Source organism: Phoca vitulina, unplaced genomic scaffold (assembly GCF_004348235.1).
Source record: "Phoca vitulina isolate PV1807 unplaced genomic scaffold, GSC_HSeal_1.0 scaffold29, whole genome shotgun sequence".
Taxonomy (NCBI): Eukaryota; Metazoa; Chordata; class Mammalia; order Carnivora; family Phocidae; genus Phoca; species Phoca vitulina.
The window spans coordinates 9,789,626-9,861,714 of NW_022589732.1; the positions used below are offsets into that span (position 1 = coordinate 9,789,626).

The 72,089-nt window shown below is 39.8% G+C and overlaps 3 protein-coding genes across 5 annotated transcripts in view; all 3 read right to left on the reverse strand.

Annotated features, from left to right (window-relative positions):
• DNA2 (DNA replication helicase/nuclease 2) overlaps positions 1-911 on the reverse strand; it is a 46,369-nt gene extending 45,458 nt beyond the window's left edge. The window contains exon 1 of the mRNA XM_032423753.1: positions 762-911. Coding sequence (XP_032279644.1) covers positions 762-832 — 71 coding nt within the window. The 5' untranslated portion in view covers positions 833-911. The remainder of the gene's footprint in view (positions 1-761) is intronic.
• A 3,021-nt stretch (positions 912-3,932) lies between these two features.
• On the reverse strand, positions 3,933-4,391 carry LOC116644295 (60S ribosomal protein L35a-like). Its single transcript, XM_032423783.1, has one exon. The coding sequence runs from the start codon at positions 4,332-4,334 to the stop codon at positions 4,002-4,004; it is 333 nt and encodes a 110-aa protein (XP_032279674.1). The 5' UTR covers positions 4,335-4,391; the 3' UTR covers positions 3,933-4,001.
• A 7,025-nt stretch (positions 4,392-11,416) lies between these two features.
• On the reverse strand, positions 11,417-58,229 carry SLC25A16 (solute carrier family 25 member 16). Of its 3 annotated transcripts, XM_032423808.1 has the most exons (8): positions 57,980-58,229; positions 52,807-52,899; positions 45,107-45,240; positions 44,101-44,164; positions 22,592-22,713; positions 22,229-22,295; positions 17,259-17,421; positions 13,279-13,351 (listed from the first exon to the last, which is right to left on the reverse strand). In XM_032423808.1, the coding sequence occupies exons 1-8, from the start codon at positions 58,098-58,100 to the stop codon at positions 13,279-13,281; spliced, it is 837 nt and encodes a 278-aa protein (XP_032279699.1). In that variant the 5' UTR covers positions 58,101-58,229. The 3 variants fall into 3 exon arrangements, with proteins under 3 accessions (XP_032279700.1, XP_032279701.1, XP_032279699.1); XM_032423809.1 differs by lacking the exons at positions 22,229-22,295; positions 22,592-22,713 and adding an exon at positions 11,417-12,720 and having other exon boundaries at positions 13,283-13,351; XM_032423810.1 differs by lacking the exons at positions 45,107-45,240; positions 52,807-52,899; positions 57,980-58,229 and adding exons at positions 11,417-12,720; positions 32,036-32,113 and having other exon boundaries at positions 13,283-13,351; positions 44,101-44,150.
• Positions 58,230-72,089: the final 13,860 nt, after the last annotated feature.

Sequence of the window (72,089 nt, forward strand, 5' to 3'; positions counted from 1 at the left end):
AGTCAACTTCACAATACTTTTATCCATTAATCCTAGCCGCCTGAAAACAATGCAGAATTCTCTAAACGTTCTAGAAAACATTAAGTCCCTCATTAGTCTTTCCAGTTTGACTGCAGTCTTTGTCAGTGACAGTACAACAGAGTCCAACGTCATTACCTCTCTAATTGTAATACCCAACCCTAGGCTCTATTACTTTGTAATCGCCTCATTCACCTACTCCAGGAAGCCTCAGGCCATGAATTTCCCAAGGTCGGCTGGGATGCCTTAAGGATTTTCCCAAATGATAATGCTGATCAAAACCCAAAATGCAAAGATCCGTAAACAATAATTAGCATCGTTATTATTAATTGAAAATAATTCCACACCATGATTGTGGGTCAAGCTGCCCTAACCATTTAGTCCAAGTTGAGGGTAGAGAGCTCTCCTGGGACAAGATTCCCCAACTAAACCTTGAGAAAAGCATCTAGCAGTTGCAATTTCCCTTTACGAGGGCGTTTAAGTGGCTGGCACTCCCTGAATTCAGGCAAGTGATATGAAGAGAAAGAATGAACTGTTGGGTGAGCAGTCTTTGGGCTCTGGCCCGAGTGTGGCCCCAAAGAGAACACTACGAAGCAGACCCCAGCCCCGGAAACTGGTCGGGCGCCCGGAGCCGAGTCATTTAATTCCGAGTCCGGCTCCGCGGAGGCGTGGGTGCGGCCTCTCCCGCTCCTTTCTTTCAAATCTCCCGCCTGGCTCCCAGACCCTCCCTCCGCTCCGCTCACAGCTCCGCCGGCCGCTCGGCCTCTTCCTGGAGACTCTTCTTCAGCAGCTCCAGTTCTTCCAGTTGCGCCATGGCAGGCGCGGAGAATGCAAACTGTCGCCAGGTAATATCAGGGAAACACAGCAGCTCCAACGAGAAAAAGAAGCGCGAGTTTGTGAGGCGCCGCGCGCATGCGCCTCCCCGCGTGGCCCCAAGGGACCTGCGCGAAAGGGCCCCTCCCAGCCCCGCGGGTTCCACGCGGAGCCCTGGGTGGCGGTGTTCTTAACAGACAGTCTTTGCTGCCTTGCTTTAGGGTTTGGGAAACAGGGAGTCTTCATAATCGGGCCCAGACTAAATGCTTCCGCACTTTCTTTAGAAACGCCAACCTTTGCTCAACACAGACTCTTAGAACAGAACCAATGGCCCAAACCCAAGTGTCCCTTGTTAGCTTGCAGAATTTTCCATTTTGGGGAGAAACAAACTCCCCTCCTTTTTTTTTAGATTTTATTTATTTTTTTGAGCGAGAGAGAGAGAGCACTGGCGGGGAGGGGCAGAGGGAGAAGCAGATTCCCCGCTGAGAAGGGAGCCCCAGGCCGGCTGGATCTCAGGACCCTGAGATCATGACCTGAGTGGAAGGCAAGCAGAGGTCTAACCAACTGAGGCACCCAGGTGCCCCTGCCTTTTTTTGGCTTTGTTTTGTTTGTTGCTTTTTGTTTTGTTTTTAAGATTTATTTAGTTTAGAGAGAGAAAGAGCGCGCGCGAGCATGAGCAGGGAGGGGCAGAGGGAGAGATTAGGGAGCCCCAGCTGGGGCTGAATCTCAACACCACCCAGGAGCCCTTACTCGTCTTTGTTTTGTGGAAAACTCATTGAGAAAATAGAAGCTGTCAGATAGGAACTTCCTCATCATGCCACAACTAAATCTATAATAAAGTACTAATATCTGTACTTATAACCTATTTCCACTTTTTCAACAGTGGACAAAACAATCCTACTTGTACTCGTTCTTGAGGGCATTGCTTCTTCAGCTATGACATCATTGGGTTTAGAGATTACTTAAATTAAAAAAAAATTTTAAGGGGTGCCTGGGTGGCTCAGTCGGTTAAGCCTCTACATTTGGCTGGGGTCATGCCTGGAGTCAGGGCTCCTTGCTCAGCGGGGAGCCTGCTTCTTCTCTCCCTCTGCCCCTCTGTCTGTGGTTCTACCTGTTCTATCAAATAGAAAAAAGATTTTTGTAAAAAAAGATTTTATTTACTTATTTGTCAGAGAGAGACAGAACAAAAATAGGGGGAGCGGCAGGCAGAGGGAGAAGCAGGCTCCCCGCTGAGCAAGGAGCCCAATATGGCCCCAGCTGAAGGCAGAAGCTTAACCGACTGAGCCACCCAGGCGTCTCCCCCCCCCCCCCCCCCCCCCGCACCAAAAAATAGTAATCTTTAAAAAAATAATATACTAGGGAATATTTCTGAATGAAAGGTGTTAAAAATAATAAAATGAATGAAATGTGTTAAAAATAATAAAATGATCACCTCATAAAGCTATCATCCAATTTTATTACACTTTTTTAAAGATTTTATTTTTTAAGTAATCTCTAAACCCAACATGAGGCTCAAACTCACAACCCCAAGGTCAAGAGTCACATGCTTGTCTGACTGAGCCAGACAGGCGCCCCCATCATCCAATTTTATTTATTTATTTATAAGATTTTATTTATTTATTTGTCAGAGAGAGAGCACAAGCAGGGGCAGCAGGCAGAGGGAGAATCCGGCTCTCCGCAGAGCAGGGATCCTGGCGCGGGACTCGATCCCAGGACTCTGGGATCATGACCAAAGCCCAAGGCAGATGCTTAACCAACTGAGCCACCCAGGTATCCCCCATCATCCAATTTTAAAATAATCTTTATCAAAAGTCATCTTTTGGAGCGGGCGCCTGCGTGGCTCAGTCTGTTAAGTGTCTATCTTCGGCTTCGGTCATGATCCCAGGGTCCTGGGATCGAGTACTGCCTTGGGCTCCGTGCTCATCCGGGAGCTTGCTTCTCCCTCTGTCTGTCGCTCCCCCTGCTTGTGCTCTGTCTTTCTCTCTCTTTCTCTGACAAATAAAATCTTTTTAAAAAACAAATAAAAAAGTTGTCTTTTACATTCATGTTAATTCATACAAAAATTATGAGAAATTTCTTGAAAAAAAAAAAGAAAAAGACTTGTCGGTAATAGATAACAGATTTTCTACCTGTGACACCACACTCGGCTGGTTTTCCTCCAACCTTACAGGCCCTCCTCAATCTCCTTTACTGTCTCTTCATTTTCTTTTTTTTTTTTAAGATTTTATTTATTTGACAGAGAGAGACACAGCGAAAGAGGGAACACAAGCAGAGGGAGGGGAGAGGGAGAAGCCGCTTCCCGCGGAGCAGGGATCCTGATGCGGGGCTCGATCCCAGGACCCTGGGACCATGACCTGAGCTGAAGGCAGACGCTTAACGACTGAGCCACTCAGGTGCCCCACTGTCTCTTCATTTTCTGCCCAGTCTCTGACTGTTGAAAGTTCTCAGAGGTCAGTTCTGAACAAATTTCTCTATCTACCAGCTCCCTAGGTTATTTCATCTATTCTCATGGCTTTAAATACCATCTCTATCCTGCCAGTTCTCAAATTCATATGTATAGACAAGGCTTTTCCTCTGAATTCAAAAATCCAACTACATACTTGATAGCTACACTTAGAAATATTTGGGGATGAGGGGAATTCTTTCATTATAACATGGCCAAAATGGAATTTTTAATTTTCTCGACAGACCTATTATTCTTCCTAATAATAGCACTATCCACCCAGAAGATAAAGCGAGAAACCCAGAAGTTGTCCTGATTCCTTTCTGTTACTAACCACATCCAGTCCATAGGCAGACCCATAGATACACCCTTTAAAACTATCTTAAATCTCTTCATGCCTTTCCACCTCCAAGGTCACTACCCGATCATTATCTCTAACGTAAAAAACTGCAGCACACTCTTAAATGTGCTTCCACACTTGTCTCCCTGCAATTCAGTCCCTTTTCCCAAGATTTTATCATGAAAACTTTCAAATGTACAGAATTATATAAAAGGATTATATAATGAGCACCCATATAGCTACCACCTAGATTTTGTAATTAACATTTTGCTATCTTTGATTTATCACATGTATATCTATCCATCCCTCTGTACATCCATGAATTCAAGTTTTTTTTTTTTGTTTACAAGAGAACAAATCTACACCTTTATTTACTTTTCATTAAATTTAAATCCTTGAGGGGTACAGCATCACACGGATTCTGTGGCCAATGGCTTTAGCAGGAAGGTTGCTTCGGAATTTGGCACGAACCATGCCACTGTTTCCATGAGCACGAGTTACTTTTCCCCAGATTACTCTGGTTTTGTTTGGTTTGCCACCAGGAGTCACTGTGTTGTTCTTTGCTTTGTACGCAGAAGCACATCTCTTGCCTAGATAGAATTCCGTTTCATCTCGAGCATAAACACCTTCGATTTTAAGAAGAGCTGTGTGCTCCCTCTGGTTCCGGAGACCCCGCTTATAGCCAGCAAAAATGGCCTTGGACCACAGCCTTCCAGACATGATTTGGCGTTATAGGAGTCCTGTTCCCAGCAGGCCTCCACAGACTCCAAGATGGCGGAAAAAGTCAAGTTTTTTTTTTTTTAATGCACTAACAAATAGCAGGCATCGGCGCATTTCATCCCTAAACACTTCAGCATGTATATCATTAGCTACAGTTCAATATTTCTTTATGGTACTTTTAAAATTTAATGTAAGTTTTATATGTAAAATGTTTTAATTTACGTTTAAAAAATGCACAGATCTTACGTGTACCATTTGATGAATTTTGACATATGTGTTTAATTCAAACCCCTACTAAGATAAAGAATGTGTTACCATCACTCCAGAAAGTTTTCTCATGCCCCTCGGTGGCTCAGTCGTTAAGTGTCTGCCTTTGGCTCAGATCCTGATCCCAGAGTCCTGGGATCTAGCCCCGCCTCAGGCTCCCTGCTCAGCAGAGAGCCTGCTTCTCTCTCTCCTCCCTGCTTGTGCTCTCTCTCGCTCTCTGTCTCTCTCTCTCTCTGCCAAATAAATAAAATCTTTTAAAAATAATAATAAAAAAAGAGCCTACAGGAATTATGATTGAGATTGCATTTGATCTATAAATCAACTTGGAAAAATTAATTCCTTTACACTATAGTCTTCTAATACATAAACATGGGTTATCTCTCCATTTATACAGATCTTTAATGTCTCTCAGCAACATTTTTAATTGTCAGAGTAGAGCTCTTGCACATCTTTTACTAAGTTGCAATATTTTATTTATTTATTTTTTTTAAGACTTTATTTATTTGACAGAGAGAGACATAGCAAGAGAGGGAACACAAGCAGGGGGAGCGGGAGAGGGAGAAGCAGGCTTCCCGCTGAGCAGGGAGCCTGATGCGGGGCTCGATCCCAGGACCCTGGGATCAGGACCTGAGCCGAAGGAAGACACTTAACAACTGAGCCACCCAGGCGCCCCAAAATATTTTGTATTTTTGATGCTATTATAAATTAAATTGATTTTTTCTTGTGTTCTTTTTTTTAAAGATTTTATTATTTTCTAAAGGTTTTATTTTTTTAAGTAATCTCTATACCCAAAATGGGGCTCAAACTTACAACTCCAAGATTAAGAGTCACATGCTCTACCAATTGAGTCACCCAGGCACTCCCAAAGATTTTTTTTTTTTTTTAAGATTTTATTTATTTGACAGAGACACAGCGAGAGAGGGAACACAAGCAGGGGGAGCGGGACAGGGAGAAGCAGGCTTCCTGCTGAGCAGGGAGCCTGATGCGGGGCTCCATCCCAGGACCCTGGGAACATGACCCGAGCTGAAGGCAGACACTTAACGACTGAGCCACCCAGGCGCCCCCCAAAGATTTTTTTTAAGATTTATTTATTTATTTGAGAGAGAGAGAGAGCACAAGTGGGAGGGGCAGGGGGTGGGACAGAGAATCCTCAAGCAGACACCAAGCTGAGCACAGAGCCCGATGTGGGGCTAGATCTCACAACCCTGAGATCACAACCTGAGCCAAAACTGAGAGTCAGACACTTAACTGACTGTGCCACCCAGGTGCCCCTAAAGATTTTATTTTTTTAAGTAATCTCTATGCCCAATGTCACACTCAAACTCAAAACCAAAACAAGATTTGCATGCTCCACTGATTGAGCCAGCCAGCCACCCCTGAATTTTTTTTTTAAGGAAGCTCTATGCCCAGCCAGGTACCCCTAAATGAAATTGCTTTTAAATTGTTTTCCAGGGGTGCTTGGTTGTCTCAGTCCATAGGGCATGCGACTCTTGATCTCAGGGTGGTGAGTTCAAGTCCCACCTTGTGTGTAGAGATTACTTAAAAATAAAATCTTTAAAAAAATAATAAATTGTTTTCCATTTGCTTCCTGATAGTGCATAAAAGTTTATATTTTTAGGGGCACCTGGCTGGCTCAGTTGGTGGAGCATGAGACTCTTGATCTTGTGGTTGTGAGTTCAAGCCCCACATTGGATGTAGAGATTACTTAAAATCTTTGACCGGGAGGGTGGGGGGCAGTTACAAATAAAAATGAAAATAAAATCTTTCTTTTTTTTTTTTAAGATTTTATTTATTTGTCAGAGAGAGAGAGGGAGAGAGAGAACAAGCAGGGGGAGTGGCAGGCAGAGGGAGAAGCAGGCTCCCCGCCGAGGAAGGAGCCTGATTCGGAACTCTATCCCAGGACTCTGGGATCATGACCTGAGCTGAAGGCAGATGCTTAACCGACTGAGCCACCCAGGCATCCCGAAAATAAAATTTTTTTAAAAAGTGTATATTTTTATATTTACTTTATATTCTGAGATATAAATTCACTTATAATTTCTCATAGTTATGATATAGGTCCATTAAGACTTTCTATGTAAATAATCATGTCATCTGCAAATAGAGGGAGTTTTACTTCTTCCTTTCTGATCTTTATGCTCTTTATTTCATTTTCTTACCTATGTTCACTGGTTAAATACAAGTTGTGACACTGGGCATCCTTACCTTGTACCTGATCTTAGGGGGAAAGCATTCAATATTTCACCATTAAGTATGATGCTAGCTGTTGGGTTTTCATGGATAACTGTTATGGTTATCTAATACTATATAAAAACAAAAACAAACTTCCCAAACTTAGTGGCTTAAAACAACAATAATTTTTTTTAGCTTGTGAAATTTCAATTTGAGCAGAGCTCTGTGGGGAAAGCTTGTTTCTGTTCCACAAAGCGTCAGCTGGGAGCTGAAGAATCCCCTTTGAAGGTGGTTTACTCGAATGGCTGGTAAGTGGATGCTGGCTGTCAGTTCCTCTACAGAGGCTGCCTTCCTCATAGCATGGTGACTGGATTCCAAGGGCAAGCATTCCTAAAGACCAGATGGAAGCCATCTCAGCACTATGAGGTAACCTCAAAAGTCACATAGCATCACTTCCACTGTAGTCTTAGGTCCACCCAGCCAGATTTAGGAGGTGAACATAGTCTCTACCTCTTGATGGGCTGTTAATGACACCTGAGAAGAGCATGTGAGATGGGACGTATTGTTGGAAAATGTAATCTGACAAAATGCCCCCTTATCAGATTGAGGAAGGTCTCTTCTGTTCTAATGTGATTAGTTTTTATAATAAATCAATGGTGAATTTTCCAAGTACTTTTTCTGCATCTATTGAAGGATTTTCTCCTTTATGCTGTTATTATTGGAAATTACACTATTGACTTTAGATTGTTAAACCATTTGGCAATCCTAGGATAAATTCAACTTGGGATAAATTCAAATATAATAAACTTTTTATGTATCACTGGGTTTAATTTGTTAATATGTTGCCTACTTTATTTATTTTTTATTTTTAAAAATTTTTTAAGTAATCTCTACACCCAACTTATGACCCTGGAATCAAGAGTTGCATGCTCTACCAGCTGAGCCAGCCAGGTGCCTTGATTTGCTAATATCTTGTTAAGAATTTTTCCATCTTTGCTTTTGAAAGATACTGTCTGGGGCGCCTGGGTGACTCAGTTGGTTAAGCGTCGGACTCTTTAATTTCAGCTCAGGTCTTGATCTCAGGGTTGTGAGTTCAAACCTTACGCTGGGCTCCACACTGGGCATGGAGCCTACTTAAAAAAAAAGATACTTGGTTTGTGACTTTCTTTTCTTGTAACAACTTCTTAAGGTTGGGATATCAGTGGGTTTTCTTTAAGATTTTATTTATTTATTTGATAAAGAGAGAGAGCACAAGCAGGGGGAGTGGCAGGCAGAGGGAGAGGGAGAAGCAAGCTCCCCACAGACCAGCAGGAGCCTGATGTAGGACTTGATCCCAGGACCCTGGGACCATGACCTGAGCTGAAGGCAGTCGCTTAACCAACTGAGCCACCCAGGGGCCCTGGATATCAGAGTTATACTGGCATCATGAGTTAGGGAATGCTGTCTTATAATTTCTGAAAGTTTGTAGATTATTTTTTTCTTAGATGTTCATTAGAATTCACATCTGAGCCTGGAGTTTTTCTTTTTTTTTTTTAAGATTTTATTTTTTTAAGTAATCTCTGTACCCAATGTGGGGCTTGAACCCACAACCCCGAAATCAAGAGTCTCACATGCCACCGACTGAGCCAGCCAGGTGCCCTGAGCCAGGAGTTTCTTTATGGAAGAATTTCTGATAAATTCAATTTCTTTAATTGGCTATGCAGATTTTGTTTCATCTATGGTAGTTTTGATTATAATTTTCAAGGCATCTGTCCATTTCACCTGTTGTTAAATTCCTTGGAAAAGAGTTATTAGAAATTCCTTATTATCTTTTCAATATTTGTAGGATCCATAGTGATGTCCTCTTTTTAATTCTTGATATTAGTAATTTATGTTCTTTCTTTTTTAGTTATCAGTCTAGCTAGGAGCTTATCAATTAGTTGATCTTTTCAAAGAAGCAATTTTGGGGTTTGTTATTTTCTCTATGGTCTTAAATTTTGTTGATTTCTGTTTTAACTGCAAGCTTTGTTGACAAAGTAGAGCAAATTTTGTAAAAACATAATCAGACAATTTTATTCCCCTGCTGAAAACCTTCAAGCATTTCCATTGCATTTAGGATAAAAGACAAAGGTATTACAATATCCTGTAGAGCCCTCCATGACCTTGCCTTTTGTCTACTTCTCCCACCCCATTTGTTGCTACTACCTCACTCACAATGTTTCACTTGCAGTGGACTTTTGACAATTCCTATGGCAAGCCAAGCTTTTTCCTCTCTGAGACTATTCTCTTCACCTGGGCCATTCTTCCCCTACAACTTTGCATGGCTATTTCCTTTTTATCCTTCATGTGTCAGTTTAAAGTATAGCATATCAAAGAAACTTTTCCCTGACCATTCTAAAGTAGCTCTCTGATCCCTACATCCCACAATTATTCCATATCATGTGATCTATTTACTTACTTAATAAGCACTTTCTGTAAATTATCATTTTTGATTAGTTTATGTTTATTGACATGTCCAAATTTATTTGATGTTAGAGTTTCATCTGAATAGGATACTACTGTGTTGAAGTACAGCATCACAGCGAGTTAGGCTGTAGATTCAGACTGGCTGAATTTGAATCCTAGGTCCACCACTTATTGTGTGAATTTGGGCAAGTTATTTGATCTGCCTGAACCTCCGTTATTCTACCTGTAAAAAAGGGGTATTAAATAGTAGCTATCTTATAATTGTTGTAGAGATACAGATAAGGCATCAAAAGTGCATAAAACAAACCATGGAATATAGTAAGTCCTCAGGAAATACACATGACTTATTGTCATTGATTTCTAGGGCCTAACACAGTGTCTGTTATTCAAAGAATGGATGTGAGGAATTGTGTAAAGTGTGCAGTTGTTATTCAAGTGTGTCAGCTATCATTGGCCCAAGTCCTCAAGGCAATGCATTACTCATATAATATAGGCTTTATTATTTGCCATTCATCTTGGCTCAAATTAGCAACAAGACATTTCTATGAAACAAGCCGAATGAATTTCTTTTCAAATTGCTCTTCCCATGGACTGTTTGTGCCTTATTTCTCCCTACTGAACATAAAGTCTCCAAAAACAGGGACTGAGCCATCCTTCTTCAGTAAACATCCCTGAGCACCTATCATGGTGCCACACCGTGCTCCTTATAGGGGATGAAGGCATAGCTCTGTCCTTGAGAGAACCAACTTGGGGGCTCATAGGTAAACAGGCAGTTACCATAAAGTGTAGTACATACTCTATTAGAGAAATACCTGATGTTAGATGCTGTAGGACATCCGTATCAGACTGAAAGTACAGCTAACAGACCTCCCAAGGTAAGCTCTCCATAATGCTGATATAATGCCTGACACACAATGGGTGCTGAATAAATGGATGTTGAATACCCAGAGGGGGAATAGGGTAAGATGTAATTATATATACCCGTTAACTTTTCTAACTCCATACCCTTGAGAGCTAGGAGTGGTACCTCACTTATCAGTCGCTGGACCAGATCACTGTCCCATTCTATAGATCAAAGGGCTATTCCCACAAAAGGCAGGAAGAGTAACAATGGAAATCAAAACAGAAATAGTCAATCTTCAGTGGAAGATAACCTGGCAAGATACACTTTGGGTCATTAATCTGAAATAAATCAGATATAAATATAGTTATTATTTTAAATATTCTTCTGTTCTGACTACTTATGTTTAGCATTTGTGCTTCAATAATGTGAATATTTTTTAATAATGTGAAGAGTTAAAAAAGAGAAATAATGGCCAAAATATGAATAAAATTTATTTTTAATATCCTATGTATTCTATAACAGACATAGAATGCAAATTTTTATTTAAAAAAATATTCGCAGTCCTCTTTTATTGGTAACATAACTGAGATACTTATTTCATACATTTAAATTATCTTGAGATTTGATAACAATATTTAGCTACAATGTAGCCCAGAAATGAAGATATACAAAATAGTTTTAAGAACACATGTATTTCTACCTGTGGGTACACTTACAAATCATACAAAGATACATATTTATTTTAAAATAAAGACTTTGAAAATGAAACCAGTTCATCTAATTTTTACCAAGGTATAACAAAAAATCTTTTATGCAAACAAAATTAAAATTGAAGCAGAAATAACACCTTCAGCTTAGTTTTCTAATACATCAATTAGATGGTAACTAGACTTATTATGGTGATTATTTTGCAGTAAATACAAATATTGAATCATTACATTGTGCACCTGAAACTAATATATTGTTATATGTCAATTTTACCTCAATAAAAAAAATTATAAAGTTAGAACAATTAAAATAGTTTGCACTGATCAAGAAGAATCACATCAATTCTACAAATCACTATTTCTGAGGACAGAACTATAATTGTTCCCTTCCCATTTCTGTCATGCTTACAATAAAAGATAAAAAGTATTCTAAACACAATAAATGGACTTCTTATATTTTAAACCATTTTATTTATTTATTTTTTTTTATAAGGTTTTTTTTTTTTTTTTAATTTTATTTATTTATTTGAGACAGAGAGAATGAGAGAGAGAGAGCACATGAGAGGGGTGAGGGTCATAGGGAGAAGCAGGCTCCCTGCCAAGCAGGGAGCCCGATGCGGGACTCGATCCAGGGACTCCAGGATCATGACCTGAGCCGAAGGCAGTCGCTTAACCAACTGAGCCACCCAGGCGCCCTAAACCATTTTAATATAAAGAATATCAATTAAATCGTGTCTTACGTTTCTAAAGGTTATATTGCACTAAAATTATTTTACATGGAAGAACTAGTTGATGTATCATGACAAAATACCTTCAAAACATTCTTTGACATTCACATCTATATTAATGGATATTTCACAGTCCACTTAAATAAATTTTCTAGTGTATACCAAATCACCTAACAAAAACAAATCTATAATGCTAACTGTTTTGAGAGCAAAGATATTCAGTATTTATTATTACTGCCTTTGGGAAATACATTGACTTTTAAAAACAAATTTAAGTCAGTGATAGTACCTAGTACCTAGTAATAACATATGAGCAATACCTGAAAATTCTTCATTTATTGTTGAGTTTCTACAAGGCTAATTTTTAAATACAACATTTACTTTATTTAAAAACAAAAAGAAAAAGTGTCAGTCCTTTTATGCAGTGGAGCAGAATTATGAGAAGAGAGATAATAAGAATAATCTTCAATGCTGGCACCTAAGCTACGTGTTTTTAAGGTTTTTTTAAATTTTTTTATTTTTAGTAATGTCTATATCCAAAGTGGGGCTTGAACTTATGACCCCAAGATTAAGAGCATGCTCTTCTGGGTGGGCTAGCCAGGTGCACCCCCCCAAGCTATGTTTTATATAACTTAAAAATTCAGTTTTCATCATTCTGCTGCAATATAACCAAGCCTATAACCAATGTTAGAGTCTTTGAAAATCATGATTATAATTAAAGCTTGGAATTAAAGCATGATAAAGCTAATGGCAACCTCCTGAATCCCATTTTAAGTTAGTTCTACTTCCAAATAACACTTTAAAACAGTTTCAAATAACCTAACTGATTAGCCAGCATCAGCTTAGGAATTTTTTTCAATGTTCTAAGGTATAACTTTTGGCATCAAAAAGCACAAGTAAGCACTTTTGATTTGTGATGAATTAAAAAAAAAAATCAAGTACTAAAAAACCAGCGGTTCCTGTGACAAGGCAAATATCCCCTTCAAGTAATGTTCCTCCCAAAATTAAAGTAACATTTTATTTCTCCCTCTGAGATATTATTAAGGAAAAGAAATCATGATTTTCTTTAGTTGAGGTGAAAAAACTGCTTCATAAGTTCGTATGTTGTAAAAGCCACTGCTTGAGAGGGAACACAGCGAATGTAATTAAGAGATAAACCACGATACAATCCTCTTCGAATTCCGTGGTGTCCATAGACATACTTCATAGTCTCCCACATGGTACTGAAAGACAACGGTTAAACGCGTTATACCCACTCAAGAAGAGACAATTTCGGGATCCATAACAGAATTTTTTAAAAAGATTTTATTTATTTATTTGAGACAGAGAGACATAGTACAAGTAGGGGGAGGGTCAGAGGGACAAGCAGACTCCCCACTGAGCACAACGCCCAGATGGACACAGGGCTCAATCCCAGGACCCAGAGATCATGACCTGAGTGAAGTCAGATGCTTGACCCACTGAACCACCCAGGCGCCACCATAATAGCATTTTTAAAAGAAGCCAAAATGCCATCTTGAATAGCTTTTGGAAGGCAAGTGTAAAAACAAGCTGAAAATTCACAATAAAGCAGCAATTCACTCCAAACAAGTACAAGCATTATGCACCGAATTGCCGGGTTCATTAGTACAATCTATTTTGTTTGGACTATGCCTGTAACATTTACTGGCAACACTATCTCATAATAATACCTGGACTACTGGTAAGACCGCAGTCCTATCTCCCTACTTAATTTAAACATTACATTTCCTAAAGAAAATGAACAATGACAAATAGAGAACTTACAGGCACTTTTCATATTCTGGGAGAACAGTTCCTAACTGCATTCGCCGACGAGTTACATCAAATGGGTAGCTAAAAGAAGAAAAAGGCAGAAGGACTTAAAAATGATTTTTAGTGTTCTACGCAACAATTATTGAATACAAAGCCCTATATATTATTTCCTTAGAAAAGAATGTGTTCCTATACCTTTACTGTTTTGTCGAATCTGGGAGTCAGTATATAAACACATGAATAAATTAAATAGCAATACAAAGGTCTTGCTTTTGCTTATGTGGTTCCATTGGGTTAGATAATTCTTCTCTCTCATCATTACAATATAGAGTTCTATTCATTCCTCAAGACCAAATTAAATGCCACTTTCTGAAGATTCAAACTGGGTATTTTTCATCATTGGAACCTAAGACAGGGTTTGTCAACTTTGGCACTATTAACATTTTAGGTTGGGTAATTCTTAGTTGTGGGGGTCTATCCTGTGCACTGTGGAATGTTTAAGTGCATCCCTGGCCTCTACCCACTACATGCCAGTAGCATACCCTCAGCTGTGACAATCAAAATTGTCATTAAATAAATGTCCACTGGAGGGAAAATCACGCCCAGTTGAGAACCACTACTCTAAGAGTATTCAGTAAGTCCCCCTTATACAGTAGACTAACAAAAATTTTTCCTTAAGGGCAAAAACCAACAATATACATATTGCATTTAGAAGACAGAGAAAATTCTATGTAAAAAAAATTACCTAAAATGAAATATACAAAAGTAATCTCTTTTAGGAGTGGGACCCCAGGTGATTTTTTTAAATTACTTTTATTTTGCTAATATTGACTACTTGTATTAGGTCTTACGCTAAACAATTTACATAAACCATCGCACTCCATCTTCACAACTGCATGAAGTAGGTACTATTATCCCCACATTAATAAATTGAATCTTAGAGACATTCTCCAGTGTGACAAGCTGCTTTCTACTTTCTTATTCAAAGATCTCCATGGTACATAATATATACCTAAATGATATATGACAAAAATAATGATATACTTTTATATATGTTTATATTTACAATGAAATGTTATAATTGAAAAGAAACCATGTTTTTTTAACCAAACAGCTTAAGAAATAACATTAACCAATCACTGAAGCTCCGTATGCATTTCAATAGCATCTCCAGGAATTTTTTTTTTTTTAATGTTTTATTTATTTATTCATGAGAGTCAGAGAGAGAGAGAGAGAGAGAGAAAGAGAGGCAGAGGCAGAGGGAGAAGCAGGCTCCCCGCCTAGCAGGGAGCCCGATGCGGGACTCGATCCCAGGACCCTGGGATCATGACCTGAGCCGAAGGCAGACGCTTAACCATCTGAGCCACCCAGGCGCCCCTCCAGGAATTATTATTTTTTTTTTTTTTTAAAGATTTTATTTATTTATTTGAGAGAGAGAATGAGATAGAGCATGAGAGGGGGGAGGGTCAGAGGGAGAAGCAGACTCCCCGCTGAGCGGGGAGCCCGATGCGGGACTCGATCCCAGGACTCCAGGATCATGACCTGAGCCGAAGGCAGTTGCTTAACCAACTGAACCACCCAGGCGCCCCTCCAGGAATTATTTTTTAAGGAGCGTGGTAAGAGGAAGAAACTTTATGAGAATTAAGGGACAAAAACCTCAACCTGGAGGATTTGGTTTCCAAGCAGGAAAAGATGTATGTGAGTACAAGGAATTGGTTAGTAGAAAGGAGAGAAGGTAAGAAGACCAGGTACAAGGAGTAGAACAAGGGAAATAATAGTAAGAAAGAAAAAGCACGCTAGGCAGTGTTCTATAGTAAAAAATGATAAGACAGAGTGATAATTGGAAACGTACAATGTGAAAATTGATTTTGAGGTATTACCAGGGCTAAAAGATTAATGGTTATCAGTAACAAATAGGAAAGCTAGGAGCTGAGGATTGTCACCAAGAGGAAGACAAGAAAGTAGTATCTGAACTATGGAGTTTGCACTGATGGCAGAAGTCCAAGTAGAAACATCCAAGAGCTTGCTAGAGAAGTAATGGAGAGTCAGTAATGAAGATTTAAATAGAATTTGTTATCTGTGCAGAAGTGACCATTGAAACCATAAAGATAGATGAGCTATCCTAGATATTTATGGGAAGAACAGAGGACTAAGGTCAGGCTGGGCCTTAACAAATCAGCATGAATAGGTAGGAAGAGGAGGATATGAATCAGCAAAACACCTGAAAAGGGAAGGCCAGAAAGGCTGACTGCCAAGAGAGGGTATTGTTACAAAAACCCAGAACTAGGACAACTGGAAGGAAGCAAAAGAACTGAGAGGGAGCCTTTGGATTTGGTAAGAGTCTACAGGTGTAGAATACAGTTTAAGAAAAGAAGTGGGAAAGATTTTGAGGATCTAAATTGGAAGTGAGTAGTAAAGAAAAAAGGCAGTAAAAGCAAGAAGAGAATCAGGTAGCTACAGGGTGATCATGTTTCTGCAAATGAGCAAGGTTCCAGAGTCAGGTTTCCAAAAGTAAACCACACACCTTTTCTTTTTAACCTTCAACCTCCTATGATCTGCTTCCACACACAAGTACACTGAACCTGCTTTCGCAAAAGTGACTCTTAATTGTAAAATCCAATGAACACCTTATGTTTCGGTACTTATCTTACTTTGACTTTTCTTTTCCATGGGATACTTTTTTGTCTTTGTGACACTACTACTTCCTGTTTTTCAGGATACTCCTCAGTCACAGAAAGCTTTTCTTCTTCTTCCTGAGAAGTTCCTGCTTCTTAGTGTTCCAGCCTCTTTTGATCTCATCTACTCAATCTCTCTTGGGCTGGTGAATTCTTGGAAATCACCTTTCCAATTACAATATAGTAATACCTTTATCTATATTCCCACTACAACTTCTATTAATATATAATTCCATTGTATTGCTACTGTCTTAATAAGAATATAGGCTTCTTGAGGCAATAACTTTGTTTTTCCTTCAGCAAATGTCCCAAAGCCTAGTACACTGTCTGGCACAAAGGAGGCCTTCAAGATTTAGTGCAAGAGAAGTGCCTCCTTATACACACACACACACACACACACACACAAATGGTTCAAATTTCAGAAACTCATAAAGGCAAATTCATGAGAAAATATGGGTGAACACCATACTTTTTTTTTTTTTTTAAGATTTTATCTATTTATTTGACACAGAGAGACACAGCGAGAGAGGGGACACAAGCAGTGGGAGTGGCAGAGGGAGAAGCAGGCCTCCTGTTGAGCAGGGAGCCCGACGCGGGGCTCGATCCCAGGACCTGGGGATCATGACCTGAGCCAAAGGCAGACACCCAACGACTGAGCCACCCAGGCGCCCCATATTTTTTTTTTAAACATTTCCTTTTTTTTTTTAAGATTTTATTTATTTATTTGATCGAGAGAGAGAAAGCACAAGAAGGCAGAGCAGCAGGCAGAGGGAGAGGGAGAAGCAGGCTCCCCGATGGGCAGGGAGCCCGATGTGGGGCTCAATCCCAAGACCCTGGGATCATGACCTGGGCCGAAGGCTTAACTGACTGAGCCACCCAGCTGCCCAGGGTAAAGACCATACACAGTAATTCTTTCTAGCTTGCTGTCTTTTTTTCAATCTTTCATTTAAAAAAACTTTTTAAAGATTTTAAGTAATCTCTATTACTTAGAGATAATGTGGGTCTTGAACTTACAACTCTGAGATCAAGAGTCGCATGCTATACGGACTGAGCCAGCCAAGCACCCCTCTTTCTTTCTTTTAAATGAATCCACAGGAATCTGGATGGGTTCAAACTAATTTGGTCAATTTGGCACCTAATTATTTATAAAATGCTTAAAGTGCTACATCTGGAAAAATGTATTCAATTACTGCTTATATTTTGCAAAGGATCCTGTGTTTTAATAATCTATTAGAAAAACTAAAATGATTAATGCTGAAAATCAAGATTGAGAAACTGCAATTTGATTGAATTAAGTTAATGAAGAAACTTACGATATTGTCTGTGCTATTGCTCCAGCAACACCACCACAAAGTAAGTTTATGTGGGTTTTCAGAACTAAGACATTAGGGTTGTCTGATGAAGGTCTGCCAAGAAGGGTAGGAGCATGGGAAAGCCCAACACTCTTTAAGGTACCAAAGGTAAAAAACGAAACACCTGAAATACAAAATACAGATTCACCACTATGCTTAACATTACATGAACCATGAAAAGACACCATTCTTCATAATAAACAATTAACTCGAGGAACAAACTATACATTTCCTGATTTCTGATGTTTGGCTTATTCTATAAGAAAAAGGTTTAATTAATGTTTATAAATAACCTAAAGATGACAAAATAACCACCTATAAAAATTATAGCTGTGGTTTTCATACACTTATACTTCAGTTTACTGAATAAAGGCAGTAGTTGAGTATAAATGCCACCTTATATATTAATAGAATTAAGTAGTTTTCTAAGGTTTCACATGAGTAAAACTTAAATTCATGATTAATAATTACAAGTAAATATGACAACTGATATTCACAATAACAATGACAGTGGTAAGATAAAAGCAAAAAGTTTAGGAGTGACAAAGAATTGTTATTTTAACTCAGTGTCTAATTTTGTCTTCAAGGAAGAGTTGTGACCATGAGAGAAATGTTCATATTGGATCACAAGACATGTGAAATCTAATAAATATTATCAATAACATGCACTTGGTGCTTGAACATTTACATGATTTTATAATTGACCCATTAAAGTTTCACATTAACAAAATAAAGAATAAAATTCAAGCAATCCTATCAACTAAACATTACTCAAGATAACTTGATATCTGGGGCGCCTGGGTGCCTCAGTCGTTGGGCGTCTGCCTTTGGCTCGGGTCATGGTCCCAGGGTCCTGGGATCGAGCCCCGCATGGGGCTCCCTGCTCAGCGGCGAGTCTGCTTCTCCCTCTCCCACTCCCCCTGCTTGTGTTCCCTCTCTCGCTGTGTCTCTCTCTGTCAAAATATATAAATGAAGTCTTTAAAAAAAAAAAAAAAAGATAACTTGATATCTACTAAATTTTAAAAAATATTTAAAATATACATGATGCTTAACAAGAAATGAGCACTAACAAAAATTCAGTCTAGGAGAATACCTCAATATATGCATTTATTCATTTTTTTTTTTTAAAGATTTTATTTATTTATTTGACAGAGAGAGACACAGCGAGAGAGGGAACGCAAGCAGGGGGAGTGGGAGAGGGAGAAGCAGGCTTCCCGCAGAGCAGGGGCCCAATGCGGGGCTCGATCCCAGGACCCTGGGATCATGACTTGAGCCAAAGGCAGACGCTTAACGACTGAGCCACCCAGGCGCCCTTATTCATTTTTTTTTAAAGATTTATTTATTTATTTGTCAGAGAGAGAGAGAGCGTACAAACAGGGGGAGCAGGAGACAGAGGGAGAAGCAGGCTCCCTGCTGAGCAAGGAGCCGGATGCGGGACTCAATCCCAGGACTCTGGGATCATGACCTGAGCCAAAGGCAGACGCTTAACTGACTGAGCCACCCAGGCGTCCCTGCATCTATTCTTTATACAGAATTCTTATTATAGTATTTTGAATTGATGGTATACAATTTTAGAATATTCATATACTTTTACATTTGGGAAATCTATTTTAAAGACTTAATCTAAAATCTGAAAAAGCTCACAATGAGGAAATTCATAGCAAATTAAATATAAGTTGAAAAAATTAGAAATATATAAATGATGTGGAATAGTATTCAGTGAAATATGACGCAACTAATAAAAAGGACATTTGTGAAGAGTATTCAAATATATGAAAAATGTTTGGGAAATGGGGGAAAATGAAGAAACAAAATTATATATACACTATAATTAGGTTAAAATATATTTTAAAAACAAAATTTAGAGAAGAAAATAGAGCAAAAAATTTTAAAGTTCTGCTTCCAACACAACAGCAATCTAGGTATTCTTTTTTTTTTTAAGATTTTATTTATTTGACAGAGAGAGACACAGTGAGAGAGGGAACACAAGCAGGGGGAGTGGGAGAGGGAGAAGCAGGCTTCCTGCAGAGCAGAGAGCCCGATGCGGGGCTCGATCCCAGGACCCCGGGATCATGACCTGAGCCGAAGGCAGACACTTAACGACTGAGCCACCCAGGCGCCCACAATCTAGGTATTCTGAATGACTTTGTCATTGTTATTGGACTTACAAAAAGGGTGAGAAGGTCTCCAAAAACCCCAGCACCACAGCCTTCCAAAAATATAAGCTGGAGCTTATTCCCAAGTGGGAATTGTGGGCCCATGAGAGAGGTGAAGTGACTCAATACAATGAAGCCATTAGCAGAAAGCTATTGAGATGGATCTTGCCACTGGGTTTGCAGAAGATGGAATCACTGGGTCTGAAACTCGGAGATTAAGATCAAGTAATGGGCTCATAATTAAAGAACATCAACCATAGAAGGAGGCAAATAAATTTATACATTTATAAAATAGTGGGTAAGGTTCAGAAAAATCAGTGAACAAGAAAGAAATTTTTGAAAACATAAAAAGAAAAGCCACAGGTATAAATCAAATAGCAAAGTATAGAAACAAGTACAAATGTTATCGATAATCACAACTATTAGGGGGGCTAATTGGCAATTAAGGATTTTACAGACCAGATTTTTAAAAATATCCAGTTACATAATGATTGCAAAAGAAATACCTAAAACATAAAGACATGAAAAAGTAGAAAATAAAAGGATGAAAAAAGATATACCAGGCAAATATTAACTTGGATCTGTCCAAAAACTAATTATGAGTTAAGGGGAGGGGGCAGGGATTTGAACCATGAATATACTAGATGATATTAAGAATTCTTTTTTAGGGGCACCTGGGTGGCTAAGCGTCTGCCTTTGGCTCAGGTCATGATCTCCAGGTCCTGGGACAGAGCACCATGTCTGGCTCCCACCAGCGGGGAGTCTGCCTCTCCCTCTCCCTCTGCCTCTCACCCTACTTGTGCTCTTTCTGTCTCTCTCTCTCTCTCTAAAATGAATAAACAAAATAAAAAAAAAAAGAATTTTTTTTAAAGTTCATGATGGTGTATGGTTATGCTTTAAAAAAAAAGCATAGAGAGGAGCTGAATACTGAAATACTGTGGATGAAATAAAGTGGATTTGCTTTAAAACAATTTGGGATGAGAGTGGAGGGAATATTTAGGGGCACAGATGAAACAAGACTGATAGTAAGTTGATCGTTGTTGAAGGTAGGTGCTAGGTCCATGGTGGCTCATTATACTATTGCCTACTTTTCAATATGTTTGAAATTTTCCACATTTTAAGCAAAAACAATAAAATAATAAACTCATGGGATGCAGCTGAAGCAGGATTTGGGGGGGGGAAGCCTACATTAGGGGAAAAAAAACCCAAAGGTTGAAAATGAATGAGGTAAGCATCCAAATGAAGAATAAACCTGAGGAAGAAGGAGATAATTAAGAAATGAACAAGAATCAATGAAATGGAAAATAAAGGTAGACTAGAGAAGAAAATAAAAGCCAAAACTGATTCTTTGAAAAATCTAATAACTGATTAAACAAATAAAAATGAAAAAAAGGGGCATGACAATAGAACAGATTAAAAAAATATGAAGAAATAAGGGAATTCTTTTGCCAAGAAAAAAAAGAAAACTAATACAAAAGGGTCAAGTCTAAAATGGAAAAGAAAGGTATGAATTACCAAAAATGGTTCACAAAAGATAGAAAACCTGAATGTTCCTACAACCATTTAAGAAATTAAACCAGGATTTAAAAATCGTCCACAATGAAAACTTTCAAGAAACGGATAATTCTAATTATTTTATAGAGATTATTCCTGAAGATGGAAAATGAGGAAATACTCTTCAACTCATTTATAAGACCTATATAACCTTGATACCCAAACCACACAAGGATATTATAAGAAAAGAAAATTACAAGCTAATCTCATTTAGAAATACAGATGTAAAACTTCTAAAAACAATTAGCAAACTTAATTCAACGGGATATATAAAGGTCATGATGTCATAACCAATTTGGGTTGATCTTAGAACATCTATTAATGTCATTCATCATATTAATAGATTAACAGAGAAAACTTATGATCACCACTGTAAATGCAGGAAAGGATGTCTGATAAAATTCAACATCAATTCACATAAAAATTCTTACCAAAACTTCCTTAACGCCATACATCAACATTATGCTAAGTGAAGAAGTATTACAATAGTCCCTTTAAAATCATTAAGGAGCCAAAATGCCCAGTATCATCACTTCTATTCACTGCTGCATTGTAGGTCCTTAGCTATCACAGTAAACTAAGATAAACATAAATAAATAAGGAAATAAAGATTAGAATGGAAATTTAAAAAATGATATTATTTGTACAGGATATGAATTGCCCACACAGAAACCCCAAAGCATCTACAAGTAACATGGTGGCTGGCTATAATATCAATAAGTAGGATAATGGCTAGCTATAAGATCATATAAAATTAAGTCAAACAATAAACTGAAATGTAATTTTCTAAAAGACACAACACAGCTTATATGGTATCTATAAATATATCTAACAAAAATGTCCAAGACATTCAAAATCCCAACAAGGGTTTTTGTGCAATATCAAAAACTGATTCTAAAATGTGCATGGAATAGCAGAATATCTATAGTTCTTACATTCCTTAAAAAAAAAAAAAAAAGCAAAAAGCATAAGGTAAACGGACTTGTCCTACCAAATATAAAGACTCAGAAAACTGCACTCTATTATTTTTTTAGAAGCACCACTGCAGATCACTGGGGAAAGGAGGGGCTATTTAATAAATGGTCCTGGATCAAATGGTTATCCTTAAGGAAGAAAAAAATAAATCTAAATGGAATAGGGGCTTGAGTACAAAATGCTAAAATTTAAAAATCATTCTTAGAAAAGAATAAAAGATCAAGATTCTGCCAAATTTGAAAATACCTGCATATGGAGCCATTCCTAATATAGTGGGCATCAGGCCTCTGTAAAATCCAAGGCAACCACCTTCCTTTTGAATGAAGAAAAATTAGGAGTGAGATTATATTGTGCTTAGTATGAAAACATCAGAAAAAAACACAACCTACATTCCAATGAAAAAATTATTTTGGAACCCACCCTTAAACATAGATGTGTCATAATTATTATTAATATCAACCATAAAAGAGTTTAAATAACATTCAAAATATCAGTAGAACTTGTGACTCTTGATCTTGGGGTCAAGAGTTCAAGCCCCATGTTGAGCACAGAGCTTACATAAAAAAAAGGGGGGGCACAATATAGGTGAGAAAAGTAAATGTGAAATACCTTTGCATAAATTGTTTTGAATGCATGAATAATTCCTGTATAAGTGTGTTCCCCTTTCACCTGGAATGCTAGGCGTACTCTCACCATGTCAAGAGGGTAAGTACAGATAACTGCTGTCATACCTGAAAAAAAAGTAGAAACTTAAATGTAAAATCATATATATGTATCTTCCTATCATTAGTAGTGTTCTCAAATTACAGCGATGTTGAAAACACAATGCAATAAAAAATGATAGTTTACTGAGAATTATATCATAATATCATCAGCTGAAAAACAACCTTGTAAGCAAAGGGTCACTTTGTAAAATCTTTTCAAATTCTTCCCACTGTGAAGTTATATTATTAACAGGAAAATAGTACAGTATAGGTGGATCATGAGTATTTTTTTTAATTCTATTTCTTGTCTATTCCCAGGTAGGATACCAGAAAGAAAAAACTATCTTCTAGCACTAGGCAAGATATTTGACTTTTTATTTACTATCTCTGATCCTAAAATGAAGACATGCTTTACTTACCAAAGGAATTCTTTTTTTTTTTTTTTAAGATTTTATTTATTTATTTGACAGAGAGAGTGAGGGTGTACACATGAGCAGTGGAAAGGGAAAGGGAGAAGCAGGCTTCCTGATGAGCAGGGAGCCTGACGCAGGGCTCAATCCCAGGACCCTGGGATCATGATCTCAGCTGAAGGCAGATGCTTAACCAACTGAGCCACCCAGGCACCCCTTGGAATTCTTATAAAAATAAAATAAAGGCATTTTTTTTTTAAACTTCAAAGCATGATCATTATTTTCTTTTTAGTACTTTGGTAAATTTGTTGTTGATGAAACATAATAAAAATATAAATGCTCATAGTCATAGAAAAATTTGTTTTAGGAATAAAAATCTGATAAGCAAATTTAGTATTAAGTTCTAGATTTTCATCAATATATAATTTTCAAATTGCATGAACTATCCAGCTGAGCTATTTTAATTAAATCATCTATTTTTTTTTAAAGATTTTATTTATTTATTCATGAGAGACAGAGAGAGAGAGAGGCAGAGGCAGAGGGAGAGGCAGGCTCCCCGCAGAGCAGGGAGCCCAACGCGGGACCCGATCCCAGGACCCTGGGATCATGACCTGAGCAGAAGGCAGACGCTTAACCAACTGAGCCACCCAGGTGTCCCTTAAATCATCTATTTTTAAAATAAATATTACCTTTTTAAAATTTTTATTTCAGTATAGTTAACATATAGGTTAGTTTCAGGTGTATAATATAGTTTCAACAATTCTATACATTACTCAGTGCTCATCAAGATTATGTGTACTCCTAATCCCCTTTACCTAGTTCACCCATCCCCCCATCCACCTCCCCTCTGGAAACCATCTATTTGTTCCCTATAGTTTTTTTTTGTTGTTTTTTTTTTAAGATTTTATTTATTTGAGAGAGAGAGACACAGCAAGAGAGGGAACACAAGCAGGGAGAGTGGGAGAGGGAGAGGGAGAAGCAGGCTTCCCCGCCGAGCAGGGAACCCGACGTGGGGCTCGATCCTAGGACCCTGGGATCATGATCTGAGCCGAAGGCAGACGCCCAACCATCTGAGCCACCCAGGCGCCCCTGTTCCCTATGGTTGACTCTGGTTTTTGTTTTGGAGGGTTTTTGGGGTGTTTTTTCCCTTTGTTCCTTTGTTTCTTAAATTCCACCTATAAGTGAAATCATTTGGTATTTTTTCTGACTTATTTGGCTTACCATTATATTCTCTAGCTCCAGCTATGTTGTTGCAAATGGCAAGATTTCATTCTTTTTTGTCGCTGAATAATATTCCTGTGTGTGTGTGTGTCTCTCTCACATCTTCTTTATCCATTAATCTATTGATGGCCACTAGGGCTGCTTCCATAATTTGGTTATTGTAAATAATGCTGCAAAAAACACAGGGGTGTGTATATCCTTTGGAATTGATATTTTCACATTCTTTGGGTAAATACGCAGTAGGGGAATTACTGGATCATATAGTAATTCTATTTTTAATTTTTTGAGGAATTTCCATTGTCTTCCACCAGTTTGCATTCCCACCAACAGTGCACGAGGGTTCCTGTATGTCCACATCCTTGTCAATACTTGTTTCTTGAGTTATTTTAGCCATTCTGGTCAAGATGTGAGGTGATATCTCATTGTGGTTTTGATTTGCATTTCCCTGATGAAGGGTGATGTTGAGCATCTTATGTGTCTGTTGGCCATCTGTATGTCTTCTTTGGAGAAATGTCTGTTCATGTCTTCTATTTTTTAATTGGATTATTTGCGTTTTTTTATGTTGGGTTATATCAGCTCTTTATATATTTTAGATACTAACCTTTATTGGATATATCATTTGCAAATGTCTTTTCCCATCCAGTAAGTTGTCTTTTAGTTTTGTTGATAGTTTACTACACAGAGCGCTTTTTATTATTTTTTTAACTTTTCAAAAGATTTTATTAGTTGAGAGAGAGAGAGAGCTAGAGAGAGCATGAGCGGGGTGAATGGCAGAGGGAGAAGCAGACTCCTTGCTAAGCAGGGCGCCCAATGCGGGAATCAATCCCGGGACTCTGGGATCATGACCTCAGCTGAAGGCAGACGCTTAACCCACTGAGCCACCCAGGCGCCATCTTATTATTATTTTTAAAGATTTTATTTATTTATTTGAGAGACAGAGAGCACAAGCAGGGGGAGGGACAGAGGGACAAGCAGACTTCCCACTGACCCACCACCCAGGCACCCCTATTTATTATTACTGTTATTATTATTTTTTAAGATTTTATTTATTTATTTGACAGAGAGAGAGAGCACAACCAGGGGGAGCAGCAGAGGGAAAGGGAGAAGCAGGCTCTCCACCAAGCAAGGAGACCGATGCAAGGCTCAATCCCAGGACTCTGGGATCATGACCCAAGTTGAAGGCAGACACTTAATGGATTAAGCCAGCCAGGTGCCCCACCCCAATTTATTTATTTTTTAAATTTTATTTTGAAGTAATCTCCATACTCAACATGGGGCTCAAACTTACAACCTCGAGATCAAGAGTCACACAACTCTACCCACTGAGCCAGCCAGGAGCCCCAGAACCTTTTTATTTTGATCTAGTAAAAATCTTCTGTTTTTTGTAAAATACCAAAGAAATGTACGTCCAATGTAGAAAAATTAGACCAAATAGATAATAAATTAAACATATACATATTCATCCACCAGTAATAATCACTTAAATATATAATATCTCAAATCTTTATACATGTGTATTTACACATATGTAAACACACATTTAAAATGTGATAATAATGTAATTCTGGGGCGGCTGGCTGGCTCAGTCAGTATAGCATTCACCTCTTAACCTTGGGGTCATGAGTTCAAGCCCCACACTGGATGTAGAGATTACTACAAAATAAAAAACAAATTCAACATTATCTGGATGTACCTTTTTTTTTCTTTGACAGAGAGAGAAGAGAGAGAGAACACAAACAGGGTGAGCTGCAGAGGGAGAAGGAGAAGTGGACTCCCTACTGAGCAGGGAGCCTGATGTGGGACTCGATCCCAGGACCGTGGGATCATGACCTAAGCCAAAGGCAGGCGCTTAACTGACTGAGCCACCCAGGCACCCCTGGATGTACCTTAATTAATTAAAACAATCCTCTTAGGGGCACCTGGGTGGCTCAGTCGTTAAGCGTCTGCCTTCGGCTCAGGTCATGATCCCAAGGCCCTGGGATCAAGCCCCGCATCGGGCTCCCTGCTCCGCGGGAAGCCTGCTTCTCCCTCTCCCACTCCCCCTGCTTGTGTTCCCTCTCTCGCTGTGTCTCTCTCTGTCAAATAAATAAATAAAATCTTTAAAAAAAAAAAATCCTCTTAGACATTTAGGTTGTCTAACCTAATTTGCTATATGCTCCATTATTTGCTATATGATATTGTAATAGCGAAAAATGCTTTGGTGAATGACCTTATAACTAAATATTTTTGTGTACCATTTTCATTATAGATAAATTCCTAAAATAGAATTATTAGGTCAAAGACTAAGGCTATTAATACAAATTGTCTTCCAGAAAAATTGTGTCAGTTTGTAATGTCAGCCATTAGAATAAAAGTCCTATTTTCCTGACTGCTCAGGAGTATTAGACAATTATTAGACAATTAGAATATTCAATTATTGGATAATTTTCCCAATATTTAATGGACAAAAAGCATCCTCGCTGTTATTCTGGCTTGTTTCTTATATGACTTTTTCTTTTTTTCCTCCTTTTTTTTTTGGTGGTTTTGTAACTTTATTTGACACTCAGCTGTCAGTTCTCATCCACATTGTATAGATTTTTCAAAGTGGTGCCAGATTTTTGAAAACGGTTACCTATTTTGTATATAGGTAACCAACACATATAGCTTCTTTGATGAATCTTCATCCTCATTACGTCTTTTTTCCTTTATTTTTTAAAAAATTTATTTGAGAGAGGGAGAGAGCACAAGCAGGGGCAGCAGGCAGAGGGAGAAGCAGGCTTCCCGCCAAGCAGGGAGCCCAAGGCGAGGCTCAATCCCAGGACCCTGGGATCATGACCGGAGCCGAAGGCAGACGCTTAACTGACTGAGCCACCCAGGTGCCCCATGTAGGCTTTTAACACTACCTTTTAAACATGATAAATTTGGGTGCCTGGGTGGCTCAATCAGTTAAGCACCTGCCTTCGGCTCCGGTCATGATCTCAGGGTCCTGGGATTGAGCCCTGAATTGAGCTCCCTGTTCAGTGGGGAGTCTGCTTCTCCTCCCTCTCCCTTTGCCCCTCTCCTCTGTTCATGCTCTTTCTCTCAAATAAATAAATAAAATCTTAAAAATAAATAAGTAACTAATTAATTTTAAAAAGTAAAGTGATTTCCATTCTAGGAGCTCCTGGGTGGCTCAGTTGGTTAAGCATCTGACTCTTGATTTCTGCTCAGGTCATGATCTCAGGGTTGTGAATTAGAGCCCCCGAGTCAGGCTCCACTCTGGGCCTGGAGCCTGATTAAGATTTTCTCCCTCCCTCTCCCACATGGGTGCACTCTCTCGCATAAAACAAACAAACAAACAGTGATTTCCATTCTCTTGGCCTAATTTAACTTTTTAGTTTTAAATTTTTTTTCCGTCTGTTTAATTTTATTTATTAGACCTGAGGTATCTTACCCCATTTACTTAGCAAATGCTACTGTAATTTTGCATCCATTTTTATCAGCCCAGACCTAAATCTATACTAACTTTCAGAGCTTCCACGACTCCCTGAAAAAGTCTACATCAGTTTGCCATCCCTTGTACAGGAGGTGGAAAAGAATGTTCTTATGTTATTATCTAGGTATCTTTCATAGCATCTCTACCTGGGTAGTTATAACATTATCTGAGCTAAAAACCTAGACAGCTAATATACAGGTAATACTTCAATGCAAACACATGCAACTCTTAGTTTTCCTTCGAGAATGACAAAAACTAAATTCCTTTAGTCAATGAAGGGAAAGTCAGTTTAAATAATATGTGAAGTAATGGAATTTAATTTTAAATACAAGCAATACTTTGGATCAAGATTAGCCTAATGATGGTCAGAACAGGTTTGACTGATGGAAGATAAGGCTGATTTATGATTAGCGTATCTGTGGTACAGCTGTGATACTTTAAACCTTCCATTCTTTAGTTTGCCCATAGCAATAAAGACTATGTGCCAAGCACACCATATCAGGCGCCTTACAAATACCACCTTTAATCCTCACATGCCAAACACCACCAACAATCCTACAAGGTAGAAGATGGATATTATTATTACTGCTTTAAATTTGAGAATATTGAGGTTCAAAGTAGTTAAGTAACTTGACCAAATTCATAGTTTTCTGTATCACAGAGTAGGATTCGAAACAAAGTTTTCTGGCTCAACCCAGACATATGTTGCTTTCCTATCATTTTGTTTCCTTATTAAACATTTGCTTAGTAATTTCTAAACTTAATTTTTTATTTCAGAAATTCCATCAGTCTAGTGATTAGAACTGTCAATTCCCCACTGCAGCCAGTTTGATTTGTGAGCTCTTTATCTGTGCTATTTGTTTGGTTTTTCTTTTTAAGATTTTATTTATTTATTTGACAGAGAAAGACACAGTGAGAGAGGGAACACAAGCAGGGGGAGTGGGAGAGGGAGAAGTAGGCTTCCCCGCGGAGCAGGGAGCCCGATGCGGGGCTCGATCCCAGGATCCTGGGATCATGACCTGAGCCGAAGGCAGACGCTTAACGGACTGAGCCACCCAGGTGCCCCTGTGCTATTTGTTTTCAATCTATTCATTTTCAAACTTCTAATGGTATTCAAACCAGCCAGGTATGGCAGTCAACGCAGTGACTTTTCTAAATGGCTTCTTTTAAGCTGAATCTAAATTAATACAGTACAAAGGTGGTGTTCCTGAGACAAGGTTTGGCAATAACATTGAGGGGCGCCTAGGTGGCTCAATTGTTAAGCGTCTGCCTTTGGCTCAGGTCATGATCCCAGGGCCCTGGGATCGAGCCCCACATGGGGCTGGGCTCCCTGCTCCATGGGAAGCCTGCTTCTCCCTCTCCCACTCCCCCTGCTTGTGTTCCCTCCCTCACTGTGTCTCTCTCTGTCAAATAAATAAATAAAATCTTTAAAAAAACAAAAAAAACTACATGTTTTGAAAGTTGGCTTAATTTTTTTTACAGGCTGTCCTAAAGATTTTGCAAGGGAAATTTTTAGAAAATAAAATTAGGAGAGATTATCTATAAAACAATTCCATCTTTAATGGAATGTCTCACATTAAGAAGTGTAATGAAGAGAATCAAAAGGCTGACCATTTTAGGGCTTGATTGTGCTGACACAACATAACTTGGTTAAAATTCAGATTTTGCAGGGGTGCCTGGGTGGCTGAGTCGTTAAGCATCTGCCTTCGGCTCAGGTCACGATCCCACGGTCCTGGAATCTAGCCCCGCATGGGGCTCCCTGCTCTGTGGGAAGCCTGCTTCTCCCTCTTCCACTCCCCCTGCTTGTGTTCCTTCTCTCGCTGTCTCTCTGTCAAATAAATAAATAAAATAAAATCTTTTAATAGATAAATAAATAAATAAATAAAATCCAGATTTTGCTAGGATTTTCCCAATTCATCACTATCCATTTTATTTTTACAACTGCTATTAATTTTTACAACTCCTATTTTTTTCTCTTCCCTAATCTGGATCACTTTGGTCTTGCCTATCCCATTTGCTCCCACTGACTCCATTTCTTCCTCCCTTCTTACATGTTCCAAGTCTTCTAGTTGCCTTCTTACTGGCGTCAGGTGGCTTAACATGAAATAACTGTGAGTTAACAAAGTGGCAAATGATAAATTGGTAGAAAATGCATATGTTCAGAAATCGGTAAAGGTACACAGGGCATTAGCTTAAAAGTTGCAAGACCATGAGTCAGACAGGAATTGGCAAGACATAAGTCAGACTGAGGAATGGGCATAATTTAATTGTACATCAGAGAATGGCGAAAAATAATGCCAACGATTACTGGAATGCTAAATTTGTGATCTAGTTTCACAATATTTTAGCCAGTTTATTTTGCCATGTTTTCATATATTTCTTTTAAATTTAAAAAATCAATCAAATCTTCCTAAAGAAAAACAAAACCTGTTAGCATTTGTCAAAAAGAAACAACAGGGGAGGGCGCCTGGGTGGCTCAGTTGGTTAAGTGTCCGCCTTCGGCTCAGGTCATGATCCCAGGGCCCTGGGATTGAGCCCCCAGTTGGGCTCCCTGCTCAGTGGGGAGTCTGTGTGTGTGTCTCTCTCTCTCTGCAGCTCCCCCTGCTTGTGCTCTCTATGTCAAATAAATAAAATTTTTAAAAATAATAAATAATAATAAAATCTTTAAAAAAAAGAAACAACAGGTTTAAAAAGAAAAAGAAAAAGAAAAAAGAAACAACAGGCCCAAAATGGAGTCACTTGTGCTAAGCCCTTATCACCAAACCAAGTCTTAATACTTAACCTTACTTAATACTTAATACTTAATACTTAACTAAATGCAGTTTCAACCTTCTCCAGGAAGGTGCCCACTCTTTCTCTCTTCCCCTTCTGGTTATAAAAGCTTTCCATTTTGTGCAGCTCCCCAGACCTATTTCCTTGCTAGATGGGATGCTGCCCAAAGCATGAATTGTTGCAAAAGCCAATCTGATCCTCAAATTTTCTCAGTTGAATTTTGTTACACAAGGATATAAAAATCACCAAGTTTTGTTGTTGTTTTTCAATATTCCTAAAAACAACTTAATGATTTCAATGTAATTTTAAACCCTGGAATGTAAGCAGAGGATTCTTAATAATTTTGCACTCTGAAATATTGAAAATGAATTAGTGACTTTAAATGTTTACTTATTTTTGGAATGAAGGGGAGGTAAGAAATATTCTTCTGATAATCATATTTTACCCTTCACTCTAAGTATAAAACTATGAAGCCCTCTACAGGGCTAGAAGTAGACTTCTACAAACCCTAACTACAGAAAAAGATTATGATGTCTTGCATTGTTCAAACTAAAAATAATATTACACTGTAAAGTAAGTTTGAGGATATCCAACTAAGTTCTGATTTTCCTCACAATGACTACATTAATGCTTTTTCAAAATACCAAAAGTCCCTGCTTTGCTGGGGACTTAAGCATGAGTATAGTCTACCTGTCAAGTAATCCTGTACTAGCATTATTTTCCTGATTTGAACTTTTCTCATTTCAACTAATTTATTTTTTATTTTTAAACTATTTATTTTTGACTTATGATCAAAACTGATCAAATCGTCAAAAGAACTTAGGAGTATGGACTCTAGAGTGAGCCTGATTGAGTTCAAATTAGACTCCACCACTAACTAGCTGTGTGACCTTGAGCAAATTACTTAACCTGGGTGTCAGCTTCAGAATCTATAAAATGGATTTCACAATAAGTCATTACCCAAATTAGGGTTTTATGAAGCTTAAGTGAGTTAATATATGTAAATAAATGCTTAAAATCATTCCCAATGTATACTAAATATTATATCTAAATGTTAGCTATTATTATTCTCCGAGTCTTTTTCAAGCTATTCATTTTTTGACCCTTTCTTTTGTGAACCAAATCATTTGTCTCCTCTTTTTACCCAATTCTTCCATTCTCAATCACTTCCTGCACATCAAGAATTCAAATAAAAAGAAAAAAAATTTTGTTAATAATATAAAAAGAAAAAGAAAAAAAACAATCAGAGGATTATTGGAGAGAAATATGTAACAAAGTGGGAACTTAGCTTGACTGCTAGTAATCAGACTGACATATGTATCAGTCATCCACATGGTGACTGGGATTTTTCAACTCATAAACCTAGTGTCTCCCATTTTGGCCTTTTTTCTATATTCACATATCTCTCCCTTACTATTCTAACTAGCACTGCTTTACAGAGAGGCCAAAAAAGTCTTCCAAGTGCAATTAAGGGAAATCAGAAACTACCTACCTCAAACAGTGGTGGTGGTAGTTTTCTTCTTCCCCATTTTACAACCACAATCCAATACAGAAAGCAGTATATCTTCACCTACCAGGAAGCAACGAGACTCAATCAAGTTGAGATGTGCCTGCAATTTTTGTGTATGTGCAAACTTCTCTTTTCCTCCCTTAGTCAAGAAACTGAGGACTTAATGATGAATCCAAACCAATTGAGATTGCTTTTTCCCTAGATTCTCACCCTCTTATCATCTCCATAGTATAGAATCCAGGAATTGTCGCAGCCCAAGAACATACTTTTTTTTTTTTAATATTTCATTTATTTATTTGACAGAGGGAGAGAGACAGCGAGAGAGGGAACACAGCAGGGGGAGTGGGAGAGGGAGAAGCAGGCTTCCTGCAGAGCAGGGAGCCCGATGCGGGGCTCGATCCCAGGACCCTGGGATCATGACCTGAGCCAAAGACAGACACTTAACGACTGAGCCACCCAGGCGCCCCTCAAGAACATACTTTAATCAGCAATTAGATTTTCCTGATTTGCAAAGCTTTGAAGAGCTCAACATTACCTCATAATCACTGTATAAAATACAAAAATCCTATGATTACAAATTATATTTGTAACCACAATACCAAAGACAGATAATTCTTGGTCATTAAAACTTCAGAAATCATATTCTGAAAATATGGCAAATATGAATTTTTTATTCTGCTCCAGCAAAAAGCATAAAGAACTTCTTAACAAAGGAACTAACACTACAAGGCAGAGGCAGTAGAGGGAAGATGAAAGAGGACTTCAACCACTTCCATTTTGACCTCAGTCTGTACTTTCTAATTGCTTAAGTTCTTCTTTCCAGCTTATCTCTTAACTCAGGCAAAAGACCAAGTGGTTTAGACTTGCTGCAAAGCATCCTGTGAGCATCCCTCAAGCAGTAACAACTGCCCTGAGCCAGCAAGACCCCGTGGGGTTGACCTCACAACAATGATCAACCTGAACTTTACTGCCCACTTGCATGTACCCACCGACCTTTGTCCCACATTTTCCTTATATCAACCTAGAAGTATTTTCAGCTCTTTGAGACAGTCTTTGAGACGTTAGTCCACTGTATTCCGGGTAACGGCCTCACAGAAATAAATTCCTTTCTTGTTTTACCACCATCCCCCTCTCTACCTTTGGATTTTTTCCATAGCGAGTGGCTGAACCTGGTCTGTTTGGGAACTGCAAAGCCAGGTGCTCCTGCACCCCTGAGCCCCAGCCACAATTCTGGTGAGCCAGTCAGTAGCTGTACTTCTGATTCATCCAGCCCCCTCAGGATTCCCCAACATAGAGCAGTTAGCCGTGGCAGCACCCCACGGCTCCCGTTTGTTTCCCAAGCTAGTGGCTGTGATAGGCAGGAGTCAGCTACCTGTGGCTAGCTGACTCTAGACAGGGAGCTGCTGAAACCTGTTTCATTTTGAGGACTTTCTTTCTCGCTTGCCCATAACTAGCACCAACTGCCTTAACTGCTTTTGATGAAACAGAAACACATTAGAAGTAATGGGCCCTAGAAATTTGGCTTCTGGTAAGTTCCCCCCGATAAATGCGTATGGACCGTGTACTTCTTTAGTTCCCCGCTGTCGGGTTCTTTTGAACCATTTGTCAGGTTTTCATAGCCTATTTCTTCAGGCTTGCACAGCTTGGAGTTGTGGCAGGGGCCACTGAAATTTGTGAAGGTACTGACGGAAAGAGGAACGATGAGAGGTAAACAGGAAGCTAGGGTACATATTTGGCAGGATCTCTGTTGGAATTTGTGTGTATGTGAGTGTATGTACAAGATGGGAAGTACTATTTCTAAACCCTTTCAAAGGCCCCCTAGGGAGAATATTGGCTGACTGGTCTACTTTTAGTTACAAACCTATGAGTGAGAAGAAAATGATACTTACGGTAACACCACCTGGCCTATGTATATGTTAAGCTCCGAGGAAAGATGGCCACTGAATGGCTCTCTTGAATTCCTTCCTCCCAATCGGTTGCCTCCAAATAGGGGGTTTTGGTTTGGCTCTCTTAGCTTGTCTGGGAAGCCATCTGGTTCAGCTGAAGCTCTGACTTTTGGGGAGAACCAAAAACTAAGAAGCCATTTGGTTCAGCCAGTGAAACCCCTAACTTTTGGGGAAGAATGAATACTAACAGAAGTACTTTTGGTTTCATTTAGTTATCATTTTGTTTCTTCTGTGTTCTTTCTGAACCTTTGCCTAGGAAGATAGGGAATACTCCTTCTGTTCCCAAAGAGAGTCCATTAGGACAGATTTTGAATAAATGGTGCAGAGGGCTGAAAAACAACCAGAGAAAAAAGCCTGGTTTGCAAGAAGGAAAGACAGGAGACAGAGGTAAAGGAATGTTAGTCCAAACTTTCAGTCTGTCTCTGGCCTTGGCAGTGGCTCCCTTGCACCTCTGCCTCTGCCCCCCTCTCCTCCAGCTCCTGTTCCACCCCCAGCACCTCCAGCACCATGGGCTTCCGCTCCTCCTACCCTTGCTATCAAGAAGCAAAAGGTACCCCAAGCTGTTCAGCTACCTCCTTACGAGGTTCAAACTGAAGCACCTCCCAAGTCAACATGAAGGGGCCCAGAGGTTCCCCTGGACTTAAACCACCCACTTCAGATTTCCCCACAGAGCCCCAGGTAAAACTGACAGTGGGGAACAAATTAATTGAAATAGACATGTCTTTAGAGATACCAGTATTAAACATAAACTTTGATTCTACCAAGGTTTACTAAAAGGTCAAATAAATTCATGTTATCTCTGTTGCAGTTTGTCAGCAAAAAGATGACTGAAAATGGTCGATTTTGTCTATCTCAAAATTTTCATGGGTAATTGTTAAGAGCAAGTAGGATGAATAAATAAAATGGTACAAGGAATGGGAATACACTTTTGTTGAGGGAAAAGAACGTAATTTTGTCCTACAATGAGACTGTCCTACAAGAGACAATAGATTTCTTTTATTTAGAGAAAGAAAGCTTATGACTGAATTTGAATGTAAAAAGAAAGTTGTAGGTTTGTGAAGGGGAATCTTTGGAAAAGAATTTTATGCATGTTCAGGACTGACTAAGATTGGAATGAATGAATTTCTTTGTTTTTCTGGTGGGGGATGGGGAGGAGGCAAGGGGAAAGGGAGAGAGAGAGTCTCAAGCTGGCTCCATGGCCAACACAGAGCCAGATGCAGGGCTAGATTCACAACCCTGAGATCATTACCTGAGCTGAAATCAAGAGTCAGAAGCTTAACCTACTGAGCAACCCAGGCACCCCATGGAATGAATGAGTTTTAAAAGTGCATTGGTAGGGGCACCTGGCTAGCTCAGTCAGTAAAGCATGCGACTCTTGATCTCAGGGCTATGAGTTCAAGCCCCATGTTGGGAATAGAGCTTACTTTAAAAAAATAAATTTAAAAAGTGCACTCTTTAAAAAAATAAATAAAAGTACATTGGTGTAAGACTGAGATTCGGCTTTTCTCTCTGTTAAAAAGATAGTTTTCTTGGATTGTTGGTCTGGTCTTGATAAGAAATTGTAAAAAGGTTTTTTCCTTTTCTTTATCTGCCCAGAAAAACCAGTTTCTTTCTAAGATTTTATTTATTCATTTGAGAGAGAGGGAGAGCACACAAGCAGGGAGAAGGGGCAGAGGGAGAGGGAGAAGCAGACTCCCCACTGAGGAAGGAGCCCGACAGAGAGGATCAATCCCAGGACCCTGGGATCATGACCTGAGCTGAAGGCAGACACCCAACTTACTGAACCACCCAGTGCCCCAAAAAACCAGTTTCTATATTTTGTCATTATCAGGTCTTTGATTACTTAGGAAAATTAAACATTCTCAATATTAAAGGAGCTAAGTTCCGCTAATAACTATACAACCTTCTATAGAATCTTTTATTGCCATCTTGGTTAAACAGATAATTAAATACTTAGTTTTATAACAATTTGTAATCTTGTTAAGGCAACTGCTTTAAAACCTTCTGAGGTTTTTGGGGTGTCTGGCTGTTCAGTCGGAGGAGTGTTTGACTCTTGATCCCAGGGTTGGGAGTTTAAGCCTCATATTGAATGTAGAGATTACTTAAATTAAAAACTAAGTGGGGGGTGCCTGGGTGGCACAGTCAGTAAGGGTCCGACTTTTCTTTTTCGCTTAGGTCGTGATCTCAGAGTCGTGAGACTGAGCCCCATGTTGGACTTTGCACTCAACACAGAGCCTGCTTGGGATTCTCTCTCCCACTCCCCTGCCCCTCCCACTCGTGCTCACACACACTCTCTCTAAAATAAATAATAAATATATTTAAAAACCCAAACAAACAACCTTCTGAGGTTTTTAACAAACTTCCCAAGATTCAGTTGTTTTGACTAATTAGGCTTGTTTACTCGGCATGTTAGGTTACATGGGAAGCACTGTCAAACAAATGTTGATAACCTACTTAGGTTATATTGTATGAGTAAATGCTATAACTGTTCTAGAAATTATATGAAATCCCTGAAGTTTTTTTGTTTGTTTGTTTTTAAAGATTTTTTTAAAAAAGATTTATTTATTCATTTGACAGAGAGAGAGAGCACACAAGCAGGGTGAGCAGCAAGCAGAGAGAGAGGGAGAAGCAAGCTCCCTGCTGAGCAGGGAGCTGAACACGGTGCTGGATCCTAGGACCCTAGGATCATGACCTGAGCGAAGGCAGACGCTTAACCAACTGAGCTACCTAGGCATCCCTGAAATCCCTAAAGTTTTAACATGTCCTGGTATAAGGTCATCACTTGACATTCTAGTTATTGAAATGTTGTGTGTCACAGAAATAACTGCATTTCCTTGTCAACCACACTATAATGAACTGTCATCCAGTCTTTAACCATGGCCATCTTTTGGTCTTTTGTTATTTTTTTTAAGATTTTATTTATTTGGGCACCTGGGTGGCTCAGTTAGTTAAGCAACTGCCTTCAGCTTGGGTCATGATCCTGGAGTCCTGGGATCGAGTCCCACATTGGGCTCCCTGCTCGGTGCGGAGTCTGGTTCTCCCTCTGACCCTCCCCCCTCTCATGCTCTCTCTCATTCTCTCTCTCAAATAAATAAGATCTTTTAAAAAATCTCTCTTTAAAAAAAAGATTTTATTTATTTATTAGAGAAAGAGAGAGAGTACAAGCAGGGTATGGAGCAGAGAGAGAGGGAGAAGCAGACTCCCTGCTGAGAAGGGAGCCCAAAGTGGGGCTCAATCCCAGGACCCCTGGATCATGACCTGAGCTGAAGGCAGATGCTTAACCAACCAGGCACCCCTAGTCCGTTGTTATTTATAATTATTGTTCTGATGCTCTTGAAAATGTGTTTCATCTTCAAGGAGATTCATGAAAAGGACTTTTTGACAAATACAGGTTTCTAACATCTTTAAAATCATAAAACTAAATTGGATAAGAATTTCTGGAACTGGGGGGTGGGAGTGATGGGGTGGCTGGGTGATGGACATTGGGGAGGGTATATGCTATGGTGAGTGCTGTGAATTTTGTAAGACTGATGAATTACAGACCTGTACCCCTGAAACAAATAATACATTGTATGTTAATTAAAAAAAAAAAAAAAGAATTTCCGGAACTAATGGAAAAGCTGCATTCAATCAGAACAAGACTTTGAGTGGAAGGTCATTAGAGAAAGACATGCATAGATTCAGATATGACCAGACAGCTTCAAAGACCTAAGGTTGACTTTATGGAGCCAATAGAACCCCTTGGAAATGCTGGCCTGACATCTTGCTAACAGAGTTCCCAGCAATCTTACCAGGTGAGTAAAGAATGTCATTTCCTGGAAGATGCAGAAACCTCAGGATATTTGGGAGATGCTGAGAAGAGGAATTCACTTAAATTTACAGCTATTTTAGGCAAATCTGATGGCAAGAATTTGGCTTGGCCTCTGGCCTTGCAAGGCTATTAAAAGTTTAGTATAAAATTCCTTATACGAAAAAAAAATTCCTTATAGGGGCGACTGGCTGGCTCAGTTGGAACAGCATGCAACTCTTGATGTCAGGGTTGTGAGTTCGAGCCCCACACTGGGTGTAGAGATTATATAAATAAGTAAATAAATAAATAAATAAACTTTAATATATATATATATAATAAAATTCCTTATGCAAAGTTCCAGCAAAGCAGATTTAAAAGAACTAATTCAGTCACAATCACTGTTCTTGCTGTGCTTATGTAAATAATTAGGCCAAGTTTGTTAAAACTGGACTTGCTTTACAAATTGGTCTTCATTTGGCTATCTTTGATGGAAATGAGGGTGATTTTATTTTATTTTTTTTAAAGATTTTATTTATTTATCTGACAGAGAGAGACACAGCGAGAGAGGGAACACAAGCAGGGGGAGTGGGAGAGGGAGAAGCAGGCTTCCCGTGGAGCAGTGAGCCCGATGTGGTACTGGATCTCAGGACCCTGGGATCATGACCTGAGCCAAAGGCAGAAGCTTAATGACCGAGCCACCCAGGCACCCCAATGAGGGTGATTTTATTTTATTTTTTTATAGATTTTATTTATTTATTTATTTGACAGAGAGAGACACAGCGAGAGAGGGAACATAAGCAAAGGGAGTGGGAGAGGGGGAAGCAGGCTTCCCTCTGAGCAGGGAGCCCGATGCGGGGCTCGATCCCAGTACCCTGGGATCATAACCTGAGCCGAAGGCAGATGCTTAACGACTGAGCCACCCAGGCGCCCCCAGTGAGGATGATTTTAAGGAGAAAAATTATGTTTCAATAACACACCTTTGAGGATGTTATTAGACTCCAGTTCCGATTAACTGTCCTTAAATGTTGATTGTTTGCCTAAGCTAGATATTTTGAGGTAAACTTCAGAGAAATTGCCACAAGAGCCCATGTATATATAGACAATCTTCGTGCCTGTTACTCTGTGGGAATAAAAAAGGACCCCATGGGCATAGGATTATTTGAACAGCTGGACAATGGAATGGACTCCCCAACAACTGTGTAACTCAACTATCACCTTGACCGATTCTATGGCTGGGATGGCAAAACTGCTCCTTAAAAGCCAGAGCGGGGGCACCTGGGTGGCACAGTAGGTTAAGAGTCTGACTCTGGTTTCCGCTCAGGTTATGATCTCAGAGTTATGAGATCGAGCCCTGTGTCAGGTTCTGTGCTCAGCATAGAGTCCACTTGGGATTCTCTCCCCCTCTCCTTTTGCCACTCGTGTTCTCTCTAAAATAAATAAATAAATCTGTAAAAAAATTAAAATAAAATAAAAGCCATAGCATACCCCACTCCATGGGGTTAGCTATGGATTTATGAAAACAGTAGATGGCCCCACCTTCATTATGACTGGATTGGACAATGCACTCAGGGACGCCCTTATCTCCTGGGATGAGTCATCTACTTGCCAGCAATTCCTCCTAATTATGATATTGTTAAAGCTAGACATCAGGCAAAGAGGGCTTCTTGGTGATTTTATCCCTTAGCCATATTTGTCCCAGGAGTCACCTATACTGATGTAGAATTATAAGTAGAAGCTTTAGCCAAGCATACAGCAGCCACTCTTAATCAGACCTGGCATGGAGTCACCCTCCTAAATGATGAAACCACATAGATTCAAAAAGTGGTCCTCTAAGGGGCACCCCAGGAGGACCTCAGATCTTTCAGAATATTTTCATAGCAATTCTTTGACCTTCAGCACAACTCAGAAAGAGAGAAAGTTGGGCAAACACAAGCTCCATTTTAACAAATGGAGAGTGAATTACGGAAGGTTTAAATGATCTGCCCATGGTCAATGTAATGTAATGGAAGCCATCCAGGATCCAGGAAGTGTTCTGTACATTTGACCTCCCAGCCTTGAGCCAAAACACCGAACTGGAGTAGTCCAGAGAAGGCTGCAAGCAGAACTCAGCTTATCACTTCTAGTTTCTAACTCTTCCCTCTTTTTTCTCTTTATCCCATCAGTGTTAGTTCCATAAGAACTGGCAGATCAAGACTGATGTCAAACAATTGAAACATACAGAAGGAAAGACCTATCTTAAATACAAACCTTGATTCTCAGTCCCTACGTTTTCCTTTTTCTGGTTGACTGAGGTTCCACATGTACTGGACTGTAGTTGTAGGATGAGGGAAAATGCTGAAGTTCAAAAAAGCTTTAAAATAAGCTCTGTTAGAGCGCCTGGGTGGCTCAGTCTTTAAGCGTCTGCCTTCGGCTCAGGTCATGATCCCGGGGTCCTGGGATCAAGCCCCACATCGGGCTCCCTGCTCCGTGGGAAGCCTGCTTCTCTCTCTCCCACCCCCCCGCTTGTGTTCCCTCTCTCGCTGTGTCTCTCTCTGTCAAATAAATAAATAAAATCTTTAAAAATAATAATAATAATAATAATAAAATAAGCTCTGTTGAAATGATTGTGAAAAACACACCATTTTTTACCTTGCCAAATATAAAAATTTCCAAACTTACACTCAAAGGCCACTGAAGGTACAGGAGCAAAGATACCTGATGTAAATAAAATTAACTAGAACATTTATTTCAACTATTTACAATCATAGAAACAAAATGTAAATTGTAATTACTTAAACATGGTAGTAAAAATATAATCATTGAATAATGGAAGCACTTGTCCTATGTGTAATTGCTAGCAATTTTAAAAACTTTTTTTTCCTAGAAATGAAAATTTATAACTAAAGCTCCTTTTAGTTATTATTGTTTTCTAATATATACTGAAAACCTGATGTTAACATGTCTGTCATTTCAGAAAAATGAAACTAGAAATACAATTTGAATGAATAATGCTATTCAATAATCAAATGCCGTGAAAAGGAAATAACACAAAGTCTTCAGGATTTAACTCATACTCATAATCCAACTTAATCTTTCTTACAACGTTCAAAGAAAGAATTTTGATCAGTCACTTCTAAAGTTGAATTTAAAAGAAAATTTAAAAAGTGATGTACAAAATCATAAATTTTATAATTTAGGGGGAGCCTGGGTGGCTCAATTTGTTAAGCGTCTGCCTTCGGCTCAGGTCATGATCTCAGGGTCCTGGGATCCAGCCCCACATTGGGCTCCCTGTTCAGCAGGGAGTCTGCTTCTCTCTCTCCCTCTCCCTTTGCTCCTCCCCCTGATTGTGCGCTCTCTCTCTCTCAAATAAATAAAATCTTTTTAAAAATTGTTATAATTTAGGGGTCCCTGGGTGGCTCAGTCGTTAGGCATCTGCCTTCAGCTCGGGTCATGATCCCAGGGTCCTGGGATCAAGCCCTGCATCAGGCTCCCTGCTCAGCGGGAGGCCTGCATCTCCCTCTCCCACTCCCCCTGCTTGTGTTCCCTCTCTCGCTGTGTCTCTGTCAAATAAATAAATAAAATCTTTAAAAAAAAATCGTTATAATTTAGAATCTTATTAAAATTTCTCTTCCATAAAATGAAGATAATCATAGCATTTTCCACACAGTATTTTTCTGTGGACTATGTGTCAAGTGCCTGAAGATACATGTCAAGTGCTCAGGTCTATCTACAGTACATAGTAAGTAATCAATACTTGTTAGCTAATGTTACTCACCAGCACTTTCATGCCAGTATAACATATGGAAATATTTCTATACCAGTTGGCAAACAGCTGTTGTTCCAACTCCCTAACATCCCTCCCAAGACTCTGGTAGCCCTCTCCCCCTACCAAAACTCCCACCACCACTACCACCACATACTACTCATGCATCAATCACTAACGAGTTAATTGGAAACTTTCAGAACCTGTCCTATTTATTAGTACCTCTACAGTTGTATTGCTAAATATTTTGAATATTATTCCTGGTTATTTTTACTACTTATTGAACTTGGATCGGCCATCAAGTAGTCAAGAAAAGCTAAATAAACACTGCATAAGGCAAAACCATAAATGAGGACTATATATCTAGGTAGAAAGGTAAGGCTGAAGAGTCATTGGTTTCAGAGTCTGAAGTTGTATCTGGAAAGTCTCTAAGACCTGTCATCTAAGAACAAGCCTGTCATCTCAATAACCAGGAAGGTAGATGATTATCTATAGCCATAGTGTCTCCAACATCTATCCAAAGGTTTTTGTTTCCTTTTGGGGCCTACATGCTCAACACATCTGTCTCTACCACTCTCCCCAACCACACCACACATGTAGATCTCAAGGGTTTTAGATATTCTGATACATGGAATTTTTTTTACCACTCCTTTATAGCTACATATTTAAATGACCTTTTGGTATGATAAACAAAACTTCAATGAACATCTCTGTTGCTAAATATCACTGTATAGGGCGCCTGGGTGGCTCAGTTGGTTAAGCGACTGCCTTCAGCTCAGGTCATGATCCTGGAGTCCCGGGATCGAGTCCCACATCAGGCTCCCTGCTCGGCGGGAAGTCTGCTTCTCCCTCTGACCCTCCCCCCTCATGCTCTCTCTCTCTCAAATAAATAAATAAAATCTTTAAAAATAAATAAATAAATAAAAATAAATAAATATCACTGTATACATCTTTACTTCCTCTCTTAAATAAAGTTACTGAGGGGGGTGGGGTATGGGGTAACTGGGTGATGGGCATTATGGAGGGCACATGATGTAATGAGCACTGGGTATTATAAACAACTGATAAATCACTGAACTCTACCTCTGAAACTAATATTATATGTTAATTAAATTTAAATAAATTAAATTTAAAAATAAAAATAAAATTACTGAATTTAATATATGATAGAGGTGGTACTTAAAATCAGAAAAAAAGGCAAGTTATTGAGTAAACAATGTTGGCATAAATGACTAGTCATTTGGAGAAAAATTTTATTCAATCCCTACTTCATTCTTTATATAAAAATAAATATTAAAGGGGTGCCTGGGTGGCTCAGTCATTAAACATCGGCCTTCGGCTCAGGTCATGATCCCAGAGTCCTGGGATTGAGCCCCACATCAGGCTGCCTGCTCCGCGGAAAGCCTGCTTCTCCCTCTCCCACTCCCCCTGCTTGTGTTCCCTCTCTGTGTCTCTGTCAAATACATAAATCTTTAAAAAATAAATAAAATAAAAATAAAAATAAATAAAATTTTAGAAAACATGATAAAATGTTTTTATCTTAGAACAAAGAAGGCATTTCTAAAAACAACACAAAATTTTGAAGGCACAACAAAAAGACTAACCCATTAGCTATGTAAAACTTCTATGGGTGTGGGGGTGTGGGGTTTGGGTGTGTGGGTGTATGTGAGAATTTTGAATGACTCTTCTTAAAAAATATTACAAGGTTAAAAGACAAATCTAAAACTGATAAACTATTAGCAATATCTGACAGAAAAAAAGCAATGTCCTAATTCCCAAATTCATAAAATAATTTTTTATAGATTTTTTAAGCAAAAATGATATTTAAAAAATAGAAGCAACTCAGACTGAAAATGAAAGAAACACAAATGGTCAATAAACATTGGAAAGCAGTCCCGTTTCCGTAGTGTAGTGGTTATCACGTTCGCCTCACACAAACATTGGAAAGCTGATCAACCTTACTCATAATTAATTGCTAAATATTAAAAATTTGGTAAGACCCAGTATTGGTGTGGTATGTAAGGGAAAAAGTCATTAAAAGCATTATGAAGATCAGCTTGACAATGCCTATCAAAATTTAAATGCACATATCCCTTGATAAAGTAATTTCCCTTCTCAAAATTTATTCTACAAATAAAATAACAGAAGTACAATGTGTTACTTGTGAAACAAAAATTGAAAATATTCCAAATGCCAGTCAATAGGAGACTGGATTAAATAAATCATGATACATTCATAGATTAGAATTTAACATCAGGTCTTTAGAAAAAATAAGAAAGAGCTATGTATTGATATAGAAAACAGTCTTGAGATCACTGTAAAACAAAGGTTCTAGGTGTCTGGGTGGCTGTTGGTTAAGCGTCTGCCTTTGGCCTAGGTCACGATCCCGGCGTCCTGGGATGGAGTCTGGCATCAGGTTCCCTGCTCAGCAGGGAGTCTGCTTCTCCCTCTGATTCTGCCCCTCCCCTCTGCTTGTGCTCTCTCTCTCTCTCTCACGCTCTCTCTCTCTCAAATAAATAAATAAAATATTTTAAAAAATAAATAAAATACATCCGTCCACTCCTCTTACCTGCCATGGATCCAGCCATTAATCTGTGCACATGACCGGAAACTCCCAGCTTTGTAGTAATTAACTAGAAATCAAAAACATCAAATTAAATGGAATATTTTTAAGTACTTCTCATTTCACTGTTTCATAATGAAGAAATTTCAAAACAGAGTTACAGGACTAGTAAGAAGAAAATCAGTGTTAACCATAAGTGAAACAAGTGCAACTGTATAAAGGTGCGCAGTTATAGCACACGGTGAGTAGGTAAGGTATTTCCTCTGTAGCCTTCTGTTCTAGCTCTGCACTTTTATAATCTTAACTTAGAATTGCCAAATATACTATGTTGCACATTGACGACTACATATACTTAAAGAGTGAGTGGCAATAGTACAAATAAAATGCTACTACAGACAATGAAGTCTTGATATAATGATGGCATCAATTCTGACTGATGAGCTTAGAATGTTGTTCCCATCCCATTGCTTACATTTCTTTTTAAGATACCCTATGAAATTTAACATACTTAACCATTTTCTATATTAAGATGCTTGAGAGGATAAACTTTCAGTCCAACAGAGAAGAGAAAGTCAATCAATAAGTAGGATAAGAAAAGTTGTTAACTGATAGCATTACTCAAGAACAGACTTTCACCATATGATTTCACTATTTTATTTAGTAAGAAAATCCAAAGCCACAACGTTCCTTTCCTACAACTGAGAAACAAAAAGCACATTAAAAAGCTATTAAAATTTTACGGATTTATTATTATCTACTTGAAGTATATTTTGGCTCTTCTTCATAAGTGTGTACATAAACAATTTGCTCAAAATTGACTAGCAATTCTAGAATAAATAACTCCAAAACCAAGTTACATTTAAAAATTTAAGCTATCACAAGTCTTTCTCCTTCAAAAAGGCATTACTTTACCCATTCATCCAAAGTAATTTTAAAGGCCAAAGCAAATGCCTTTCAACTAAGTATGATATTCAAGGACACAAAAAAGAAAACAATATAAAAGTTCAAGTACCGTTTTATAATGCTCAAATGCCATAAACTGGATTGCACCATAGGGAAAGATTCGAATCATCATTGCACCATTCCCTTTATATAATCCAAGGTATCCCTCCTTTTGGGGAACAGCACGCAATGCAGAAAATACTCCTATTTTTAGAAAAATGTTTAGAAGAAAAATACTATTAAAACAGAGAAAACTATCTAAATTCAAATTTTCATGACAATCACAGAAAAGATTACTATGCCATCATTCATGATATAATTTTGCCTGAGGAATTACATAAATAATAATTTATGTTTAGCAGTTAACCCTACTTAAAATACATCAGTCCAAATTATACAAACATACCTCATGTAAAAATATAAAACATATTTTAGCAAAAACATAAAAAACCCCGGCCATACATTATAGTAAATTATATTTTAAATTATCACAAATTATATTAACTTACAGCAATCTAAAAAATATTAAAAGAAATATATTCAAGGACCAGATACTGCACTGCAGATGAGGGACTCTGAAAGGATAAAGGAAGGTTTCCCAGACTGACCTAGATACATGTGTGGTTTGTTTACATAAGGAAATTGCTAAATAAAAGAAACAAATTTTATTTTTTTAAAAAGATTGTATTTATTTATTTGAGAGAGAGAGAGAGCGCAACCATGCGTGGGGGTCAGAGGGACAGGGAGAAGCAGGCTCCCCACTGAGCAGGGTGCCCGACATGGAGCTCAATCCCAGGACCCTGAGATCATGACCTGAGCTGAAGGCAGACGCCCAACCAACTGAGCTGCCCAGGTGCCCCAAAGAAATTTTAAAAACTATTAAAACTAAATTTGGGGGGAAATTTCCATTAGGACACTTTAATTAGGAAGACTGATAAAGGCCTGAGTTCTAATCCTATATATTAATGTGTTACTTATTCTATTAATGTCAATCACTACTCTGAAGTCTGAAGTACAGACTTCTCAGAAACAAATCACTACTTCCATTATTAAATTATTCAAATTCAGATTCATTTCCAAATTTTCAAACAAAAATTTGATCAAATACAAAAGTAAATCACTAGCCTCACTTACAATTTTAGAATGCAAGTAATCTTTTGATCTCTTCCCAGAAATTAAAATTGTAGGTACTTATTAACATCCAAAAAAAGATATCCAGAAGCATTTTTTAATAAGTAGATATCTAAATGGACTACTAGTCTATTAAAAAGAATTCTATTGGGGCACCTGGCTGGCTCAGTCAGTGGAGCATTCAACTCTTGATCTCGGAGTCTTGAGTTTGAGCCCCATGTTGCGGGTAGTGATTACTTTAAAAATGGCTTAAACAAACAAACAAACAAATAAAGCAAGCACCTGTATAACTCCCACCCTTTAAAGAAAAAAGTCACCCTTGGGGCGCCTGGGTGGCTCAGTCAGTTAAGCGTCTGCCTTCGGCTCAGGTCATGGTCCCAGGGTCCTGGGATCGAGCCCCACATCGGGCTCCCTGCTCAGCGGGGAACCTGCTTCTCCCTCTCCCTCTGCCTGCTTCTTCCCCTGCTTGTACACTCTCTCTGTCAAAAATAAATAAAAATCTTCAAAAAAAAAGAAAAAAGTCACCCTCAATCTTTAAAAAAAAAAAAAGGGCGGACGCCTGCGTGGTTCAGTCGGTTAAGCGTCTGCCTTCGGCTCAGATCATGATCCCAGGGTACTGGGATCAAGTCCCATATCGAGCTCCTTGCTCAGTGGGGAGCCTGCTTCTCCCTCTCCCTCTGCCTGCTGCTCCCCCTGCTTGTGCTCTCTTTTGCTCTCGCTCTCTCTTTGGCAAATAAATAAATAAATAAATCTTTAAAAAAAAAAGAGGGGCACCTGGGTGGCTCAGTCAGTTAAGTGTCTGCCTTCAGCTCAGGTTATGATCTCAGGGTCCTGGGATCGAGCCCCACATCGGGCTCCAGGCTCAGTGGGAAGTCTGCTTCTCTCTCTCCCTTTGCCTCTCCCCTCTGCTCCTACTCTCTCTCTTTCTCAAATAAATAAATAAAATCTTAAAAAAATTTTAAAAAGAATTTTATATTCTTTATATATATAAATATACACATATATCTATATACAGCTATGTGTATAATATGTAAAAATTCTCCTAAAACATATGAGTAATGAAACTAGATATACTCCCCCACGTGCCAAAAAAATTCTCTTGCCAGAAGAGGGGGCAAAGGTTAAGCTCTGCTTAATTTGATTCAAATGTGCTTATAACAATTTAAGAATAATCGAATTTAGAACAGTGGCTACCTAGTAGGGACAGGAAGGCTGATGATGGGAGAGAAGTAGAGGTTTCAACTGTACCAGTAATGTTTATTTCTGAATCTCTGCGTGGATCCACATATGTTTACTACAATAGTCTTTAAAACTCTTTAATTATCACAAGTATTTTGTTAAAAAGGATTTTAACAGAAACCACTAGTAGAAGGGAAATAGGTATAGCATTTTCAAAAAAGGAAATCCAGAAAACAAAGTGGGAGAGGTTGCTGGAGAGGACAGAATACAAGAAAGCACAATAAACAAAAAACATTATGATGGTGAGTGAAAAAAAATCAATGATCACACACACACAAAAAATCAGAATGACAAAAATTCCTCTATTAAATGCCAAAGATTCTCAAATTCTGTTAAAAGTCCATATCTAGGGTGCCTGGGTGGCTCAGCTGGTTAAGCGACTGCCTTCGGCTCAGGTCATGATCCTGGAGTCCCGGGATTGAGTCCCACATCAGGCTCCCTGCTCAGCAGGGGGTCTGCTTCTCCCTCTGACCCTCTTCCCTCTTGTGCTCTCTGTCTCTCATTCTCTCTCTCTCAAATAAATAAATAAAATCTTTAAAAAAAAAAAAGTCCATATCTAACTATATACTTTTTACAAAATTCTTACCCAAAGCAAAATAACAGAGAAAGAGCAAGAATGGATGTTGAATGTTTTCAAATGGCTTTTAAATATACACTGAGATGATTATAGATGATTGTTTTTCTCCTTCAACCTATAGTCTACTATTTTTACTTTGGGAAATGAATGAATTAAGGCTTTCTTTATGGCATAACATTGGACCAATTCTTTTTTTTTTTTAAGTAGTTTCCACACCCAATGTGAAACTCACAACCTTGAGATCAAGAGCCCTATGCTCCACCAAGCCAGCCAGGTGCCCCAACACTGGACCAATTCTTACAAATGTTACAAGCATGTTTGGAAAGAATACGTATTCTCTGTAGGGTGCAAAGTTCCTTGTGCATCTGTTATATCAAGCTTGTGTGTTATTTAAATCCTTCTCTGTATCTTTACCTATTTTAACAAGATAGGATTAGAAGGAAATAACATTTGGTAAAATATAAGCATGTTTGTCTATGTATACATCAGCTCTGAAAGGAAATGGAAGTAACTCAAAAAATGCTAATTCCAAGGAGGAAATAAGGGAGGGAACAAGATGTTTGTTTTTATACTTTTTGAATTATGAACTTGTGACATCATACATTCAAAAAAACTATAAATAAAAATATAAAAGCAATAAAATTAAAAGTAGGGGCGCCTGGGTGGCTCGGTCGGTTAAGTGTCTGCCTTTGACTCAGGTCATAATCCCAGGGTCCTGGGATTGAGCCCCACATCAGCTCCCTGCTCAGTGGGGAGTCTGCTCACCCTCTCCCTCTGCTGCTCCCCCAGCTTGTGCTCTCTCCCCCATCTCTCAAGTAAAATAAATAAAAAATCTTAAAAAAAATAAAAGTAAAGATTTTTAAAGAATCCCATTATGATTCACCTACCTATTTTTACATCACATTTGACTGTAAAAAGCTAAATGAGATCAAAGATTTTCAATATATTACAGAAAAAATTATTTATGCAAAGTGGGGGAAAGAAAAATTCTAATTGTACTCCTTGCTTTTCATTTGGCCAGAATAATTTTGCTTCAATATAAAAAATACTTTCTGATGCCTTGGAAGTAAAGTTACACATTTTTTAAAAGAAGCTAAAGTAGAAGTTTTACTCAATAGCACATTTTCATCATCTTTGTGAATATTCATGTTTAAAAAAGCAAAATTTGGGGCGCCTGGGTGGCTTAGTCGGTTAAGCATCCAACTCTTGATTTCGGCTCAGGTCATGATGTGAGACTAAGCCCCGCGTCGGGCTCTGCGCTCATCACAGAGTCAGCTTAGGATTCTCCCCCTCTGCCCCTCCCCCTGCTCATGCTGTCTCTCTCTAAAATAAGTAAGTAAAATCTTTTTTTTTTTTTAAGATTTTATTTATTTATTTGACAGAGAGAGACACAGCAAGAGAGGGACACAAGCAGGGGGAGTGGGAGAGGGAAAAGCAGGCTTCCCGCTCACTGACCAGGGAGCCTGACGCAGGGCCCGAACCCAGGACCCTTGGATCACGACCTGAGCCAAAGGCAGATGCCCAACGACTGAGCCACCCAGATGCCCCAATAAGTAAAATCTTTAAAAAATAAAAAATAAAAATAAAAAAGCAAAATTTTACAAACTACCTTATGCATGTATATAAAAAGAGAGGCATCTAGAATAAAATGCCCAAAAACATTTAAAAAGAAAATTAAAAGCCATATATATAATTTTTTTGGCTTATATATTTTAAAGATACATGAAACTCCATATACTACACCAACAGTTCATCGTTTCACTCCAGGAATTCCATTTCAAATTTTGCATGTCTTGTAGGGTAACACTGTAACTCATGGCATGTAGCCCTGTAGAGCATGAAATCTAATGTGAATATGTAATCTACTGACTACAAATCAGGAAACAAAACAACATAAACCAGCATGGGGAGGAGGTTAAAGGAATAAAACAATCCTGCTCAAACATTCCTATGTTGGGTTATGGTAAATACCCTGAGATATAGGGTAATATAATTCATCTGCTTTTTAACCCTTAATTTGGACAATGAAAGAAAATAATTTCCTTCCTTTCCACTTTTATATACTGTCTCAATAAGTTCAAAGGTCTGATTCTATGTATGAGCAGCACACTGTGCTCATTGCTGGACAAAGAAATGGCAGTATATTTTTTCTTTCAATTTTAACTATACTTACTTAGTATTAAAAATATTGACAAGAAAATGAGCTATAGTTAATATATAACATAAATATTCATGACATTTTTTGAGAAAAATCACATTTTAAAAACACCATTGGAAAAATAATTGATTTTTTTTTTAATTGAAGATAGCTGACACAATGTTACATTAGTTTAGGTGTACAACATAGTGATTTGACAACTCTATACATTATGGAAAAAAAGAACTGGCTCTTATTCACTCTGTAGAACATCTTTCTTATACAGAGATGCTGCATAGGTCATGCAGAGCACACATCATTCCTATCTACTGAAGCATGAACCTATAAAGCAATGGAGTGCTATGAGTTAGTTGCCTTTACCTAATTTCTTTCTTGGTCTCTGTCCACATTAATTTTTTTTCTTTTAAATCTTTTTCCCTCTAATTGAAAAAGTAATATATGTTCAATGGGTATTAATATTATCTTAGGGGGAAAAATTACCTTGAATTTCACCATTGAAAATTAACCACTTAATGTTTGTCTTTCCAGCCTTTTGTCTAAGCATATGTTTATTTACATAAAATGCAATATGATTAAACCATTTTATATGTTTTCAGTTATCTAATACATCATGAACATTGTTCCTAGTCAATTAAGATTCTTTTTTTTTTTTAAAGTAAGCTCTATGCCCAACATGAAGCTTGAACTCACTAACCCAAAATCAAGAGTCACATGCTGGGGCACCTGGGTGGCTCAGTCGTTAAGCGTCTGCCTTCGGCTCAGGTCATGATCCCAGGGTCCTGGGATCGAGCCCCACATTGGGCTCCCTGCTCTGCGGGAAGCCTGCTTCTCCCTCTCACACTCCCTCTGTTATGTTCCCTCTCTCGCTGTGTCTCTCTCTGTCAAATAAATAAATAAAATCTTAAAAAAAGAAAAAGTCACATGCTCATGGCACCTGGCTGACTCAGTCTGTAGAGCATGCCACTCTTGATCTTGGGGTTGTGAGTTCTACCCCCGCATTGGGCATAGAGATTACCTAAAAAAAAAGAAAAAGAAAAAAAGAGTCGCATGCTCTACTGACTAAGCCAGCCAGGCACCCCCAGTTCATATTATTTTCAGTTTTTGTGTGATTGGAAAATAGCCTACAATATGGATTTATTTATTCATTTAAATTATACTTATTATTTAATATAGCCAATTCCCTACTATTGAACATTTTGGTTTGTTTGTTTTTACTAACATAAATATAATGTTTTGATCCTTGTATATACATCTTTGAGCACATTTCTGATTAGTTCCTTACAATAACCTCCTAGAACTAGAACTGCACACCCAAAGAATATGTATCTTTTCAAGATTTTATTTATTAATTTGACAGAGAGAGAGCACGAACAAGCAGGGGGAGTGGCAGGCAGAGGTAGAGGGAGAAGCAGGCTCCCCTCAGAACAGGGGGAGCCCAATGTGGGCCTCAATCCCAGGACCCCGGAATCATGACCTGAGCCGAAGGCAGTCACTTAACCAACTGAGCCACCCAGGCGCCCTCTTTTTAAGAGTTTTGATGCATATTACCAAAATCCCCTCCAAATAGGCTATAAAAATTTCTTACTCCCACCAATGACATATTATTAGAGTAACCATGTTACTTAAAGTGGCTGATTTTTATGTTTGCAAGGAACAAAGAAGGGCTTGATATTCTTCAACAATTTAAGTTTATCTATATATACTAATCGCATTGAATTCTGTTTACACTAAGATTTCTAAAAGGCTTGTTTAACTAGGTGTTTAAAGGAGTAGGGTGCCTGGCTGGCTCAGTCAGTACAGCATGCAACTCTTGATCTCAGGGTCGTTAGCTGGAGCCCCACATTGGGTGTAAAGATTACTTTAAAAATAAAAAATAGGGGCCCCTGGGTGGCTCCATTAAGCAGTCAACTCTTGATTTCAGCTCAGGTCATGATCTCCGGGTCCTGGGATCCAGCTCTGTGTCAGGCTCCATGCTCAGTCGAGAGGATTCTCTCTCTCTCCCTCTGCCTCTCCCTGCCAACTCATGGGTGTGCTTTCTCTCTCTCTCTCAAATAAATATAGAAATCTAAATAAATCCTTAAATAAAGAAAGAAATAAACTTTATCTCCATCACTAATTGAATATTTTTTAAAAATCAGGCTGAGCTGGGACACCTGGGTGGCTCAGTCAGTTAAGCGTCTACCTTCCGCTCAGGTCATGATCCCAGGGTCCTGGGTTCAAGTCCCACAGTGGGCTCCCTGCTCAGCTGGGAGCCTGCCTCTCCCTCTGCCTGCTTTGCCTGCTCTGCCTGACGCTCCCACCGGCTTGTGTTCTTTCTTTCTCTCTGACAAATAAATAAATAAAATCTTAAAAAAAAAAAATCAGGCTAAGCTGTTATGTGTCTGGAAAGGGCATGACTCTTTGCTCCCAATAAACAAATAGTACTTATTTCAGTGATTCCAAGATTTTGGTTTAGAGAATATCAGTATCCTAAAATGATAATATATTTAACCACTATTGCAAATGAAAAGGTTAAAGTAGATAAGAGATAAATCTCTTGCAAAATTTGTTCCCAAACTTGAACTCCCTTTTGTATACTCTTTCCACTATAATTCACAACCGGAAACAAAGCCAGCAGATGGATAATGTTTTCATTCACTTTTACCTTTAGCATCCATTAACTCACCTAAATGTTTGTAATGGTGATTGTGAGCTTGTAATAAAACCTTTACTCGATCCAAAGGAGCAACTGTTGTTTTGGCACAGCATCCGGCAATACCTAAAAAATTTTTAAACAGTCAGGATGAAATTGTGTACCATTTCTTTCCATATGGAGACTGTTATTTATTCAGCCAGCACACCTTCTGATTTCTAATTTGGTCTCCATGGGTAGAACTGCCCAGTTGCAGGGATATGCAGATGATTGGCCCCCATTCCCTGTAACTTAATAATTGAGTATGTCAGACTTAAAAATAAATTTGACGAGCGTAAATCTTCCCCCTAATACCTGATGAGCACTGGCAATCTTGCTAAATGTAGTTATGGAGACAGACACTTGAAGGTTTTTACCCAGCTATGAGGCTCTGTTTCAAGTAACCTCTTCTTCTGGATGACTCTATCATTGAAACAACCAACTTTTACCCATAACAGTCAGCATACCCATATATATTCAGCAATTATGTATTTGGTCCCTACCACGTGCCACTGTGCAGACATACAGATGACAGTAATGTGTGCACATGGGCTTTAGTGTAGGTCAGAATCCAGGGCAGCCCTACTAGCTTGACTTGCTTCTTCTAAGACAATCATATATGAAGACTCTCTGCTATAGACTGTGTCCTCCCAAATTCATATGTTGAAAACTAATTCCCAATGTGATGGTATTTAGAGGTGAGGCTTTTGGGAATTGCTGAGGTCAGCAGGGTGGAGCCCTCGTGAACAAGATTAATGCCTTTATAAAAGCCCAGAGAAATCCCTGGCCCCTTCCACCATGTGAAAACACTGAGAAGGTACCACCATGTGAAAACACAAAGAGAAGGTGCTGTCTATGAGGAAGCAGGTCCTCACCAAACACAAAATCTGCTGACACCATGATTTGGCTTTCCCAGCTTCCAGAACTATAACAAATAAGTGTCTGGAGCTTCCAGGTTGATAAAAAGGAAGTAAGAAAGAAAAGAAAGAAGGAAGGAAAAAGTTGTTTATAAAACACCCAGATTTTGATATTTTTGTTTTAGTAGCCCAAACAGACGAAGACAATTTTGTAAAGTACCTTACATGTTATAAGCACTTGATAAAATAGGCTGTTACATTATAAAAAGGTGGATAAAAAGTCTCTGGTGTCTTATTATGATTACATTAAGCTCTTCACTATTGCATATTTGATCCAGAAGGTACAAGAGGACTGGGATTTTGTGGGTCGCCTTTATTACTATACTGCCAGAGACCAGTACAGGGCCTGACACGTAACAGGCACTCAGTGTTATTTAATGAATGAATGTAGGGGCGCCTGGATGGCTCAATCAGCTAAGCGTCTGCCTGCAGCTCAGGTCATGATCCCAGGGTACTGGGATTGAGCCCCACATCGGGCTCCCTGCTCAGCAGAGAGTTTGCTTCTCTCTCCCTCTCCCCCAGCTCCTGCTCTCTCTCTCATTCTAAAATACTTTTTTAAAAAAATGAATGTAGAGTTTTACTTCACAAATTTTTTATTTTTTATATTTTTTAAATATTTTATTTAGTTATTTGGGAGAGAGATAGTGAGCGAGAGAGAGAGAGAGCACATGAGCAGGGGGCAGAGGGAGAGGGAGAAGCAGACTCCCCTGCTGAGCAGGGAGCCTGACGTGGGGTTCAATCTCAGGACCCTGGCTGGGATCATGACCTGAGCCAAAGGCAGAAGGTAGGGGCGCCTGGGTGGCTCAGTTGTTAAGCATCTGCCTTCGGCTCGGGTCATGATTCCAGGGTCCTGGGATCGAGCCCTCCATCGGGCTCCCTGCTCCGCGGGAAGCCTGCTTCTCCCTCTCCCACTCCCCCTGCTTGTGTTCCCTCTCTCGCTGTGTCTCTCTCTGTCAAATAAAAAAACAAAACAAAACAAAACAAAGGCAGAAGGCAGACATTTAACGGATTGAGCCACCCAGGCACCCTTACAAACTTTTTAAAATGTGAGACAAGGGTCGCCTGGGTGGCTCAGCCAGGTAAGCATCTGCCTTCAGCTCAGGTCATGATCCCAGGGTCCTGGGATAGAGCCCCGCATCGGGCTCCCTGTTCAGTGGAGAGCCTGCTTCTCCCTCTCCCTCTGTCGCTCCCCCTACTTGTGCACTGTCTCTCTAATAAATAAATAAAATCTTTAAAAAAAAAAAGTGAGACAAAATCACTCAAAATCCACACACATTTATTTAATAGCCTATCATGTAACTAATATTAATTAAAATTCATATTCTGAGATATCCAAAAATAAAATGCCTATTCGTATTCAAATATTAAATCCACATGTAAGTTTCTATATCAAGCTTCTTTTATCTGAACTAATGAAAATCATAGTCATGACTACTCAAAATTGAGAAGAAACTAAAAATAATTTGCATTTGGGTATATTTGGTTTCAGAACATTATATTATTTTCTCAGTCATTATGAACTAACCATATAATGAAATTATTTAGAATGTGTTCAATAAGTAGTTTCCTTTGATAGTACCTTAACTCACTTAATCACATTACTTTATAGCTCAATTAATCATTACAACAATCCATTGAGTTAAGTCATGCAGCTTTTATCTTCCTTTTGAGCAAATGAGGTTAAGATAGTGGCCAAGGCCACTGCTAATCAACAATAATAGTTAAGTTTTGAGTATTTACCTTGTACCAGGTACTATAGGCTAAGAGATTTTTTTTTTTTTAAGATTTTATTTATTTATTTGACAGAGAGATAGCGAGAGCAGGAACACAAGCAGGGGGAGTGGGAGAGGGAGAAGCAGGCCTCCCGCTGAGCAGGGAGCCAGATGTGGGGCTCGATCCCCCGACCCTGGGATCATGACCTGAGCCAAAGGCAGAAGCTTAACAACTGAGCCACCCAGGCGCCCCTAAGAGATTTTTTTTTAAGATTTTATTTATTTATTTGACAGAGAGAGAGAGAGAGCACAAGCAGAGGGAGTGGCAGGCAGAGGGAGAGGGAGAAGCAGGCTCCCCGCCGAGCAGGGAGCCCTACGTGGGGCTCGATCCCAGGGTGACCTGAGCTGAAGGCAGATGCCTAACTGACTGAGCCACCCAGGCGCCCCTAGGCTAAAAGATTCAACTCAGAACACTATGCCAAGGCTTTTACGGATACTCTCTCATTTAATCACTACAACCTTCTAAACAAGGAAATCTTTTCCCATTTAAAGGATGTGAAGGGGTGCCTGGGTGGCTCAGTCATTAAGTGTCGGGTCATGATCCCAGGGTTCTGGGATCGAGCCCCGCATCGGACTCCCTGCTCCACGGGAAGCCTGCTTCTCCCTCTCCCACTCCCCCTGCTTGTGTTCCTGCTCTCGCTGTCTCTCTGTCAAATAAATAATTCTAAATAAATGAATGAATGAATGAATAAATAAATAAATAAATAAATAAATGATGTGAAAACTGAGGCACAGGGAGGCTAAAGTAACTTGCCCAAAGGTATTTGGTTATATCACTTGGACAAGGAACTCGTTCAAAATTATTCACACTCTCCAAAAATCTGAAGCAGCACTTTACCAAGAGACACAAATGGCCAAAAAGAATATGAAAAGATATTCAGCATCATTAGTCATCAGGGAAATGCAAATTAAAACCACAATCACATACCTTTAAACACCTATTTAAAGAGAAACACACAATTACACAAACACAGAGGACACAAACTGATAACAGCAAGTATTGACAAGATAGTGGGGATACAAAATGGAACAGACACTTTAGAAAAGAGTTTGGCGGGCGCCTGGGTGGCTCAGTTGGTTAAGCGACTGCCTTCGGCTCAGGTCATGATCCTGGAGTCTCAGGATCAAGCCCCGCATCAGGCTCCCTGCTCAGTGGGGAGCCTGCTTCTCCTTCTGACCCGCCCCTCCCGCGCCCGTGCTCTCTCTCTCAAATAAATAAATAAAATCCTAAAAAAAAAAAGAAAAGAAAAGAAAAGAGTTTGGCAATTCCTACTTCACTCCAAATAAAACTTGGAATCTTTACAATTGTTTGGGAAGCCCTTCATTCAGCCTCCCATCACCTCTAACCTCCTTCCCCCATCAACACTTGGCTCCAGCTACATAGCTTTTCTTAAAACCTGAAATGCTCCTCTTGAGACATCAACTTGCAAACTCCCTCACTACTTCAAGTCTGCTCAAGTGTCATTCTCTCCAAGAGATTTATCATGACTGTCCTAATTAACATTACACCCACTCAGCCTCTGCATTTCCTTGCCCCATTCTTTTTACTTCTTCCCATTGCATTCATCACCTTCTAACATACTATATAACTTACTTTCTCATTTTACTTACTCTCTTTCTCCCCTCAACTCTTCAATCAGTGTAAACTCCAGGATCTTTGTTTTGTTCCCTGATACACACTGAGCATGTAGCAGGCACTCATATTCCTTGTATAAATGAATGAATGCCGTTTTTATCAGAACAAAATAAATTCTTACTACTACTGCACCCTACAGATATTCTTTCTAAAAGCCCTTATAATGTGGAATTTTAAAAATTCCCAGCTTAACAAGTAATTAAGTGTCGACAACCCAATTAATTAAGAGAGGGTAGAGATTGAAAACACTTCTTTATAGGAAGGCAGAGGAAGTTTCTGAGAGACAATTATGAACTTTCTGGCCTCACAGTGACACGGATAGAAGGGCTGCCCCAGCTACCCGTCATGTAGCTATAGAACACTTTACAAGAATCACTGGAACCAGTTTTGGTTGTAGACAGTTTTACACAATTTCCCAGTCAACTTTAAAAAGCTGACCTCCAATATTTGCTTTCTTTAACGCAAACGGCAAAATCCAATTCTACACTGGGTCATTTATAGTCTTTATAAAAGAAAGGGGTTCCCAGCATGTTTCACGGAAACCCTGGAGTCTTTGCAAAGGACTAGGCTCTTTTCCCTACCATCCAACCCCGAAGAATGGGTGCTTGGTTCAGCCCGTGCACCTCCCCAGCGGCTCCCTGACAGCTCGAGGCCCTTCCTCACCAGGATCCTGCAGTCAATAATCAAGTGATTATTAGAGTTACAACAGGTCAGGGCAAATAGCCAGCCGAGCATTGAAGCAGCCAGAGTCCAAGAATGTCACTGCGGCCGCAAGCACCGTATATACCCCGGATCCCGCCCTGCCACCCCAGCACGGCCGGGTCCCCCCGGCTGACACCCACCTCCAGCCAGAAAGGAGCGCAGCCAGTAGAAGTCCCGACGGGCGGTGGGCCCTCCGGCTCCTGCCGCCTGCGGCATCGCGGGAGGGGGGTCGGCCGCTGCCAAGGCCGCCGCTGCCGCCATCAGGACCAGTGCCGCGTCGGGAACTCTGGTCGCCAATTTACAAGCCACGGGCTGGGGCCATGGCCACAGCGGGCGGTGACAGAGCACCGACCGCCGCGCGGGCGGGACGGAATAACACCCGGCGGCGCGGCGCGGGCTGATGGCGTACGCCAGGGGGCGGGGCCTGGGCCCGGGTCCCAAGTGGGAGTCACCCGCGCTCGCCACCTCCCCCACCCAGCGTCACCCCACGACCCTACTCCCGGCCTCGCTTTCCAGGCCTCTTCTGTTCTAACGGAGGAGAAGCGTGGCCCCGAGGGAGGTCCCACCAAAATCCCACCACCTCCGAGAGCTCTTCCCGGTCCGTTGACATCGGGCTGTCTTCTGAACTGCGTCAGATGAATCCTTTCCAGAACCAATCTTTGGTTCCGCTCTGCTCTTTCCAGGAACCTCTGAAATTGCACCATCTCCCACCAAATCAGTTCTGCCTTCACAGAGCTTCTCACTGAACCTCAGTTTCTGCCCTTCCTAACCACCTATTAAGCTTCCACTCCACCCCATCACCTCTGTCAAAGAAATGTTGCTAAAGCAGATTGTTCTTTCTTTGGGGCCCTACAAATTACACAAATACTTTTGCCTTGTCAGGCCTTTCTGAATCTGTGCCTTGTGCTTAGCTCTCAAATCCCACCGAGCTCTACTCCCCACTCCAGTCTCAGCCCTAAACTCTTAAAAACTCCCCAGTTCCTTCTCCCTTCCCCCATTGTATTCCAAGACTCTATTACTTAACTACTCTTTAGGGGCACAATTCTCTTACTGTGAGCCCCTCATCACTTCCAGGCTGGGCAAAATCATTCCTATTCTTTATAACCAAAGTTGTTCTGAACTTGTATTGTCTCTTTCAGAAACTATCTTTTATGATTTCCTCAATATTTATTCCAAACTTTCCTATTATTGGCACTGGTCTCTTATTTCTCTTTCTGTGGATATGCTTCTGCAAGGTGTTTCTAGCCTCATATAGTCTCTAATGATGAGTCCAGATTTAAATTTTATCTTTCCCCATGTTCCCAATTTTTTATTTCCGCTGGAAAATACAGACCCATATAATAGTATCATTATGTATATTTTACATGTCTAATGACAGGAATCAAAAGCTCCCCAGAATAGAATGATTGTACAACATTGTAAATGTAACTAAATGTACTACTAAATTGTACAATTAAAAATGGTTAAAATTGTAAATTTTAAATGAAGTGTATTTTACACAATAAAAAAAATCAAAGAGGGCGCCTGGGTGGCTCAGTCGTTAAGCGTCTGCCTTCGGCTCAGGTCATGATCCCAGCGTCCTGGGATCGAGCCCCGCATCAGGCTCCCTGCTCTGCAGGAAGCCTGCTTCTCCCTCTCCCACTCCCCCTGCTTGTGTTCCCTCTCTCGCTGTGTCTCTGTCAAATAAATAAATAAAATCTTCAAAAAAAAATTTTTTTTCAAAGAAATCTAAAAAACACAACAAATGAACAAATAAACAGATTCTTAAATACAGAGAAGAAACTGGTGGTTGCCAGAGAGTAGGTGGGTTGGGGGGGGATGGTCAAAATAGATGAAGGGGATTAAGAGGTAGAAACTTCCAGTTATAAAATAGGTAAGTCACAGAGATGAAAAGTACGATATAAAGAAAATAGTCAATAATATTGTATAATGTTGTATGGTGACTACACTTATCATGATAAGCATTGAATAATGTATAGAATTGTCGAATCACTATGTTGTACACCTAAAACTAATATAACATTGTATGTCAATTATACTTCAATAATAAATTTTAAACTGATGATAAAAAATAAAATTTCCAGGGGCACCTGGGCTGGCTCAGTCAGAAGAGCATGCAACTCTTGATCTCGGGGCTGTGAGTTCGAGCTCCACATTGGGCATAGAGCTTACTCTTTTCTTTTTCAAAATTTTTTTTAAAGATTTTATTGATTTATTTGACAGAGAGAGACACAGCAAGAGAGGGAACACAAGCACAAGGAGTGGGAGAGGGAGAAGCAGGCTTCCAGAGAAGCAGGCTTCCCACGGAGCAGGGAGCCCGATGTGGGGCTTGGTCCCAGGACCCTGGGATCATGACCTGAGCCGAAGGCACACACTTAACAACTGAGCCACCCAGGCGCCTGCATAGAGCTTACTTAAAAAACAATTAATTAAATAAATAAACAAAAGAAAATAAGATTAGCACTCACTCCACCATTTCTACCAAAACTCTTTTCTCTGCTTTAATTTAAATATTTTCCATAGGACTTCTTGCCTTTACATAAATATATGATATACAAGATTCATATTATATATAAAATGTCCCTATTATCAGTTTTCCTCCCCTAGAACGTAAGTTCCGGAGTGCCTGGGTAGCTCAATCAGTTAAGTGTCTGCCTTTAGCTCAGGTCATGATCCGAGGGTCCTGGGATCAAGCTCTGCAATAGGCTCCATGCTTGGGCGGAGCCTGCTTCTCCCGCTGCTCCACCTGCTTGTGGGCTCTCTCTCTCTCTGTCTCTCTGTGAAATAAATAAATAAAATATTGTTTAAAAAACGATGCCTAGGGGCGCCTGGGTGGCTCAGTCGTTAAGCGTCTGCCTTCGGCTCAGGTCATGATCCCAGGGTCCTGGGATCGAGCCCCGCATCGGGCTCCCTGCTCAGTGGGAAGCCTGCTTCTCCCTCTCCCACTCCCCCTGCTTGTGTTCCCTCTCTCGCTGTCTCTCTCTGTCAAATAAATAAATAAAATCTTTAAAAAAAAAAAATGCCTAAAAAAAAAATAGAATGTAAGTTCCATGAGGATAAGAATTGTTTCATTGATTGTTTCTGTTTCATTGATTGGATATGTCATTTGATACTGAAGAGATGATTAAACGATGCTGGATCTACTTAAATACCAATCTTTTCTGTTTTTTAAAAGATTTTATTTTTATGTTAACTAACTACAATTTAAATTAAAAATTTGAAAAAAAGAAGATTTTGTTTTTAAGTAATCTCCACACCCATCATGGGGCTCCAATTCACAACTCCGAGATCAAGAGTCACATGCTCTATGGATTGAGCCACCCACATGTACCAAAGATCAATCTTCTCTATCTCTGCCTTTCACTTTTAGAGTATCTAGCAACCAGTAACCAGAGGCTAGGAAAATAGAGAAAAATCAATCCACTTCCTCAAAGAATGTACCATTTCGTGGGATGAATGTGAGCCTAACAGTAAAATAAATATAATACAAATAAAAGTGGGGGTACAGGAGAAAGATCATATTTGTTAGCAGTCATCAAGGAAGGAGGTAATTGAACTGTCCTTAGACATGGACCAAGGCAAAATCACATACATATCCATACACACATAGAAGGACACTCAATCTGTTCAAGAAGCAAAGAATAGTCCAGTTTGCCTATCTCAAGATCCTTGACCCATCTCCATGACTCCCCAACACTTGCATGGCAGACCATTGACCAATAACGTTAGAGAAGTAGGTCAAGGTTATATCATGAACAGGTTTCATCTTTGGTTAAATAGTTTAGACTTAGTTCAATGGATAATAAGAAGCTGATGACAGCTCTGTTTTAGAAAAGTTGATCTGGAAGAGATGAATAGAATGTTTGGGAAAGCAGATACTGAGAGATCTTTAATAAGGAAGACAGTCAGGAAGCTTTTGCAATAATCCAGGCAAGAGGGTGGTGGCAGCATGAAAACAGAGTGACCTAAAAGGAAATGGATGGGGCACTTGGCTGGCTCAGTCAGAAGAGTATGGGACTCTTGGGCTTGGGGTTGTGAGTTTGAGCCCCACATTGGGTGTAGACATTCCTTAAATAGATAAAACTTTAAACAAAATAAGAATAAAAGGAAATGGATGAAGGAAAAGTCAAAGCTGCAGCAGGGGCACCTGGGTGGCTCAGTCATTAAGCATCTGCCTTCGGCTCAGGTCATGATCCCAGGGTCCTGGGATTGAGCCCTACATCGAGCCCTACATCAGGCTTCCTGTTCGGCGGGAAGCCTGCTTCTCCCTCTCCCACTCCCCCTGCTTGTGTTCCCTCTTTTGATGTCTCTCTCTCTCTGTTAAATAAATAAATAAAATGGCTAAAAGAAATTTAAAAAGTTGTTGCAAACTTTTTTGCTAGAGTGATTATTGGACTTGATGGTATCATCAACAGAATAGAGAAGACAGAAAGAGGGAGTAGTAAGGCACAGAAAGGGGTTAGAAATGTTTAGTACAAACAGTAAAGATGAAAAACAAAAACAATAGCAACAAAAAGCCAAAATAATTTTTAAATAAACACTGTATAGGAGTACTTGGGTGGCAAAGTTGGCTAAGCAGTCCATGCTTGATTTCAACTCAGGTCGTGAGATCAGGGTTATGGGATCAACAGGCAGGCTGTTGCAGGCTGAGGCAGGCTCCACGCTAAGTGCAGGGTGTACTTGGGATTCTCGCCCTTTCCCTCTCCCTCCTCCTCTGCCCTTCCATCGCTGGCATGCACCCTCTCTCTCTCTAAAATAAATACATAAAATCTTAAAAAAAAAAACCCAAAACTGTAAAGATGATGAAAACATGCAAAGTGCCGAAGAACAAAGTTTGTTTTGTTTTTAAGTAAGCTCTACCCTCAAAGAGGGGCTTGAACTGACGACTCTGAAATCAAGAGTAGCATGCTCTACTGACTGAGCCAGCCAGATGTCCCTTGCAAAGGACAAAGCTTTGGCAAAGCTTTTTTTTTTTTTAAGATTTTATTTATTTATTTTTGGGGGGGAGAGAGCGCATGAGAGGGGAGGAGGGGCAGAGGAAGAAGGAGAAGCAGACTCCTTGCTGAGCAGGAAGCCTGATGCAGGACTCGGGATCATGACCTGAGCCAAAGACAGACGCTTAACCGACTAAGCCATCCAAGCACCCCAGTGCTTTTTTTTTTTTTAATATGGACTATATATGAATGCCATATAGATCATATATAACAATAACCACCTAAAAAGTCTTCTTCGGGGCGCCTGGGTGGCTCAGTTGGTTAAGCGACTGCCTTCGGCTCAGGTCATGATCCTGGAGTCCCGGGATCGAGTCCCGCATCGGGCTCCCTGCTCGGCAGGGAGTCTGCTTCTCCCTCTGACCCCCCCCCCATGTGCTTGCTCTCTCTCATTCTCTCGCTCTCAAATAAATAAATAAAAAATCTTTAAAAAAAAAAAAAGTCTTCTTCGTGGGGTGCCTGGGTGGCTCTGTTTGTTAAGCTTCCAACTCTTGATTTCTACTCAGGTCATGATCTCAGGGTCCTGAGATCAAGCCATGCCTAGGGCTCTGTGTTGGGCATGGGGCCTGCTTAAGATTCTCTTTCTCTCTCTCCCTCTGCCTCTCCCCACCTGCTTGCACTCCATCTCCCTCTCTCTCTAAAAAAAATAAAAAATAAAAAGCCTTCTTTGAAAACGTCCCCATCCCCACATGTGCCCCCACATTTCGTGAAACATGGAGGAATCAGTGTGCCATTTTAAGATGATTCATTTATTTATTAGAGAGAGACAGAGAAAGAGTGGGGGGGGAGAAGGGATTGTGGCCTGCAGCAGGAGAAAGACAGAAGCAGACTCCCTGCTGAACACAGAGCCTAACAGGGGGCTCAGTCTCAGGACCCTGAGATCATGACCTAAGCCAAAATCAATTAACCAACTGAGCCACCCAGGCACCCCTCAGTGTGCCATTTTAATAAACATCGTCATGGATCTTAGCTATCTTCAAGTCTTCTATTAAGTAGTATTTTAGACCACAGATTATTAACTTTTACTTACTTATATATATCAGGAATAAGCATCATAGGAACGGGTCAGGGTGGCTCAGTCAGTTAAAGGTCTGCCTTCAGCTCAGATCATGATCCCGGGGCCTAGGATCAATTCCTGCATCGGGTTCCCTGCTCAGCGGGGAGTCTGCTTCTCCCTTTTTCTCTACTTCTGCCTGTCCCCCTGCTCATGTTCTCTTGCTTTCTCTCTCTCTCTCTCTGCCAATAAATAAACAAAATCTTAAAAAAAAAAAAAAGGAATAAGCATCATATATCACAGATGCCTCATTAATTTCAATAATTTTGGAGTTATAGATAACTTACCCTATACATAACATAAGATCTTTGCTCCTTTAGTATAGAATTTATCCATATAAAAATTTAAAATATTTTATTTTATTATTTTTTAAGTTTTATTTATTTAAGTCATCTCTACACCCCATGTGGGGCTTGAACTCATGACCCTAACATCAAAAGTCGCATGCTCCTCTGACTTAGCCAGATGCTATGCAACTTCACATGAAATTGAACATCTGCATTTTCTTTTATATACATACAAAGTGTGGTATTTTAGGGGCACCTGGGTGGTTCAGTCAATTAAGCGTCTGACTCTTGATTTCAGCTCTGGTCATGATCTTGGGGTTGTGAGATTAAGCCCTGTGTCGGCTGTGAGCTGGGTGTGGAGCCTGCTTAAGATTCTCTCTCTCCCTCTCCTGGCCCTCTCAGCTCTCACTCTCACTCTCACTCTCTCTCTCTCTCTCTGTAAAAAAATAAATAAATAGGGACATCTGTGTGGCTTAGTCGATTAAGCACCCGCCTTCAGCTCAGGTCATGATCCCAGGGTTCGGGGATGGAGCCCCACGTGGGCTTCCCTGCTCAGTGGGGAGTCTGCTTCTCCTTCTCCCTCTGCCTGTTACTCCCACTGTTTGTGCTATCTCTGTCTGTGTCAAATAAATAAATATATAAAATCTTAAATAAAAAAAGAAATTACATGAGAGAAACATAATTCTTACTATTTTCAACTCTAGAAATAAATACATATTCTGAATTTATGATACCAGATTTCCACGGCTAAGATGCAATAGGCAGTTGAGAAGTTTGCGAACATAAGGTAAAGGTAAATAAGGAAAACAGGAATTTTAGGAAATTGCCTCAGATTTCACTTTTATTTTGGCTTAAGACATCCTGTATTTAAAAAATGAAAACTGAGGGGCGCCTGGGTGGCTCAGTCATTGGGCGTCTGCCTTCGGCTCAGGTCATGATCCCGGGGTCCTGGGATCCAGCCCCGCATCGGGCTCCCTACTCAGTGGGAGGCCTGCTTCTCCCTCTCCCACTCCCCCTGCTTGTGTTCCCTCTCTCGCTGTCTCTCTCTCTGTCAAATAAATAAATAAAATCTTAAAAAAAAAAAAAATGAAAACTGACATTTTCTAGGTCAAGTCTTTTACTAGAGCCCATCAAATCTGCACATTAATTTTTTCAATTATAGTTGTTGCACATTAATTTCTAACAACACAGCAGAGTAAGAAAGAACAAAAGCATTGAATGCTTGCTTCTCTACTTAATAGATAAATGATCTTAAGGACTTACTAAATATCTGATCTTCAGTTTCTAATCTTTAAAATGTGAGTGACATCCACACCCAATATGATGTGAATATCAAATACGATCGTTGAGCCATAGGAGCTCCCACAGTGCTCAGCACATAATAGGTGCTATATTTCTCTCACTTCCTTAGGATGTGCACTCCTAGACCTGCAGAACACATCATTATTCATTCAGTCATTATACATTTACTTTCTACCTACTGTGTTTTAAAGCATTATGTTAGATGACCAAGATATAAAAGTTAATAAGACAAAATTTCTACAAAGTCTTTTGTAAGAGAGCAAGCAGCTACAAAAAAGTGAGTACAATTTGTTGGAATTAGGGGTGTGCATGGAGTACTATAAGGTAGAAAGAAGGGAGAGACCAATTCTATAAGAGGAGTGGGGAAATTAAGAAATAAAGAGACAAGCTGAGCCTTGAAAAATGAGTAAGAGTTTTCCAGGCAGTTGTAGGAGAAAAAATATTTCAGAAGAGGATCTGAATCATCTAATGTTGTTACAATTAGATATAGCAATGAACTAGAAATTGTTTACAGGACTGACCTAATTTATTCTTTCATTCATTTAATAGGTATTTCTTATACAGATGATAGGCATCATAGATATAATAGTAAATAAAAACTTGGTCCATCTTGATCTTGGGGTGGTAAGTTTGAGCCCCATGTTGGGTGTAGAGATTACTTAAAAATAAAAGCTTAAGAGGACGCCTGGGTGGCTCAGTCCGTTAAGCAGTTACCTTCTGCTCAGGTCATGATCTCGGGGTCCTGGGATCGAGTCCCGCATCGGGCTCTCTGCTCAGTGGGGAGCCTGCTTCTCCCTCTTCCTCTCCCCCTGCCTGTACTCACTCTCTCTCTCTGACAAATAAATAAATAAAATCTTTTAAAAAATAAACAAGACAAAACCAAAACAAACCTAGTCCATGCCCTTCAGGGAACTTATACTCTAGCAGGAAAGACAAATCTTAATCAAATAATCACAGAAATTCATGTCAAATGGAAACTGAGATAAATGCTTTTAAGAGGAGGCTTAGTGCATGGTGATTAAGACCGTAAAACAGGAATTTGACCTAAACAAGAAGTTTAGAAAAGGCTTCCTTAAAGAAATGTTGCTTGAACCCAGAGGTGAAGGATGATGACTAGGGTTTAGCTGAGGAAGGGAATAAGAAAAAGCATTCTAGAAAAAGGAAACAGAGCCTCTGATGGGAGAGTTTGGTGGTTTCAAAGTCTGATCACTATCTCAAATGCATTACTGCACTATGTACTTTAAGGGCCAAGAATTCAGATGCCTTCCAAGGATCAGGCAGGTCACTTACAATGATAAATGTATAAGACGATAGAGGGAGCTGCTAGACGGGAGAAGTGTCAAAGTGTTTGTTCAGCCTAAAATGAAACTTGTCTGCAAATGAAATTTACTGGTTTACAAGAACAGAAATACTGGTTTGCAAGCCACTGTGGCTGGAATAGGAAGAACCAGGAGGTTTGTGATATAAGATGAGATACAGAAATAGGCCAAATCTTATAGCCTCTAGCAACCTTGTAGCCACCGTGGAGGTCTTGTCATCATCCTAAAAGCAACATGAAGGGGCGCCTGGGTGGCTCAGTCGTTAAGCGTCTGCCTTCGGCTCAGGTCATGATCCCAGCATCCTGGAATCGAGCCCCACATGGGGCTCCCTCCTCCGCGGGAAGCCTGCTTCTCCCTCTCCCACTCCCTCTGCTTGTGTTCCCTCTCTCGCTGTGTCTCTGTCAAATAAATAAATAAAATCTAAAAAAAAAAAAAAAAGCAACATGAAGCCAAAGTGTTAAGCTGTGGTTGACATGGTCAGGTGTACATTTCAAAAAGATCCCTGCCCATGGCTTGGAAAATGGAATAGGGACAAAAGTAGTTATGATTAGACTATTGCAAGATGTGGCAGTTGGTCTAGAGTAAAGGCCATAGGGATGGAGGGAAATGGACGGATTGGAGAGATACTGAAGTGATAAAATGGGTGAGACTTGGCAATGGATTCAATAAGGGCAATGGGGAGAGGGAGATGTCAAGGATAATTCCTAGATTCCTGTTAACATAAATGTATGGATTCACCGAGGCAGGGAGCACTGAAAGAGGATCAGTTTGTTATTGGTTTAGAGCAAGATGGAAGGACAGAGGAAAGGATGAGTTGCTTGGTTGGAACATATTGAGTTTGCAGAGGCCTTAGAGACATCCAAGTGGAGATATTAAATAGTTGACTATATAAGGAGCAGCTTGGGCTGAAGATATAACATTAGTAAATCAAGGCTAAGAACAAAATGAGAACCCAGAATTCAGTCGTGGTTAATTGCAACACTTAATGGCTCGCTAGAGAAAGATGGCAAAGGAGACAAAGAAGTAGCTACAGATGTAGAGGGAAAAACAAGAGTTATAGAAGCCAATGGAAAAGAGTGTTTTAAGAATAATATAGTATTGGGTGATGAGTACTGAGTAACATATGGAATTGTTGAAGCACTGAAACTAATATAACACTGCATGTTAACTATGCTAGAGTTAAAATTTAAAAATAAATAAATAAAATAAAAATAAAGACAAAAAACTTAAGTGATTAGAATGTTAAGAGAGAGAGAGAGAGAGAGAATAATATAGTATTGGAAATATTGAGTTTAGGGACACCTAGCCGGCTCAGGCAGTAGAGCACATGACTCTTGATGTCAGGGTCATGGGTTCAAGCCCCATGTTGGGCGTGGAGCCTATTAAAAAAAAAAAAAGAAAGTTGAGTTTAAAGGTCTGTGAAGGATCCAAGTTGAAATAATCTGGAACTCAAAAATGGACTCTAAGGGGCTCCTGGGTGGCTCAGTTGGTTAAGCATCTGCCTTTGGCTCAGATCATGATCCCAGGGTCCTGGGATGGAGCCCCACATAGTTCTCCCTGCTCAGGGGGGAGCCTGCTTCTCCCTCTACCTGCTGCTCCCTCTGCTGGTGCTCTCTCACTCTGTCAAATAAATAAATAAATAAAACCTTTTTTAAAAAAATGGACTTTAAGTTTAGAGAGATAAACTTGGAGGTTTGCAGCATTCAAGTTACAATTTAAGCCGTACTTATTTAGGGAGCAGAGTTTTTTTTTTTTTAAAGATTTTATTTATTTATTTGACGGAGATAGAGACAGTGAGAGAAGGAACACAAGCAGGGGGAGTGCAAGAGGGAGAAGCAGGCTTCCCGCTGGCCGTGGAGCCCGATGCGGGGCTCGATCCCAGGACCCTGGGATCATGACCTGAGCCGAAGCCAGATGCTTAAGGACTGAGCCACCCAGGCGCCCAGGGAGCAGAGTTTTAATGTGTAAAGATAGTACTCGTACTCCATCACAGTAGCAATTACTATTCATACACTTAAGCAATAGTAACACTGACGGATTTACTTACTGTTTTTCCTCCCAGAAGATAAAAAACACTTTGGACATATTATCCAATTGCTTCTGTCAGTCAATATTTAGCCTGTCAGCAATATTTATTATTATTAATACAGTATTACAGTATGAAGTCCTATACAAAGATAAGATCCAAAAGAAATAGAAGATAACAATCTTACCCTGAAGATAAGGGGGAATATATGGGAAAGAGACCTACAGGGCCCCTGCTTTGTGTGGGCCTGTTGTAGGTGCTTTACACTTACTGTCATGTTTAAGGTATTGTGACACCATGAAGCTTATCACGAAATTAGTCTTGGGGTACCTGGGTAGCTTCGGTCAGTTAGGCATCCGACTCTTTATTTCGGCTCAGATCATGATTTCGGGGTTGTGGGATCGAGCCCACCATCGGGCTCTGTGCTCAGAGCAGAGTCTGCTTGTCCCTCTCCCTCTGTTCCTCCCCCAGTTCACTCTCTCTCTTTCTCTCTCTCTCAAATAAGTAAATGAAGAAAATCTTAAAAAAAAAAAAGAAATTAGTCTCAGTTGTGCAAACATAGAATTGCTGGATTGCAGCCATAGAGTTTAGATCGGACCTCAGAGAGGTATTTAACAACAACAACAACAAAAATTTTAACATTTAGTTATTTATTTTAGGGAGAAAGAGAGAGGGCATGCATGTGGGGTGGGGAGGGACAGAGGGAGAGAATCTTCAAGCCGACTCCCCACTGAGCCCAGAGCCCTACGCGGGGCTCAATCTCATGACCCATGAGATCATGACCTGAGATGAAACCAAAAGTCAGATGCTCAACCTACTGAGCCATCCAGGTGCCCCAACAAAAATTTCTTGAGCCATTTGGTGTCCTCTATGAGCCAGGTACTGAGCTAAGCACAGGGAATCAGATAAGCCCCTTGCAGGGCATATGGTTTAGCAAGTGGAGTGGAGTGTGTGAGAGGTGCTATGACAGAGATGTGGAAATGCTACAGAAGCAGTATGGAAGGAGCTGTGGCTCTCCTAATTCTGCCTGGGTTGTTTCGGGAGGCTTCATAGACAAAGAGCTCTGGGAGCTGGGCTCTGAGGGAGGAGGAGAAGTTTGCCAGATTGACAAGAATAAGAGTAATAAAGAGGAAGGAGAGACAGAACAGGAGGGAAGACATTCCAGGCAGACCTGTGTCTGTTCCAACCTTCCATCCCTTCTATTCACAAAGCCAGAGAAAATGTGTTTGTTAGGAGAGACTCACCCAGTAATTAAGATAGCTTTGAATTCTCACTAGGGAGGAAGAAAATGTCTAGAAATAGTTCAGGCAGTTGCTTTTATTTTATTTTATTTTTTTAAAGATTTTATTTATTTATCTGAGAGAGAGAGAATGGGAGACAGAGAGCATGAGAGGGGAAGGGTCAGAGGGAGAAGCAGACCCCCCGCTGAGCAGGGAGCCTGATGTGGGACTCGATCCCAGGACTCCAGAATCATGACCTGAGCCGAAGGCAGTTGCTTAACCAACTGAGCCACCCAGGTGCCCTCAGGCAGTTGCTTTTAAAGTGCCCAATAGGGGCGCCTGGGTGGCTCAGTCGGTTAAGCGTCTGCCTTCAGCTCGAGTCATGAGCCCAGGATCCCGGGATCCACAGGTCAGGCTCCCTGCTCAGCTGGGAGCCGGCTTCTCCCTCTCCCTCTGCCTCTCCTCCCTGCTCAGGCTCTCGCTTTTGCTCTCTTTCAAATAAATAAATAAAAATCTTAAAAAAAAAATGCCTAATAAGTGGAGGTCACCACGTGTGACACAGAGAAACATTTGCATGGAACAGGCCCCAGGATGCTTCAGGTAAAAATGAAAGGAAAATAGATCAGGAATATTGCCCATGGCTTCCGAGGTGAGAGATTAGGGGCTGGAGTTACAAAGCAAAATATTCTGGGCTGGATTCAGCTTTGGAAGTCTTCTGCTGGATCAGAATCCTAAAGTACTTGCAGTGCTGAGAGAACTCTGAAGAAGAGAGAGAAGATGGTGACAGCATTTTGGCTGGACATGTAAGACAAGAACCAGGATGGCCTACACGTGTCACAGAATTCCAGGATGGAGGCATGTCAAAAGTAATGGTGGGGGGAAGGAGCATGAAGCTGTGCTGGGAATGTGACTTTGGGAGAGTGGGTCAGCAGGCTCGGGAATAAATAGATGTTATAGGAACAAGAAACAGCAAGAAATAGAATTTGTCATGGGGAGAAATGGCGCTGAAGTTAGATGGGAGAGCAAGATCAGGTAAAGGGGTGACCTGGGCATGCTAAACATAAAGACCTCTAGAATGCAGAGAAGATGGAGCATTGAAGAAGAGACTGAAGATGCTAGAAAGAAGGGCCCTTAAAATAGTAAAAACAGCTTAAAGTAGCATGGACACTATGGGCTCCAGAGCAAAAGTTACAGAGTAGCCATATAACGGAAGAAACTTCAGCAAAGGAAGGAAATACTACTGCTGAGGAAGGGTGGGAAAGGTAAGTAAGAAATCTATTGCTTGGGGCACCTGTGTGGCTCAGTTGGTTGGGCTTTTGCCTTCAGCTCCCGTCATGATCCCGGGGTCCTGGGATCAAGCCCTGCAATGAGCTCCCTGTTACAGGCTCCCTGCTCCGTGGGGAGTCTGCTTCTCGCTCTCCCTCTGCTACTTCCCCTGCTTGTGCTCTCTTATGCTGTCAAATAAATAAATAAAATCTAAAAATAAAAAAAAGAAATCTATTGCTTGAGGGTCCAACTTGACAGCTTCGGCTATGAGCAGCTTTGGTGGTGAGGAAAATGAAGGCTTAGAACAGGTCCCATGGCAGAAAGAGGCTAAAAATCTCCCCAAACAGGGAGTACTGAGGAGCAATAAAGACTTCAGGCAGATTTAGGTCTTAAGATACTGAAGCTGGCTAATGCTCTAAGAGAATTCTGCTGCTTGCAAGCAGTAGAGAAAATGGATGATGGGACTATAGAGGGCAAGGGAGGGTGCTTCCAAGTTGAGTTTGGGAGAGGTTAAGAGAACAATTGAATTAGTGGATTGAAAAGGTAACCCATGACATTGCTGGACAAGGCATAAAAGGAGAAAATGGCCTAATCTTGTCCTAAGTAGGGAAGGAGCTTGCACCAGAACAGGCTCACTTTGACCACATTCAGATAGCTCTCCATTGGAAGTTTGGTCCTTTTGGAAGTTGTCTATAATATAAAAGATCTTGTTTCATCTTCATATGTCTTCATGCTTTACAATTACTGTGAAGACATGCCAATCCTACTTCCTTTCAAAACAATTC

Excerpts from the sequence above, each read along its gene's own strand:
- LOC116644295 (XM_032423783.1), bottom strand. The coding sequence starts at position 4,334 with ATGTCTGGAAGGCTGTGGTCCAAGGCCATTTTTGCTGGCTATAAGCGG.
- SLC25A16 (XM_032423808.1), bottom strand. The coding sequence starts at position 58,100 with ATGGCGGCAGCGGCGGCCTTGGCAGCGGCCGACCCCCCTCCCGCGATG. Across the intron at positions 45,241-52,806 it reads TCACCATTACAAACATTTAG|GAGTATTTTCTGCATTGCGT; the intron begins GTGAGTTAATGG and ends TTCTAAAAATAG. Across the intron at positions 44,165-45,106 it reads CATTTGAGCATTATAAAACG|TTAATTACTACAAAGCTGGG; the intron begins GTACTTGAACTT and ends TTTGATTTCTAG.